The sequence below is a fragment of the Manis javanica genome, chromosome 14, assembly GCF_040802235.1.
Source record: "Manis javanica isolate MJ-LG chromosome 14, MJ_LKY, whole genome shotgun sequence".
Lineage (NCBI taxonomy): Eukaryota > Metazoa > Chordata > Mammalia > Pholidota > Manidae > Manis > Manis javanica.
In genome coordinates this window covers 6,425,093-6,489,187 of record NC_133169.1, presented here as the reverse complement: position 1 = coordinate 6,489,187, position 64,095 = coordinate 6,425,093, and the positions used below count along the sequence as shown (strand labels likewise).

The 64,095-nt window shown below is 50.1% G+C and overlaps 4 protein-coding genes and 15 non-coding genes across 22 annotated transcripts; 12 read left to right on the top strand and 7 right to left on the bottom strand.

Moving 5' to 3' along the window:
* Window positions 1-1,921: 1,921 nt before the first annotated feature.
* On the bottom strand, window positions 1,922-1,992 carry TRNAG-GCC (transfer RNA glycine (anticodon GCC)). The gene has a single exon. It is a non-coding gene; the product is annotated as a tRNA-Gly (tRNA).
* Window positions 1,993-3,057: 1,065 nt separating this feature from the next.
* TRNAL-CAG (transfer RNA leucine (anticodon CAG)) lies at window positions 3,058-3,140 on the bottom strand. The gene has a single exon. It is a non-coding gene; the product is annotated as a tRNA-Leu (tRNA).
* Window positions 3,141-3,794: 654 nt separating this feature from the next.
* Window positions 3,795-3,866, top strand: TRNAD-GUC (transfer RNA aspartic acid (anticodon GUC)). Its single transcript has one exon. It is a non-coding gene; the product is annotated as a tRNA-Asp (tRNA).
* Window positions 3,867-4,578: 712 nt separating this feature from the next.
* Window positions 4,579-4,650, top strand: TRNAG-UCC (transfer RNA glycine (anticodon UCC)). The gene has a single exon. It is a non-coding gene; the product is annotated as a tRNA-Gly (tRNA).
* A 245-nt stretch (window positions 4,651-4,895) lies between these two features.
* TRNAE-CUC (transfer RNA glutamic acid (anticodon CUC)) lies at window positions 4,896-4,967 on the top strand. Its single transcript has one exon. It is a non-coding gene; the product is annotated as a tRNA-Glu (tRNA).
* A 5,741-nt stretch (window positions 4,968-10,708) lies between these two features.
* TRNAG-GCC (transfer RNA glycine (anticodon GCC)) lies at window positions 10,709-10,779 on the bottom strand. The gene has a single exon. It is a non-coding gene; the product is annotated as a tRNA-Gly (tRNA).
* A 1,065-nt stretch (window positions 10,780-11,844) lies between these two features.
* Window positions 11,845-11,927, bottom strand: TRNAL-CAG (transfer RNA leucine (anticodon CAG)). The gene has a single exon. It is a non-coding gene; the product is annotated as a tRNA-Leu (tRNA).
* A 626-nt stretch (window positions 11,928-12,553) lies between these two features.
* Window positions 12,554-12,625, top strand: TRNAD-GUC (transfer RNA aspartic acid (anticodon GUC)). The gene has a single exon. It is a non-coding gene; the product is annotated as a tRNA-Asp (tRNA).
* A 712-nt stretch (window positions 12,626-13,337) lies between these two features.
* On the top strand, window positions 13,338-13,409 carry TRNAG-UCC (transfer RNA glycine (anticodon UCC)). Its single transcript has one exon. It is a non-coding gene; the product is annotated as a tRNA-Gly (tRNA).
* Window positions 13,410-13,654: 245 nt separating this feature from the next.
* TRNAE-CUC (transfer RNA glutamic acid (anticodon CUC)) lies at window positions 13,655-13,726 on the top strand. Its single transcript has one exon. It is a non-coding gene; the product is annotated as a tRNA-Glu (tRNA).
* Window positions 13,727-22,337: 8,611 nt separating this feature from the next.
* Window positions 22,338-33,211, top strand: LOC140845915 (low affinity immunoglobulin gamma Fc region receptor II-like). Its single transcript, XM_073221106.1, has 6 exons — window positions 22,338-22,394; window positions 22,913-23,119; window positions 26,072-26,092; window positions 26,612-26,869; window positions 29,376-29,630; window positions 30,758-33,211. Exons 2-6 carry the CDS (start codon window positions 23,008-23,010, stop codon window positions 30,934-30,936), a joined length of 825 nt encoding a protein of 274 aa, XP_073077207.1. The 5' UTR covers window positions 22,338-22,394; window positions 22,913-23,007; the 3' UTR covers window positions 30,937-33,211.
* Window positions 33,212-34,654: 1,443 nt separating this feature from the next.
* Window positions 34,655-38,057, top strand: LOC108387427 (putative heat shock 70 kDa protein 7). The gene has a single exon (XM_017645692.3). The coding sequence runs from the start codon at window positions 35,801-35,803 to the stop codon at window positions 36,539-36,541; it is 741 nt and encodes a 246-aa protein (XP_017501181.3). The 5' UTR covers window positions 34,655-35,800; the 3' UTR covers window positions 36,542-38,057.
* TRNAG-GCC (transfer RNA glycine (anticodon GCC)) lies at window positions 35,116-35,186 on the bottom strand. Its single transcript has one exon. It is a non-coding gene; the product is annotated as a tRNA-Gly (tRNA).
* On the top strand, window positions 37,148-38,057 carry LOC140845916 (heat shock 70 kDa protein 6-like). Its single transcript, XM_073221108.1, has one exon. It carries the CDS (start codon window positions 37,148-37,150, stop codon window positions 37,727-37,729), a length of 582 nt encoding a protein of 193 aa, XP_073077209.1. The 3' UTR covers window positions 37,730-38,057.
* Window positions 38,058-42,053: 3,996 nt separating this feature from the next.
* Window positions 42,054-42,136, bottom strand: TRNAL-CAG (transfer RNA leucine (anticodon CAG)). Its single transcript has one exon. It is a non-coding gene; the product is annotated as a tRNA-Leu (tRNA).
* Window positions 42,137-42,729: 593 nt separating this feature from the next.
* Window positions 42,730-42,801, top strand: TRNAG-UCC (transfer RNA glycine (anticodon UCC)). Its single transcript has one exon. It is a non-coding gene; the product is annotated as a tRNA-Gly (tRNA).
* A 936-nt stretch (window positions 42,802-43,737) lies between these two features.
* Window positions 43,738-43,809, top strand: TRNAD-GUC (transfer RNA aspartic acid (anticodon GUC)). The gene has a single exon. It is a non-coding gene; the product is annotated as a tRNA-Asp (tRNA).
* A 5,729-nt stretch (window positions 43,810-49,538) lies between these two features.
* On the top strand, window positions 49,539-49,612 carry TRNAN-GUU (transfer RNA asparagine (anticodon GUU)). Its single transcript has one exon. It is a non-coding gene; the product is annotated as a tRNA-Asn (tRNA).
* A 1,291-nt stretch (window positions 49,613-50,903) lies between these two features.
* Window positions 50,904-59,072, bottom strand: LOC108387426 (low affinity immunoglobulin gamma Fc region receptor III-A-like). Of its 4 annotated transcripts, none has more exons than XM_073221350.1 (7): window positions 58,924-59,049; window positions 58,754-58,847; window positions 58,126-58,222; window positions 57,447-57,467; window positions 56,830-57,090; window positions 53,898-54,152; window positions 50,904-52,194 (listed from the first exon to the last, which is right to left on the bottom strand). In XM_073221350.1, exons 3-7 carry the CDS (start codon window positions 58,163-58,165, stop codon window positions 52,022-52,024), a joined length of 750 nt encoding a protein of 249 aa, XP_073077451.1. In that variant the 5' UTR covers window positions 58,166-58,222; window positions 58,754-58,847; window positions 58,924-59,049; the 3' UTR covers window positions 50,904-52,021. The 4 variants fall into 4 exon arrangements, with proteins under 4 accessions (XP_073077451.1, XP_073077452.1, XP_036860432.1 ...); XM_073221351.1 differs by having other exon boundaries at window positions 58,754-58,828; window positions 58,924-59,048; XM_037004537.2 differs by having other exon boundaries at window positions 50,904-52,292; window positions 58,754-59,072.
* Between the last annotated feature and the right edge of the window lie 5,023 nt (window positions 59,073-64,095).

Here is a 64,095-nt window from a genome sequence, read left to right as displayed (position 1 = left end):
AGTGGCCATGGCGGTGGACTTTGATGTGGACATGGTGGGAGTGCGGGTGGGAAGCGGTCAGGGGAAGGACCTTGACAGCGGAGAGCTGTCTTGACTCCAGGTCTAGACGCCGTCCCAGTGGGGCGGAGACTGTAACTGCCCCAGAGACATCAACGACCTCCCTCCTATCAGGCTAAGCAGTCAGATCTCAGGGGTGCATGTGTGTGTGTGTGTGTGTGTCTTTGCGTGTGTGTGTGTGTGGGGTGGTGGCGGGGCGTGGAGGGATTGAGATGAAAAGAGGCCAAAGCGACAAATGCAACAGGCGATCTTTGACAAAGGAGGACTCAGAAAGCCGGAGGCTGGTAGAGGTCGTATTGGGGACCACGGTGGGAGCATGGTGGTGGGGCTGGCGGTGGACATGCGGTTGGTGCTGAGGGTTCTGGGGCGTGGGTTGGTGGTCGTGGAGGTGTTTCGTGCTGGTGCCGACTGGGTGGGTCTTGGGGCTGGTGGGGGTGGCAGTGTCTTCAGTGGTGCCACGAGGAGAGGAGCGGAGCCAGTGGTTGAGCAGAAATGTCGCGGGATGAAGGGAACCCAGAGGGCGCGCGCTGCGATGATACTGTGGAATTGCTGGAAACCTCGCCACTCGCCATAACGACTTTGTGGTCCTGCGGGAGAACGCAACGAGGGAAGAGTGAGTCCTAGGGGAGGCAACTTCGTCGGTACTGGTTGTGCAAACACAGTCTAATTGTAGGAGTGTGGCAGAGCCAGCCAGAGAGCGAGGAAACACCGCGAAAGTTGGAGAAGTGGGGCGTGCGAGTGGCAGTGCAGACGCGGTGCCTGGCAGGAGTCCTTGAAGTGACAGGCGTGCCTCCAGCGGGGGTAAGGGTAGTGGAGAGAAAACGGTGTGTGGGAGTGGCCATGGCGGTGGACTTTGATGTGGACATGGTGGGAGTGCGGGTGGAAGCGGTCAGGGGAAGGACCTTGACAGCGGAGAGCTGTCTAGACTCCAGTCTAGACGCCGTCCCAGTGGGGCGGAGACTGTAACTGCCCGAGAGACATCAACGACCTCCCTCCCATCAGGCTAAGCAGTCAGATCTCAGGGGTGCATGTGTGTGTGTGTGTGTCTTTGCGTGTGTGTGTGTGTGGGCGGGGGTGGCGGGGGCGTGGAGGGATTGAGATGAAAAGAGGCCAAAGCGACAAATGCAGCAGGCAATCTTTGACAAAGGAGGACTGAGAAAGCCGGAGGCTGGTAGAGGTGGTAGTGGGGACCACGGTGGGAGCATGGTGGTGGGGCTGGCGGTGGACATGCGGTTGGTGCTGAGAGTTCTGGGGCGCAGGGTGGTGGTCGTGAGTCGTGGAGGTGTATCGCGCTGGTGCCGACTGGGTGGGTCTTGGGGCTGGTGGGGGTGGCGGTGGCTTCAGTGGTGCCACGAGGAGAGGAGCGGAGCCAGTGGTTGAGCAGAAATGTCGCGGGATGAAGGGAACCCAGAGGGCGCGCGCTGCGATGATACTGTGGAATTGCTGGAAACCTCCTCACGCGCCATAAAGACTTTGTGGCCCTGCGGGAGAACGCGACTAGGGATGAGTGACTTGTAGGGGTGGTGACTTCTTTGGTAGTGGTTGTGCGAAGACAGTCCAATTGTGGGAGTGTGGGCAGAGCGAGGCAGAGAGCGAGGAAACGCGGTGAAAGGTGGAGAAGTGGGGCGTGCGAGCGGCAGTGCAGACGCCCGTGGTGTGCGGCAGGAGTCCTTGAAGTGACAGGCGTGCCTGCAGCGGGGTGAGGGTAGTGGAGAGAAAACCGTGTGTGCGGGTTAGCGGGCAGGACGGGAGGCGCGGGGCTGAGCGTTGGGCGGGAGCCGCGCAGGTGCCTGGGCGGGCGGTGGAGAGGAAGCGTAGCCGGGGGCTGGCCGCGTGCTGGCTGGAGCAAAAGGGCACGGCACGCTGCATGGGCCGGGAATCGAACCCGGGCCTCCCGCGTGGCAGGCGAGAATTCTACCACTGAACCACCCATGCTCCCGTGGCCACCACCACCCGACGCGCTTGTTCAACTTGTTCAATTTGAGCAGGAGGCGGACGCGTGGCCCAAAAGGGAGGCCCCGGGCACGGCTAGGGCCCTAGAGGGCCGTGCGGATTGCGGGACGGTAGCACTAAGGCGCAGAGGGACGGAGGAGGACTCGGCCCATCCTGCACCTACCTGCACTCCCCAGTACGGGGCCGCCGCCACACGGACGCGGTCGCCAGAGGAAGCCGGGAGCCAGACCAAGCGTGACCCGAGCGCGCGAGTGAACGCCCACCAGGGCAGCCCATCTGTGGCGGGTGCGGCTGAGCACCGACGATCCCTTCAGAGCCGCAGCCCCGACTCCGAGGCCCTTTGGCGGCGGGATATCTAGCCTGTGCCGCGTGTGCCAGGCCGGACTGGGGGTGGAGAAGGGAGCGCGGGCTGCGCGCTGCCTGGGGGTGGTGGCGGTGCGCGCGTGTGTCCGTGTGGGTGTGTGCATCGCACGTCTGTGTCTGCACGTCTGCGCTCGCGCGTGTCTGAATCTGCGTGCGTGTGCGCGTGGACGTGTGTCTCTGCGTCTGAGACGGCGGCCTCCCAGCGCCGCCGGCGCCCCCGAGGGACGCTACGGCCAGAGACCAAAGGTGTTTGCGCTTTGGCCGGCGGCACCCCGCGCGGGTCCCGCTCTAGTGCTTTTGGTGCGACGCACGACCGCAGAGCGAAGAAAGGCAGGCAGGAGGGCAGGGAGGGTGGAGGGAGGCTGAGAAGGAAGAGAGGTGGAAGTGAGGAAGGAAGGAAAGAGGAAGAGAGGATGGGGGAATGAAGGGGGTGACACGAGGAAGGGAGGAGAAATGCATTTTCGCGAGGGTTCGGGTCGCTGGAGCCCGCTCACGGGCCTATGGGCGCCAGGCAGGCAGGCGTGGCTGTGCCTAAGAGGCTCCGGCGTCCGAGAGGCGTGGGTACCGCAGGAGCTGGAAGTGCGGCGAGGTGGCAGGAGCGCGAGTGCGGCACGGTGCGTCCGGCCGTCAGGGGCGGCGCAGGCCTGGCCGGGCGCATTGTTTGTGCGTGCTAAAAGGTGGGCTTGTCAGGAGTGGGATTCGAACCCACGCCTCCAGGGGAGACTGCGACCTGAACGCAGCGCCTTAGACCGCTCGGCCATCCTGACGGCGGTGCCAGGCTCGCCGCCGCTCGCCTGGCTGGGAGCCGACGCCAACCGCCGGGCTCTCGGCCTGGCGCGCGCGCGCGCTTGGCGCCTGGCGGGCGGCTGTGTGCGCGCGCCACGGGACGCGACGGGCGCGCGGGCCGACCGGACGCGGAGCCAGGTCAGCAGACGCCCCTGGCTCGGCCTCCGCCGGCGCCGCCCCCGCGCCCGGCCTCCGCGGGCGCCGCCCCCGCGCCCGGCCTCGGCCGCCACCAGCGCGGCTGCCGCGGAGCCGCGGCGCGGCGCGCGCCCACCTCCCGCACACACGCGGCCTCGCTTGCCCTCGAGGACCTCTTCCTCCCGGCACGAAGCCCGCGTCGGGGGCGATAGGCAGCGCGCGCTCGGAGGAGGCAGCGCCGCCCGCCTCGCTCCCTCCGGCCCCCACCCCACCGCTCCCCACCCCACTCCCGGGTGCGAGTGCTGGTGCTCGTCCCGCTCCCAGGACGGGTCGCGGGCGGGGGCCGCTTTGTTGGGCGACGGGGTTGGTTGGTTTGGTGTCGGGGCGGGGCCGCGCACGGGCACGTGGCGGGCGCCCGCGGCGGGCAGGCGTTCGAGGGCAGGGTAGGCGACGGCCGGCAGCCGCGGAGCGGTCGGGCGTCAGGGCGCCAGCCGCCGCCGTCCTCGTTAGTATAGTGGTGAGTATCCCCGCCTGTCACGCGGGAGACCGGGGTTCGATTCCCCGACGGGGAGGCCAGACGCCCTTTTTGGTGGCTGGCGCCGCTCTCCGCCCGTCCAGCCGCTCGCCCCCGGGGACCCCTTCTTGTCCTCCCTCCGCCCTCCAGCGAGCCGCAGGGCGCCATCTCGTGCCCAGCCCGCCCACCGCCGACCATATACATGCCCACTCCCACCCCCACTCCCATTCCCTTCTTCCTCGCGGGGCGCTGGGTTGGTCGCCACGGCCGAGCCAGGGCCTCCTCTCGCCCGTCCCCACGGCGCCGGACGAGAGCCCCCGCCTCAAGTGGCTGCCGCCCTGGGCCCCTGGCGACGCGACGCACAGATGCCCAGCTGCCCAGCTGCCCAGCTGCCGAGACGGCTGGCAGGCGGATCCGTGCCCTCTGGCTGCGGGAAGCGGCCTTGCCGAGCGGCCGCTGCACCAGGGCTTCGTCCGGCCAGCCGGGGGGCGGGTTGGGAGGTCGCGGAGGCCCCCGGCAGCGGCAAGGCAGCGAGAGCGCCCCCCAGAGGCGGTCCAGGGCAGGGCGCGAGGGACTGGGGCGACTCCGCCCGGTGGACGGCCGTGGGTGGGTGGCGCCTGTGGCGGTGCCGAGCGGCAGAGCTGCCGAGCTGCCGAGCTGCCGAGCTGCGTGCAGGGCGTCGTGACGGAGCTGCGCCAGGCGGACCTGGCGGCGGGAATGCGCTCGTGCGAGCCGAGGGCCTGGCGTCTGGGGACGGCCCGGGCCGTGCAGCGTTGGTGGTATAGTGGTGAGCATAGCTGCCTTCCAAGCAGTTGACCCGGGTTCGATTCCCGGCCAACGCAGCCCGCCCACCTTTTGCCAAGCTCCAGCGACGGCCCAGCCGGGGCTGGGGCCCGGGAGCCCAGTAGCTCGCACCGCGGCCGGGTGCGCGCAGTGTTTTGAGCTTCGAGTGTGCTGCAGGCGGAGAGGAGGCTAGGGCCACGCCAACTGCCAAGGGCGCCGGGCGGCTGCACTTGGAGCTCCCTGGAGTGGGCCGGGGCCTGGGCGCCGGGCCCAGGAGCTGCAGGCCAGGGCCGAGGCTTCACGCTCCCTGGTGGTCTAGTGGTTAGGATTCGGCGCTCTCACCGCCGCGGCCCGGGTTCGATTCCCGGTCAGGGAAATCTTTCTTCTTCTCCCCTGCCCACCGACCTCGCCTCTCCAGCGCGCGAGGCCGCCCGCCCACGAGGCGATCCCCACCACCCCATCCCCTCTTTTAGCCCAGGCCACTGCTCGCCGGCTTCGCCCTCGCCCCGCGCCCTCGGCGACCCCAACAGGGTTCCCCGGAACCCTGCACGCCCGCCCAGCCCAAGCCCAAGCCCAAGCCGTGCACGGTCCAGCCGCCCGCGGCCCTTTTGGCCTGGCTCGCCCACCTGAGGGCTTTGGCGCCTTCCGCTCCTCCTCCTCCTCGGCCGCTCCCCTCGCTCCCGCTCCCGGTGGGTCCTCAGCCCGAGTGGCCGGGGCAGCCTCTCCCCCTCCCCGCTGTCGCCACATGCACACAAACCCGCGTCCCGACACCGCATGCGTGGGGACCCTCCGGCGCCCGTGGACCGCTGCCGCCGCGACCCACCCGAGGGCTGACGAGCCTCCCCCTCCTTCCTTCCCGTCGCCGTCGTGGGGGCGGGGGCGGCAGGGCAATCTCCCACAAGTCGGGCCACGTGCCGGGTCCTGCGCTCCCCTGCCTCGCTCCTCATGGCAGCGGGCGCTCCTGCCGCGCTCCGGGCCTGGCCCCCGACTAGCTGCGTCTCCCGTGGGCCGCTGATCGGGCTCCACGTGCGGCCTGGTCTCGGGCCGCGAGGAGAGCAGAGAACCCTACTGCACTGCACGCACGAGGTGGAGGAGGTGTGAACACGAATCTGGACGCGTGGGGGTGGCCTGGCCACCGGACGGTGCAGGTGAGAGAGCAAGGGGGGGGATAAAGAAAGCCACTCAGGAAAACCCAACGGCCAAGCAGACGGGGTGGGGCGGTTGGGGTCCGGGGGGGGCGCGGGGGGCCGTGGGCGTGGTGTTGGTGGAAGCAGGCGGGTGACAGGGTGGACGTCGAGCCAGCGTTTCCTTCGAATCGCATTAGCAATGCTCTGGTTCCAATGACAGCGTGGCAAGTGCGTCACCCGGGGCATCCCGCCCCACCCCCTGCCTCCAGCCCGCAACACCCCGACCCTACCGCCCAGATGGACTTCTGCCAGGTCCCCATTGCCGCCTAGCCGCACGTCCCTAGCCCAGAGGTACTGCATCCCTCGGTCCATGCCTGTACCCATCATCTTCTGCAGATGCTCCCCGAGGTAAGTCGCACACCCCAGTCTCCTTCCCGCCAAATCTCGGGCTCCCGCCTCGGCCAGGAGTCCGACGTTTACTCGCAGATGGTCTCCTCCGGATGCGAAGCGGATCGCCGGTGGGCCGCACGACCCTGCGCGGGCACCCTCTCCGGAGGTGAACAAAGCCGTGTCCCACGTGGGCGGGAGCCCCCATGGGCGGGCCGCTGCTTACCATCACCGCAGGAGGTCCCCTCACCGCCCTTGCCGGTGTGCTGGGGGTGAGCGTGGGTGGGTCACAGTGCGGGATGAGGGCGCTTGTTTCTGCGGGTGCACTCCCATGTGCGGGTAAGAACCCCGAGACAAGATGACCTCACGAGGAGCAGACGATGGCGCCTCGCGTGCTGGCAAGTGGGGAAAGGAGTCCAGGGTGCCCGGGCACAGCGTGGGCGCAGAGGTGTGGGACTGGCCACTGAGGCAGGAGCTCTGCTGAGGCCTGGGGCGGCACGACCTTTTGGCCCACGGGCGCTTTGTGCACGCGGGTCGGCGAGCTCTGGAGTAGGGGCGGGGTCGGAGTAGGAGCGCGCCTGAGCAGCCTGTGGCAGGGCAGGGGCAGGACTGGTGGGAGTGAGGCTCCGGGCCTGGAAGAGGGAGACGAGGGGGGTAGGGCCCAAGGGGTTGGTGGCGTATGTAGGGGGCGAGCCGGGAGGCTGGAAGGAGCAGCAGGTGGCAGGCTGCAAGGAGGAAGATGGATGCCCCTGTGGTCAGAGAGGACCTCGGCGGGCAGGCCAGTCTGCTGTGCGGGGCTGTGCTGTGCTGGGCTGGACTGGGCTGCAAGGTGGTGAGGCAAAAGGAGGCGGGGAGCGGTGTTGGGGATGGGGGAAGGAGGAAGGAGGTGGGGGTAGGAGTGGCCATGGCCGTGGACTTGGATGTGGACATGCGGGGGGTGCGGGTGGGAAGCGGGCAGGGGAAGGACCTTGACAGCGGAGAGCTGGCTAGACTCCAGGACTAGACGCCGTCCCAGTGGGGCGGAGAATGTAACTGCCCCTGGAGACATCAACGACGTCCCTCCCATCAGGCTAAGCAGTCTGGTCTCAGGGGTGCGTGCGTGTGTGTGCATGTGCGCGCGCGTGTGTGTGTGTGTGTGTGTGTGTGTGTGTGTTTCGGGGGGGATTGAGATGAAAAGAGGACAAAGGGACAAATGCAACGGCGATCTTTGACAAAGGAGGACTGAGAAAGCCGGCGGCTGGTAGAGGTGACGGTGGGGACGATGGTGAGAGAAAGGTGGTGGGGCTGGTGGTGGACTTGCGGTTGGTGCTGAGAGTTCTGGGGCGCGGGGTGGTGGTCGCGGAGGTGTTTCGCGCTGGTGCCGACTGGGTGGGTCTTGGGGCTAGTGGGGGTGGCGGTGGCTTCAGTGGTGCCACGAGGAGAGGAGCGGGGCCAGTGGTTGAGCAGAAATGTCGCGGGATGAAGGGAACCCAGAGGGCGCGCGCTGCGATGATACTGTGGAATTGCTGGAAACCTCGCCACTCGCCATAACGACTTTGTGGCCCTGCGGGAGAACGCGACGAGGGAAGAGTGACTCCTAGGGGTGGCAACTTCGTTGGTACTGGTTGTGCAAACACAGTCTAATAGTAGGAGTGTGGGCAGAGCGAGCCAGAGAGCGAGGAAACACCGCGAAAGGTGGAGAAGTGGAGCGTGCGAGTGGCAGTGCAGACGCGGTGCCTGGCAGGAGTCCTTGAAGTGACAGGCGTGCCTCCAGCGGGGTAAGGGTAGTGGAGAGAAAACGGTGTGTGGGAGTGGCCATGGCGGTGGACTTTGATGTGGACATGGTGGGAGTGCGCGTGGGAAGCGTTCAGGGGAAGGACCTTGACAGTGGAGAGCTGTCTAGACTCCAGGTCTAGACGCCGTCCCAGTGGGGCGGAGACTGTAACTGCCCGAGAGACATCAACGACCTCCCTCCCATCAGGCTAAGCAGTCAGATCTCAGGGGTGCATGTGTGTGTGTGTGTGTCTTTGCGTGTGTGTGGGGGGGCGGGGGTGGCGGGGGGCGTGGAGGGATTGAGATGAAAAGAGGCCAAAGCGACAAATGCAACAGGCGATCTTTGACAAAGCAGGACTTAGAACGCAGGAGGCTTGTAGAGGTGGTAGTGGGGTCCAGGGTGGGAGCATGGTGGTGGGGCTGGCGGTGGACATGCGGTTGGTGCTGAGAGTTCTGGGGCGCAGGGTGGTGGTCGTGGAGGTGTATCACGCTGGTGCCGACTGGGTGGGTCTTGGGGCTGGTGGGGGTGGCGGTGGCTTCAGTGGTGCCACGAGGAGAGGAGCGGAGCCAGTGGTTGAGCAGAAATGTCGCGGGATGAAGGGAACCCAGAGGGCGCGCGCTGCGATGATACTGTGGAATTGCTGGAAACCTCGCCACTCGCCATAACGTCTTTGTGGCCCTGCGGGAGAACGCGACGAGGGAAGAGTGACTCCTAGGGGTGGCAACTTCGTTGGTACTGGTTGTGCAAACACAGTCTAATTGTAGGAGTGTGGGCAGAGCCAGCCAGAGAGCGAGGAAACACCGCGAAAGGTGGAGAAGTGGAGCGTGCGAGTGGCAGTGTAGACGCGGTGCCTGGCAGGAGTCCTTGAAGTGACAGGCGTGCCTCCAGCGGGGTAAGGGTAGCGGAGAGAAAACGGTGTGTGGGAGTGGCCATGGCGGTGGACTTTGATGTGGACATGGTGGGAGTGCGGGTGGGAAGCGGTCAGGGGAAGGACCTTGACAGCGGAGAGCTGTCTTGACTCCAGGTCTAGACGCCGTCCCAGTGGGGCGGAGACTGTAACTGCCCCAGAGACATCAACGACCTCCCTCCTATCAGGCTAAGCAGTCAGATCTCAGGGGTGCATGTGTGTGTGTGTGTGTGTGTCTTTGCGTGTGTGTGTGTGTGGGGTGGTGGCGGGGGCGTGGAGGGATTGAGATGAAAAGAGGCCAAAGCGACAAATGCAACAGGCGATCTTTGACAAAGGAGGACTCAGAAAGCCGGAGGCTGGTAGAGGTCGTATTGGGGACCACGGTGGGAGCATGGTGGTGGGGCTGGCGGTGGACATGCGGTTGGTGCTGAGGGTTCTGGGGCGTGGGTTGGTGGTCGTGGAGGTGTTTCGTGCTGGTGCCGACTGGATGGGTCTTGGGGCTGGTGGGGGTGGCAGTGTCTTCAGTGGTGCCACGAGGAGAGGAGCGGAGCCAGTGGTTGAGCAGAAATGTCGCGGGATGAAGGGAACCCAGAGGGCGCGCGCTGCGATGATACTGTGGAATTGCTGGAAACCTCGCCACTCGCCATAACGACTTTGTGGTCCTGCGGGAGAACGCAACGAGGGAAGAGTGAGTCCTAGGGGAGGCAACTTCGTCGGTACTGGTTGTGCAAACACAGTCTAATTGTAGGAGTGTGGGCAGAGCCAGCCAGAGAGCGAGGAAACACCGCGAAAGTTGGAGAAGTGGGGCGTGCGAGTGGCAGTGCAGACGCGGTGCCTGGCAGGAGTCCTTGAAGTGACAGGCGTGCCTCCAGCGGGGTAAGGGTAGTGGAGAGAAAACGGTGTGTGGGAGTGGCCATGGCGGTGGACTTTGATGTGGACATGGTGGGAGTGCGGGTGGGAAGCGGTCAGGGGAAGGACCTTGACAGCGGAGAGCTGTCTTGACTCCAGGTCTAGACGCCGTCCCAGTGGGGCGGAGACTGTAACTGCCCCAGAGACATCAACGACCTCCCTCCCATCAGGCTAAGCAGTCAGATCTCAGGGGTGCATGTGTGTGTGTGTGTGTGTCTTTGCGTGTGTGTGTGTGTGGGCGGGGGTGGCGGGGGCGTGGAGGGATTGAGATGAAAAGAGGCCAAAGCGACAAATGCAGCAGGCAATCTTTGACAAAGGAGGACTGAGAAAGCCGGAGGCTGGTAGAGGTGGTAGTGGGGACCACGGTGGGAGCATGGTGGTGGGGCTGGCGGTGGACATGCGGTTGGTGCTGAGAGTTCTGGGGCGCAGGGTGGTGGTCGTGAGTCGTGGAGGTGTATCGCGCTGGTGCCGACTGGGTGGGTCTTGGGGCTGGTGGGGGTGGCGGTGGCTTCAGTGGTGCCACGAGGAGAGGAGCGGAGCCAGTGGTTGAGCAGAAATGTCGCGGGATGAAGGGAACCCAGAGGGCGCGCGCTGCGATGATACTGTGGAATTGCTGGAAACCTCCTCACGCGCCATAAAGACTTTGTGGCCCTGCGGGAGAACGCGACTAGGGATGAGTGACTTGTAGGGGTGGTGACTTCTTTGGTAGTGGTTGTGCGAAGACAGTCCAATTGTGGGAGTGTGGGCAGAGCGAGGCAGAGAGCGAGGAAACGCGGTGAAAGGTGGAGAAGTGGGGCGTGCGAGCGGCAGTGCAGACGCCCGTGGTGTGCGGCAGGAGTCCTTGAAGTGACAGGCGTGCCTGCAGCGGGGTGAGGGTAGTGGAGAGAAAACCGTGTGTGCGGGTTAGCGGGCAGGACGGGAGGCGCGTGGCTGAGCGTTGGGCGGGAGCCGCGCAGGTGCCTGGGCGGGCGGTGGAGAGGAAGCGTAGCCGGGGGCTGGCCGCGTGCTGGCTGGAGCAAAAGGGCACGGCACGCTGCATGGGCCGGGAATCGAACCCGGGCCTCCCGCGTGGCAGGCGAGAATTCTACCACTGAACCACCCATGCTCCCGTGGCCACCACCACCCGACGCGCTTGTTCAACTTGTTCAATTTGAGCAGGAGGCGGACGCGTGGCCCAAAAGGGAGGCCCCGGGCACGGCTAGGGCCCTAGAGGGCCGTGCGGATTGCGGGACGGTAGCACTAAGGCGCAGAGGGACGGAGGAGGACTCGGCCCATCCTGCACCTACCTGCACTCCCCAGTACGGGGCCGCCGCCACACGGACGCGGTCGCCAGAGGAAGCCGGGAGCCAGACCAAGCGTGACCCGAGCGCGCGAGTGAACGCCCACCAGGGCAGCCCATCTGTGGCGGGTGCGGCTGAGCACCGACGATCCCTTCAGAGCCGCAGCCCCGACTCCGAGGCCCTTTGGCGGCGGGATATCTAGCCTGTGCCGCGTGTGCCAGGCCGGACTGGGGGTGGAGAAGGGAGCGCGGGCTGCGCGCTGCCTGGGGGTGGTGGCGGTGCCCGCGTGTGTCCGTGTGGGTGTGTGCATCGCACGTCTGTGTCTGCACGTCTGCGCTCGCGCGTGTCTGAATCTGCGTGCGTGTGCGCGTGGACGTGTGTCTCTGCGTCTGAGACGGCGGCCTCCCAGCGCCGCTGGCGCCCCCGAGGGACGCTACGGCCAGAGACCAAAGGTGTTTGCGCTTTGGCCGGCGGCACCCCGCGCGGGTCCCGCTCTAGTGCTTTTGGTGCGACGCACGACCGCAGAGCGAAGAAAGGCAGGCAGGAGGGCAGGGAGGGTGGAGGGAGGCTGAGAAGGAAGAGAGGTGGAAGTGAGGAAGGAAGGAAAGAGGAAGAGAGGATGGGGGAATGAAGGGGGTGACACGAGGAAGGGAGGAGAAATGCATTTTCGCGAGGGTTCGGGTCGCTGGAGCCCGCTCACGGGCCTATGGGCGCCAGGCAGGCAGGCGTGGCTGTGCCTAAGAGGCTCCGGCGTCCGAGAGGCGTGGGTACCGCAGGAGCTGGAAGTGCGGCGAGGTGGCAGGAGCGCGAGTGCGGCACGGAGCGTCCGGCCGTCAGGGGCGGCGCAGGCCTGGCCGGGCGCATTGTTTGTGCGTGCTAAAAGGTGGGCTTGTCAGGAGTGGGATTCGAACCCACGCCTCCAGGGGAGACTGCGACCTGAACGCAGCGCCTTAGACCGCTCGGCCATCCTGACGGCGGTGCCAGGCTCGCCGCCGCTCGCCTGGCTGGGAGCCGACGCCAACCGCCGGGCTCTCGGCCTGGCGCGCGCGCGCGCTTGGCGCCTGGCGGGCGGCTGTGTGCGCGCGCCACGGGACGCGACGGGCGCGCGGGCCGACCGGACGCGGAGCCAGGTCAGCAGACGCCCCTGGCTCGGCCTCCGCCGGCGCCGCCCCCGCGCCCGGCCTCGGCCGCCACCAGCGCGGCTGCCGCGGAGCCGCGGCGCGGCGCGCGCCCACCTCCCGCACACACGCGGCCTCGCTTGCCCTCGAGGACCTCTTCCTCCCGGCACGAAGCCCGCGTCGGGGGCGATAGGCAGCGCGCGCTCGGAGGAGGCAGCGCCGCCCGCCTCGCTCCCTCCGGCCCCCACCCCACCGCTCCCCACCCCACTCCCGGGTGCGAGTGCTGGTGCTCGTCCCGCTCCCAGGACGGGTCGCGGGCGGGGGCCGCTTTGTTGGGCGACGGGGTTGGTTGGTTTGGTGTCGGGGCGGGGCCGCGCACGGGCACGTGGCGGGCGCCCGCGGCGGGCAGGCGTTCGAGGGCAGGGTAGGCGACGGCCGGCAGCCGCGGAGCGGTCGGGCGTCAGGGCGCCAGCCGCCGCCGTCCTCGTTAGTATAGTGGTGAGTATCCCCGCCTGTCACGCGGGAGACCGGGGTTCGATTCCCCGACGGGGAGGCCAGACGCCCTTTTTGGTGGCTGGCGCCGCTCTCCGCCCGTCCAGCCGCTCGCCCCCGGGGACCCCTTCTTGTCCTCCCTCCGCCCTCCAGCGAGCCGCAGGGCGCCATCTCGTGCCCAGCCCGCCCACCGCCGACCATATACATGCCCACTCCCACCCCCACTCCCATTCCCTTCTTCCTCGCGGGGCGCTGGGTTGGTCGCCACGGCCGAGCCAGGGCCTCCTCTCGCCCGTCCCCACGGCGCCGGACGAGAGCCCCCGCCTCAAGTGGCTGCCGCCCTGGGCCCCTGGCGACGCGACGCACAGATGCCCAGCTGCCCAGCTGCCCAGCTGCCGAGACGGCTGGCAGGCGGATCCGTGCCCTCTGGCTGCGGGAAGCGGCCTTGCCGAGCGGCCGCTGCACAGGGCTTCGTCCGGCCAGCCGGGGGGCGGGTTGGGAGGTCGCGGAGGCCCCCCGGCAGCGGCAAGGCAGCGAGAGCGCCCCCCAGAGGCGGTCCAGGGCAGGGCGCGAGGGACTGGGGCGACTCCGCCCGGTGGACGGCCGTGGGTGGGTGGCGCCTGTGGCGGTGCCGAGCGGCAGAGCTGCCGAGCTGCCGAGCTGCCGAGCTGCGTGCAGGGCGTCGTGACGGAGCTGCGCCAGGCGGACCTGGCGGCGGGAATGCGCTCGTGCGAGCCGAGGGCCTGGCGTCTGGGGCCGCCTCGGGCCGTGCAGTGTTGGTGGTATAGTGGTGAGCATAGCTGCCTTCCAAGCAGTTGACCCGGGTTCGATTCCCGGCCAACGCAGCCCGCCCACCTTTTGCCAAGCTCCAGCGACGGCCCAGCCGGGGCTGGGGCCCGGGAGCCCAGTAGCTCGCACCGCGGCCGGGTGCGCGCAGTGTTTTGAGCTTCGAGTGTGCTGCAGGCGGAGAGGAGGCTAGGGCCACGCCAACTGCCAAGGGCGCCGGGCGGCTGCACTTGGAGCTCCCTGGAGTGGGCCCGGGCCTGGGCGCCGGGCACAGGAGCTGCAGGCCAGGGCTGAGGCTTCACGCTCCCTGGTGGTCTAGTGGTTAGGATTCGGCGCTCTCACCGCCGCGGCCCGGGTTCGATTCCCGGTCAGGGAAATCTTTCTTCTTCTCCCCTGCCCACCGACCTCGCCTCTCCAGCGCGCGAGGCCGCCCGCCCACGAGGCGATCCCCACCACCCCATCCCCTCTTTTAGCCCAGGCCACTGCTCGCCGGCTTCGCCCTCGCCCCGCGCCCTCGGCGACCCCAACAGGGTTCCCCAGAACCCTGCACGCCCGCCCAGCCCAAGCCCAAGCCCAAGCCGTGCACGGTCCAGCCGCCCGCGGCCCTTTTGGCCTGGCTCGCCCACCTGAGGGCTTTGGCCCCTTCCGCTCCTCCTCCTCCTCGGCCGCTCCCCTCGCTCCCGCTCCCGGTGGGTCCTCAGCCCGAGTGGCCGGGGCAGCCTCTCCCCCTCCCCGCCGTCGCCACATGCACACAAACCTGTCTCCCGACACCACATGTGTGGGGACCCTCCGGCGCCCGTGGACCGCTGTCGCCGGGACCCACCCGATGGCTGACGAGCCTCTCCCTCCTTCGTTCCTGTTGTGTCCTGTGGGGGTGCAATGTGAATCGCCAAATATTTTCAGTATTTTAAATATCGTAAATATTTATGTGTATAATCTACTTTTTAAATTTGCATTTCTCTCTCGGTTTAGCTGATAGAATAATATGTACAGGTATTTTTTTTGCTGTTTGTTTCTCTCTTGATATTTTGACCCTAAAACTTTACTTATTTTCTTTTTTTCCCATCTGTTTATCCAAGTTGTGTGTCATTGAGGGGATGTGGTTTCGTTCTTCCTGATCCAGCTCATGGTCATCTTATGGTTACTTTTTGTTTATGTCTGTGTGTCCCTCAAAACATTGTGTTGGGTTCATTAGTTAATTCTGTATATTAAAACCATTGAAACAATGCAATTATATTAGTGTGTGTAAATTATTTCTTCAAATGACAAATGTCACATATTTTTACATGGAATAGACTTTTATCTGTTAAAATCATCTTATACAGTTTGAAATGGCAAAAATAAAACATCGAAACGTTTTCAATATTTGGAGCAGAGAAATCAGTTGTATTTTTAACATGTTTTCTCACGAATCGATAAGCAATGGAGATCAGGCAACTTGATCAGACTTATACAGTCCATCAGGGTATTTGCAGATTAATTTCAAATAGACATTCCTTTTGTGAAAATATTCAGTGGAAGTCTATGAAATGCCATTTAAAAGAAGTGATGTTTTCAATACTTAAACTTATTTTAATGTGAACACTTTGATTCTAATACTACGACTTGTACTGTGAATGCTTATGTTATGGCTTGAATAATGTACCCCTACATTTCATATCCACCTGTTGCCTCAGAATGTGACCTTATTTGGAAGAGGGCTTTTGCAGGTGTAATTAAGCATGTGGAGATAAAACCATTCTGGATGTAGGATGGGCCCTAAATCTAGTAAGTATTGTCCTTAGTAAAAGAAGAGAGAATACATAGAGACACAGAGAGAGAAGGCCATGTAAGATGGCGATGGAGGCAGGCAGAAATTGGAGTTATGCTGCCACAAGCCAAGGAATGTTGGGTGCGACTAAAATCGAGGAGGAAGCAGGGAAGGATTCTTCCCTAGTACCCTCAGAGGGAGAATGGTCCTGCCAAAAACTTGATTTCAGACTTCTAGCATCCAGAACTCTGAGAGGATACATTTCTGTGTTTTAAGATAGTCTGGCAGTCCTGGAAAACTAATGCGGTTTGCAGATTCACCATCTAGGTTTTGCAATTAACATTCCACTGTATATCCTTCACCGAATACCCATATATCTATCCAAACATGTATTTTGTGACATTGTTAACCTTATCAGATATTATCAATATTTCCAGTATTTGACAATGCAGTGTTGCTGAGGATCTGAGAAATGGTCATCATCCACTTTGTTAGAAGTGAAATAATATTACAAAATTTTAGAGAAAAATGCAGATCTATCTAAATTTTAAATGCGTTTATCTTTTATTAAATAATTCCACCATAGGAATTTATCTTATCCAAGTATTTGTACTAATAGGCAAATTTGTATGTTCACTCCTTTATTATATCTGTTATATAAAACTAGGAAATACCCAACATGTTCATAGTTGAAAGATTGTTAATGAACTACACAATACAAACTAGCTGCTTAAAAGTGAGAGTAGATAGGATAAGTGCATATTTCAGTTACACTTTTGTGATAGTCGGCTTCCAAGATAGCTTCTAATGATCACCACTTCTGGCTTACAAATCCTTTGCAGTCCCCTCCCACGCTGCACAGATTTTGTCTATGTGAACAGTAGAATATATTCCAAATGAAGGCATGTCACTTCCAAGATTAGGTTAGGAAATACGATGGCTTCCATCCTGGACTGGCTTTCTCCTTTTTATCTTTCACAGCCTTCTTTGTGAGCCAGCTGAGATTTTATGAGGACACATAAACAGCCTACAGAGGCAGCCCATAGAGGCTCCCAGGAAGAGGGACTGAAGTGAGCAAGTACCTGAATGAGCTTCACATGGAATCCTCTAGTACAGGGGAAGCTTCAGATGACTGCAGGCCCATCCTACACCTTGACGGCATCTTCATGAAGACCCTGAGGCGTAACCACAAAGATAAGATGTTCCTGGATTTCTGACTCCAGAAACTATGACATAAGAAATGTTTGTTTCAGCTGCTAAGTTTTGGAGGAATACATTACACAGCCATGAAACTAATATGAATAGTATGTTAAAAAAAATAAATTGTACCATGGAGTAATCATAATTATATTATGATAAAGGATATATATATATTTAATCTTTTTATATAAACTTGTGACATTCATAATGGATAATAATATGGTGGGTAGGGGCTCATGTCATTTGTCCCACTATATTATTTAAATAGCTTTACAAATTACTTTGTTATTGGTATAGAATTGAGCTTTATTGATGTATAACTGACATACATCAAAATGTACACATTTAAAGTGTGCAATTTGATAAGTTTGCCATATATTATAATCAAGATAGTGAACATATTATTCACCCCCAAAAGTTTCCTAATGCCCCTTTGTAATCCCCTATTTCTCATCCTTTCCAGGCAACAATTGATTTTTTTTCTGTCAGCACTGATAAGTTTTCATTTTCTAGAATATGACTACCCAATAGAATTTCTGTGATGATAAAAATGGTCTACATCTGTACTATCCAATATTGTAGCCATTACTCACATTGAACACTTCAAAAGAGGCTTGTGGAGTTGAGAAATTTAAGTGTAAAATACACACTGGATTCCAGAGACTTAGTATGAAAACAATGAAAATATCTCATTAATATTTTTATACTGATTATACATTGAAATGATACAATATATACAATATATATTGGGTATACTGGGTGTAATGGATTGAACTGGGTCCCTCCAAAATTCATATATTGAAGTCCTAATTCCCAGAACCTCAGAAGGTGAGTTTATATGTAATTAGTTAAGATGAATCATACTGGAGTACAGCGGACCCCTAACCCAATATGACTACCCATATTAAAAGGAGAAATTTGAATACAAAAAGAAATACACAAGAAGAATACCAGGTGAATTTTGGATTTATGCTGCTGCAAACCAAGGAACTATCAGATGCTCAGGAAGAGGCGCTTTATATATAAAACAGATCCTTCCATAGTGCCTTCACAGGGGTCATGGCCCTGCTGACATTTTGATCTGACTTCTAGCCTCTGAAACTGTGAAACAACAAATAACTGTTGTTTAAGCCACTCAGTTTGTGGTACTTTGTTATAGCAGCCCTATAAAGCTAATACACTGGGTTAAATAAAATATATTTTTAAGTTAATTTTACCTGTTGTTTTTTACTTGAAAAAGAAATCACCTCTTGAAGGAGGCCCCGACTCTTCCATTTTCAAATACCCACTAGAACAAACATATGGGTTTCTGAAAAAATCATACAATCCCATTTTAAACGAAAGCAACAAACGTACTCCTTAATGTGTGGCATGGTGGCTAAGGTGGTGTGGACTTCTACTGGTAAAGCAGTGAGAATGGAATTAAACTCCCCATACTGTGAGGGAAGGGACACCTTTTCCTGCCTTCATAGCTGGGAGGGTGGATTGCTACAACATGAGGAGCTGTGAGAAGGACATCACAGTCAGGAATTACAGTGGAGGTAGTAGCACAAAAATCTGGGAGAGTAAATCATTTATTTGTTTCTCAGCAATTTTTTTTTGTTTTTGTTTTGAAAAAGAAAATGGCTCACCTAATCCTATTTTGTTTAAACAAATATCAAAAGGAATGAGATAAGCCCTCAGTAAAATTACGTAAGTTAAGTGCTTTTTGTTTCCATTGTTCCAGCCCTTCCATGAACTCCCATCTCCCTTCTCCCTGGCCTCCTCCGTCATTGGCACAAGTTCTCAGTACTCTGGGTCTCTAACTCCACCGATGAAACTCCTAGCCTGAGAAGCTGATTCTAAGGTGTTGATAATCTTTTCTACTAGAGAAAAATGTTGGTAGTAAGAAAACAAAACCCACTCAGATCAGATTAAAGAAAGTCTGATTGTAAGCATATAAGAGGAAACCTCGAAGACAAGAAACAAAGTGTGATCGCGAGCTGACTAGAAATGAAACTGGAAGTGGTTTGGGGAAGCCAGAACCTGAAGACATGACCATTCACCCAAGTCTGCTTTTCTCTCTACTTCTCTATGGTTTCAACCAATCAGTGCTGTGTTCTCTCGCTCTCTCCCCTTCCCTTCCTCCCTTCCGTCCTCTCACCCTCTCTCAGATGGCTTTCTTTGCTTGTGCATGACCTCACAGGGTCTGACTCTATACGATCTTTCATCATCACCTAAAGTCTCTGTGCCTCAACTTAATTTAAAAGACAGAGTGATGAGTCATTGGTCCTTTCAAAGAACTCGCTCCTCCTTGGGCAATGCTGCACGTAGCCTGAATTGAGGTGGGGAAGAGGGGAAGGAATTAGGAGAGAGCTTCGTCATCCTGGAAGATTTGGAGCTGCTTCTTCTAGCTATGAGCAGGGCAAGGGAAGTGGAGCATGTGTATGAGGTATCTATTGACATCATCTGTCGACAACAGATGCTGGCATTACCTATATTTTCCCTAGGCTGTGGCTATTGTATTTGGATGTATAGTAAAAGTTACTGCAAAACTTCTATGTGTGTGATTTTATAAATATTAGAGGGATCATCCCCATTAGGGATGGGATGATTTTTTACTTTTTAAAAGGTGCCTACTAGAAAATCTGAATTTATATATGTAGCTCACACTACATTTCTGTTGGACAGCACCACGCTAGAGGTATACTTAGCAACAAATCTACCCTGTCAAGCTTACCAGGAAGCTGTTTCTTCTCTAAGTCCTTTATCTGTGAAGCCTATCTACTCCACATCTCTCATTAATATGGAGAGTCAATCTCTAATTAGCAAATAGAAACTGGTATTGCCTTTGGTATTTATTTAGAACATTTTTTCACTATATGCAATCCACCTCTCACACTCTCAAGTCCTCTAGATGATATTTGGGAGAATTCTCTGCCTTTGACATGTGATTCTTTCTCCTGAACAATTGTGAATTTGCCCTTTAAATCCATGAACTTCCAGCCATAGACATTTTTGCTGTTAACATATCAACACCCTTCCATCCATCTTGATCTTTCACCTGTCCTTTACCTCCTGCCCTCCAAACACAACAGAAAGTTTTCAAGTGCAAGAAATAAATTTGGTAAGAAAGCTTTAAAGTACTTTCAAATGCTATATATTCTGGGCAGGTGACTGTATAGGATGATTGGGTTAAGCAACATGATATAATGGTCACAGTAGTTAAAAGCCAGACTATGGAGCAACAATAGCAAAAGTAGACAAATGAAACTACATCAAACTTAAAACTTCTGCACATCAGTTAACAGAGAGAAAAGATAACCTATCAAATGGGAGAAAATATTTGCAAATCATGTATCTGACTAGGGTATATATATATTAAAATATATAAAGAACTCATATGACTCAACACTAACAAAAAACAGGTATTTCTCCAAAGAAGATATACAAATAGTCAACAAGTATATGAAAAGATGCTCAACACTACTAATTGTTAGAGAAATGCAAATCAAAGCCACAATGAGATATCACCTCACACTCATAAAGCTGGCTGCTATCAAAAAAGAAAACAAAGCAGAAAGTAACAAGTGTTGGCAAATATGTGAAGAAATTGGAGCCCTTGTGCACTGCTGGTGAGAATGCAAAATGATGGAGCTGTTACAGAAATCACTATGAAGATGTCTCAGATAATTACAAATTGAATTGCCACATTATCCAGCAATCCCAGTTCTTGGTATATACCCAAAAGATCTCAGAGCAAGGTATGAAAGAGATATTTGCACACTTGTGTTCATTGCAATGCTACTCACAATAGTCAACAGATGAAAGCAACCCAAATGTCCACTGACAGATGAATGGATAAATAAAATGTGGTATAAACAAACAATGAATGGAATATTATTCAGCCTTAAAAAGGTAATCCTACTATGACATGGATGAAACTTGAGGACATTATGCTAAATGAAATATGTTAGTCACAAAAAGACAAATACTGTATATTAAGCATATAAGTAGTCAAAATCATAGAAACAGAAAATAGAATGGTTGTTGCCAGGGGCTGGGGGAAGAAGAAAATGGGGAGTTGTTGAATGGGTATAGAACTTTAGTTTGTCAAAGCAAAAAAGTTATAAATATCTATTGTGCAGCAATGTGAATAGGCTTAACACTACAACCTATACACTTAAAAATGGTTAAGGTGGTTAATTATATATATTTTTTACCATGGTTAAAAAAAAAAAGACTGGGATCCTGGACAAGGCACTTAACCTCTCAAAGCTTTGGTTTCCTCATCTGTAAAAAGGACAGTCTGATCTACTGTTAAAAGAACATATGGGATGTGAACAGTTCCCAGGAATGGGCTGCTTTAATTTGTCTGATTTCTCTCAGACTGTTCAGGTACAGTTGGACAATATCCATTATATCACAGACAAATTTTCACAAATGCCTAGGGTGCCTAACTGGTTTTCTTGGTTTCACTGGAGATGGCTGGTAATTATAGATCTGCTTTGGTTATGTAACTGTATTCTTATTATGTTAATGTGTGTGCACAATTTAATTAGTAGTTTAAAACCTATACATGCTGAAGTTACTCTACAAGAAGATATGTCAAAGAAATAACCAATCTTCCCATGTTTTCTTCCATCTGCTACCTCTATAGCTTTTCTTTTTCCTTCCTAATTACAACCCTTAAATAGAATTCGTGCCTCATATCGAATTCACTGAGTATCATAAATTCTCCAAGTGGTAAAGATACCTCAAGACAAATGCTGGGCATAGAAGCCACAGGGCATAAATCTGCAAAGAAGTAAAAAGCTAACCTTTTCAAACAATATTGCTTCTCTCTCACTTACCAACTTTACATCTCCCTGTATGGCCCCGGAAGATGACTGGTTAGCCAGAGACGGGTAAGATTCCTCAAGGGAGGAACAACCTAAGACAGGCACAGTCGCAGGGGGGCCATCGGGTGAGAAATTGGGGATCAACTGAGGTGAGGCTTAGAACCTCACCCCCCCCCTGTTTTGAGAGAAATCTTCTGCATCCGTGGATGTTTTGTTGCCCTGGTCTAGCTTGGATTAACACATAGTCTACAGGCACACACCTGATCATCTACATTTGCTCTCTTACAGCACTAAACTATGTTTTCTACCTTTATCTTGCATCTACCTACCACTTCAGCATTTTATTTAAGAATAATAATAATAATAATAAAGGGAGAAATGTGGGATTCACATATAAATCAAGTATAAAAATCAAATGAATATTCATATTTGACCTGATTCTTTATATAAGTTCATAATGAGTGATCAAAACGGAAAGTTTTTGTCATGACTGCCCTTGTACTGTTCACCATGTAAGAACTTGTTCATTATGCTTCAGAAGATTGGAGACTGACGAGAATTAGGCTGGGGGTGGATTAATTATTGTGCATTGAGCATTGACTCCCCTATACAGAATTTTATTGTTGTTAACAACCATTTGATAATAAATATGAGAGACACCCTCTCAAAAAAAAAAAAAAAAAGGACAGTCTGTTACCTAATGGATGTTCATATAAAGTGGCTTTTATTCTTATGAGTGATACCAAGGGTTTTAACTTTAAATTTTCCTAAAAAGATTGACTTTTTTGTTGTTTAAGCTAATTCCTGATCAAAATTTCAACAAGAAGGCATTAGAAGGGACACAGGGAAGCTTTTGGAGACAATGGATGTGTTTATTACCTTGACTGCGGTGATGATAATCATGGTATGCCTATGTCCAAACCCATCAACTTGTGTACATTAAATATGTATATTTTTTGGTTTATCAATTATATCTCAATAAAGCTGTAGAAACACTTCCTACACATTCTTCGCAAGAGCTGTTCTACGAAGTCTGTCTTCAAAGACTGCAAACACAATCTTCATAGGTTCTCTATCAATTCCATTGACGTCACTTCCTAACAGCAACAAACCATACACATGAAAACCTGAAAAACCAAAACCCAACAAACAGAAAAATCTCCTCCCCAAAATCTTTCACCATGACACATTAATAAGAACAGTGATGGGAATGAGGGGGGCAAAGATAAAGAACCAAGACACAAATCGGTGCTCAACAGGGACTTGTGGAAGGAGTTAGTAAAAGAATGAATGACAAAGGGGAATAAGAGGGTGGGTGTGATCATCCTGGTGGCACCCTTCCACACCTCTGTGTCTTTGATCCATAATCCAAAAGTGAATCAGGGATTATGCTAATAAAGGAAATCAGATGCTGGTGGGTGGCCTCAAGCCCCTCTGCTCAGTTCCAGGAGTGTCTGGGCCCCAGATGGACCTAGAAGTAGGAGAAGATTGCCTACAACCTCTACCCGTTGCCTTTTCTAAAGAGATAGAGACAGACACAAGGTTCTGAGCTGAGTCTGGGGTGACAATCCCCCTTCTTGTCCCACAGGCTGAGCCCAGCCGAGGCCCCAGAGGAAGAGGAGGAAATTGTTGCCCAGTTTCCTACTTTTCTGTGAAGTTGGAGTTGGGTTGAGCCAGATTCATTCTGGGAAGCCCTGAATCTTCAGGGAGGGAGCAGTTGAGAGGAAAGAGGGAGGGAAGGGGAGGAGCCTATGATAAGACATTTCTTTTCGCTTCCTCTTTTGGACTCCAGAATTTGCCTGTCCTCTGGGGTGGAATCCATCAAGGCTCAGGAGAAACCTGGGCTTCTGTGCTGCTGAGGTCAGAGCCAACCTGTCCCAGGAGCCCATGGGGGTCCTCTCATCCCTGCCCCTCCCCGCTGCTGAGAGCGACAGGGCTGAGGGCACACCTTGCCATCCTGTGGGCCACACCCTCCTGTGGACAGCTCTGCTATTCCTGGGTGAGTCAGGGTGCCCAGGAGGGGCAGAGGAGCTGGAACAGGGGCAGGTGCACCATCCCAACTCAGCTGCTGCCACCTTGGCTGTGACCGAGCTTGGCCAAGGATGAGGGGTGGCACGGGAGGCATGTCAGGGAGGTCAGGAGGGGGAGGCAGGCTCATGCAGATCGAACTGACAAAGCTGCTGGCCTTGGCGCATTATGAAACTGGCAGCATTTTTTTAATGTCTTTTGCCCAACCTCACTGGGCATGCAGGCCCCTGATGACCTGCCACCCTACACATCAGAACCTGCTGAAGAGAGTCTAGTGACCTAGACTTTATGACAAGTGAGTGGCCAGGGTGCTTCCCTTCCTGAGAAATCTGTATGTCACAAGAACCAAACCATAGCCGGGAGGCATGATGCTTAGCCGACGGGTGGGGAGGAAGCCACGGGACACATTTTGGGGGGCAGTGGCCTTTCTCTGGGCTCCTGAAACTTCTTCAGGCGGCAGAAGCCTATTTTCTTCGTGTGGAGGGAGATATCCCCGGGAGGAAGGACAAGAGGGTTTGGGTCACCCAGCGAACTGGGGCTCAGAGAATACACAACTCGGGAAAATCGGGCACCATCAGCTGTGAGACCGGAGGTATCATGGGGGCCTCCTTGCACAGCGCAGATGTGGGGACGGGGCCTGGCTCTGCTCAGGGAGGGGATTTAAGGAGGACACCTAGAGGAGCCCCACTGCCGGGGCTGTCCCCCAAGCTCAGTCCTGGGGCTCCATCCTCAAACCCACCTCAGGATGGCCCCCGAGGCAGACCTGAGGCCTCTCTCCGGGTCATGTGCTGTGACCGAGAGTAACTGGCTGGCTCCGGGAGCCCTGGCTCCTAGTGCTGGGTGGTTCTGGCCCAGGAGGGAGAGGTGGGGAACCGAGAGTATTCCCCGATGAGCAGGAGGAACAGACTGAAGACGGGCGTGCAGAATGTCACTGAACAACCTCATATTCCCTGGGGGGAAGCCCAGGTCTAGAGAGGCCGGATGCTTCTCTGTCAGGGCCAACAGAGCTGCCAATGTGCTGGTCACCTGGGCATGGCTCCTGCAAGAGGCTTTCAGTATTTCCTTCCATTTGCCCTTTTGCAAAATCACCAAGGATTTACTCCATCTTTTCTTACCTGCACCACAATAACTCAATTATTACAACATCTTCTGACCTGGTCTAACCGGCTCCTATCTCCTCTTTCCTGAACCCATATAGCACCCTGTGACCATGACATCTTCAGAACAACTGTGGCTGAGTCATGCACTTCATAAACGCCTTCAGTGATCCATTGCCTGCTGTATAAGCCCAAATTCCACCCTGCTAATGTGTTCCCGTTGCCCCCAGTGGATCTTTATACCATGCAAAGTGTACACTGCATTTTCTGCTTTCCACAGATTCCACAAACAGCCTTGCTTAAACATTAAACAAATTTAAACTGCTTAAACATTAAATAAATTGCTATGTGTAGTCACTGTCCTGGGACTTGGGGATTTACCAGTGACCAAGACAGAGAGCCTCCTGACCCAAAGTACAAGGTCTTTGTCTCCCTCACAAGGACTGTATTAGGTGTGACCATATTTAGTATTGGCTGCTATTTGTTGAATGTGGAATGGATAAAAGGCAGGTGACTTCTCTCTCCTTTTCTCATCTCTTTCTTGTGTCTTCTCTTCCTTCTCTTCTCAGTCTCTCCTTCTCTACCTGCTCTCCTGCTGTGCTGGCCTCACTGCCAATGCTGTGCACCGAGCTTTCCAGCCATGACTTCTGTCAGTAACTTCCGAACCTCTCTCCTGCTTTTGTCAAGTACAATTTTAGCTTCTGTGTGGGAAATGAATTGTAGGGAGGACAAAAAAACTGAGGACACTAGTTGGAAGGGGGTGAAAGCTGGTGGCAACCTAGACCACAGTGGTGGTGATGGACATGGAGTGAAGTTCAAGATCTAAGTTGAAAGCAGAATCCACAGGGTATGCAGGTGTGAGGGGGATGGGGTTTGGGAGAGAGAGAGGAATAGAAGATGACTTGCAGCTCTCAGGAGTGAGGAAGTGGGTAGGTGGTGGAGACAGGCACTTGTCTGGGGAAGACAGGGAGGGAAATACATGCATCCGCTTGATTTCACCACAAGGAGATCCCTGTGATTTTGACAAGAAAATTGTTAGTAGGCTGGTGAGGACCGAGTCCCAGTTTCAGAGAATGAAACAGTGAATGGAAGGAGTGGAAATGAGAACAGACAATATTGAAAAAGAAATGGAGAGATCTGGCTGTGGATGGGAGCAGAGAAATAATTTGGGGATTATATGTGGGGTGAAGTGAGAGGCTTTCTTTTTTTTTTAGATGAAAGACTCTGGAGTGTATTTATGTTTTCAGGAGCGATCAGCTAAGAAGGAGAAACTGCTTATGTGGAACAGAAAAGGAATCACAAGAATGGCCCTTGAGAGGGTGAAAGGGATACGACCTGGGACAGAGACGGACCCTAGAGAGGAGGAGAGAGATTCTCCCGGTGCAAAGCAGGAAAGGGAGATGAGCAGAGACGCAGGCAGGGTGGGCGATTCAGTGGGGTTGTGTGGGATCTCCTGCTGCTTCTGCTTCCTCTGTGGAGCATGAAGGCCCCGTCAGCTGAAGTGAGAGGGGACCAGAAGGCTGGCGGAGTGGGGAGTTGGTGAGCGTCACAACCAGGAGAGCGGGTTTACTAGGACAAAGGGTCAGAATGGCAGTTCCATTTCTGCTGAATATGGTGACCAAAAATTTACAGCCACACCAACCTGCCTGCTCGTGGGGCCATTTCAGTAACACGCAGCTGGACCGTAGAGGCATGGAAAATGCAAGTGGATTTCATGGAGACAGGGAAAAGCAAGGGGATCAAGGGGCTTTGCAAGGAGGTGATTCATTCACAGTGCCGAACCACGAATCCGAACTCCAGGCTCATCTTTGCTTTCTCCCTTACAGCTCCTGTGGCTGGGACACCTGGTAAGTGCTCCCCCGCACCCTCTCCCCCGCCGGCTCCCCTCTCCCTCTGCTCCCAGCACCTGTCTCGGGGTGTCCTGAATGCACCACTCACCCAGACGGAGGCAGAGCCAGGCAAGAGTAATTGCTCCCAGAAGATGCTCCGCACCCGCTCCTCCCAGGGAAGCAGGAGAAGCGCAGTCACGGGGCACCGGTGCTTCACATCTGCTGGTCCTGTTATGGCAGGAGGTTGCGGGTATCATCCCAGAAAGTACCGAAGTCCCCGAATCGCCTTCCTCTCTCTAAATAAAATCAAGAGCCAGGCAATTTTAGTTTCAGCTGCTTAGGTTGTCCCCGTGTAGTGGTGCCCTGTGTTGGGGTGTCTGGTTGAGAGGAACCGCCTTCAGCTGCAGGGCAGTTCTGGGCCGAGTCCTACCCCTGATGTCCCCAGCAGGACTGCAGGTGTTCACTGTCTGGAATTCGGGGGTCTGCTTAAGCTTTGGAGTCCCCTTTCCTAATGTGCCTCCTCTCTCCGCCCCTCAGCGGATCTCCCGAAGGCCGTGGTGGACCTCAAGCCCCCCTGGATCAACGTGCTCCGGGAGGATTATGTGACTCTGAGGTGCCAGGGGGCCCTCTCGCCTGAGGACTCCCCCACCCAGTGGTTCTTTAACGGGAGCTCCATCCGGACCCAGGTCCGGCCGCGCTACAGCTTCAAGGCCAGCAGCAGCCACAGCGGGGACTACAGGTGCCAGACGGACCAGACCAGCCTCAGCGACCCTGTGCATCTGGACGTGATTTCTGGTCTGTGCAGGAAGGGCGGGAGGGTCTGGGAGGACAGGGAGAGATGAACTGCTTACAAGGCAGGGGATTTTAGGAAGTGGGGGTGGCCTGTTCATAGGGAAGCATCGCTGTGAGCTGTTTGAAGTCGTTTTTGTCCACTCATTTCCCTTTTCACCAACCCCCTCTGTTTGGTACTGTGATGGGGTGGAAGTTCTAAGATTCCTCAGAATGGTAGGCTGTTTTGCCTCATTCCTGGCTGAGCAAGAAGGTTAAAAGGCCACCGATAGGCAGCTGGAGTGTGACAGAAGCAGAAGGAAATTTCCACTTCATGAAAACCTGCTTTTGTGGCACAGTCGAAAAGCATAGGCAGATATGCTGGCCCTGGAAATTCCTGGCCATGGAAACATCATGAACCCATGTATCCTTGAGTCCCAGTTTCCTCATCTGCTCAATGGGATACTATTGCGTCTGTCATCAGTTCTGGTGAGAACCGGCACCTCCCTGCCCTCCTGCCCTCCTGCCCTCCGTGCAGCCCTACGTGAAAGTGGTGTAACTGTGTTGCAGGGCTTCAGAAATGTCTGCTCAACTGCTTCATGGTTGTAAAAAGCTCCTGGCCAAAAGTAGTTTCTCCATAAAGAAGAGGTACAAAGTGATTCATGAAAATTATCACTGTTACTCTTTGCTTAGTCCACTTCCCTCACCTGATTCTCAAACTTTCCTCCAAAGTACACAGCAGGCCAGGTGGGCTGGCACTGCTGTCCTGAGGCTCCCATGCCACCCAGCAGGAGGTGACAGGCCTGGGGGAAGCCCCAGGGGCCCAGCAGAGCTGGGACCTTGGTGCCCCACCCTCCCAGGAAGGGGGGATCTGAGGGACCCCCGCCACCCACAATGAGTACGTCGGTGGGTGGTGGGGGTGGGTTGTTACTTCTCTACAAGGCTTCCCCGAGGTCGTGGAGGAGTTTGGTTCCCAGGAGACAGAAGGAAAAGCCCTTTTACTGCTCAGAGGTCACCTAATGAGAGCCTTGAACATAAAGCTGGGCCCTGCCCTCAAGATCTGCACCAAGATAAATGTCCTCAAGGAGACCTAGGGTGACTGTCCAGCAGGGACCGGCCCAAGGCAGATGGTCCACACTGTCCAGTGAGAACCTGGCCCCAGCAGATGGTGCAGGGAAGCGCAGGCTCTTCCAGTGCCTCACACCTCCTGCAGGGGGGACACCGGGAGGGATGAGATGCCCCAGAGCTGGTTGCTGATGCTGCATGGCAGCAGTTTTGGCATTTTCTGGGGTTCTGCCTGTAACAATCCTTACAGTTCTCGGCATTCCCACCTGCCCTACTCCAGTCTTTATAGAAGAGATGATCTAGGGGAGCCGACTGCTCAGCCTCACCCTGGAGTGGAGTGTCTCGCGAGGGGGCCAGTTCTCTAAGGGGAGGAATGGGCAGGATGGGAAGGCAGGGCATGTGCGGAATGCAGGTGTGCCTCCCCGGGGGAGACGAAGTGTTTTCCAGCTTGTGTGACACAAGTAGCAAGATCTGGTGCTCTCTGCCCTCCCTCCCTCTGGACTGTCGCACTGCAACTGTGGCTCAGAATTTTCTCTCTGTTCCCACTCACTGCCTCGGTACTGAACAATTTCTCCTGCACCCGCGGCTGGTGGGTCACCAGGGGGTTAGAGACTTGGTTGGCCGTGCGTATTTGCTGCAGGGACTAGGAGTGACTGGCACATGTGTGGCTGATGTCATTCTTTCTGTGCCCCCTGCTTCCTTTCAGTTTACCTGGTATCTGCTTCCCTACCTTTGTTTCCAATAACAACTCTGCTGTGGGCTATAGCTTTAGAAAAAAAGGCACGTATGGGCTGAGGTCAGGAGTAGGAGAACGCACCTTATTCCCTGTACAATAGGCTTTATTTCCTATGCAATAAAAATTCAATATTTTTTCTTTATCAGTAGAAGAATGAAAATTGTGGGGCTAATATATGTACCTAGCAGGCTAATGACCCATCGTGACCCTGGTACCTTCAGACAGAGACCCTGCTGAGGCTGAGCCACCCAGTAAGCTAGTATTTGCTGCTGTCCATTACTTCCTGCTCTCCCCAAGGACACCCGTCTCTGCTGCATCCCCCTCATGTGCTGTCTCCCACGTCAGAGCGGATGCCTCTCTCCTGCACCTCAGTCTCTTGTCTCCTTCCTGCAGGGGCCTGTTGGGCAGGGCAGGGCTGTGCCTGCCTTCTCCCAGGACTGGAAAGAGAACATGAGCATATCCTGAATACCTGCTGTGTGCCAGAACTACTGTAGATGCATGGTATTATTATGCCCATCTTCTTGGATGAGGAAACCGAGGCCCAGAAGAGTTAAATCACTTTCCCAAGTTGACAGGGCTCATAGATGATGGGGCCAGAGTTAGAGACCCAGACTGTCTGATTCCAAGCCTAAGCTCTTCCCTGCGCACATCAGGTCCCATCCCCAAGGATGGTCTATGTCTCAGAGTTGAGCCAAGAGCTCCCGGGTCCTGTGGTCCATTTGTGTCTTTCAGACTGGCTGCTGCTCCAGACCCCTCGCCTGGTGTTCCAGGAGCCAGAGCCCATCCTGTTGAGGTGCCACAGCTGGAAAAACAAGTCTCTGTACAAGATCATATTCTTCCAGGACGGAAAACCCAGGAAATTTTCCCATATGAATTCTAGCTTCTCCATCCCACGAGCGAACGTCAGTCACAGCGGCACCTACCACTGCACCGGGGTCATAGGGCAGATGCGGCACTCGTCCAGGCCCATGGCCATCGCCGTCCGAGGTGGGAACCGGAGCTCTTCAAGGAGCTTCAGGCCTTGGAAGGATGGGTTGGAAGGGGATTGCTGGTGTTTTTTCAGACTTCAGTACTTGAGTTCTCCTGAGGGGTCCCTTTGACATTGATGGGAGCTCTGAATGTCCTAGCTTGACGACTGCTATGCGGCTGTGCAGCGGTGTTCCAGCTCATTCCTCAAGGAAAATAGAAAATGGGTGTCACTCCTTTGGTGTTTCAACTTTCAGGGGACAGAAGCTATCTTTTCATCCTCCCAAATCCGTGTATTGACATAACTCCTTCCCTCTTTTCCACCTCCTTCAAGCTGTCCCACTTTATGATACGTCCTTCTGTGTCTAGGATTGTGAAGCTTGCTTGTGCCTGCCTACTGACCCTCTCAGCCCCGGCTCACATCTTAGCTCAGAGCAGCCATGTTGGCATGAGAATCTCTCTCCACATACAAAGCCTGTGCTCTAGGCCTACCCTGTTCTTGAGAAATGGTGCATTGTGGAACCCATATCGTGCCCTTTCTGGAGGCATCACAAGCTCTTTATGCCAGACTAGTGTTGTTCAGTGAATACTATCCAGTCCTGGGCACAGACGAGGTGGTGAGTGAAGATCTGTTGATGCCGTCTGTGGAGTCTCTAGCTCACTGTTTCCCAAAGGCTGTTCCCTAGGCATCTAACTCCTTGAGAGCTTTTTCAGAATGAAGGGTTCTGTGGTCAAATTAATGCAGAACATGCTGTGTGCTCGGTCCCTCTCTTTTATATTCATGATGCACATTAAAGGCTTCAAGAAACCCTGTGGTAAAGAAAAATTTTAAACTAAGTTTCATAAGGCATTTGCCAAATGTCGGTGGCCACAAAACCTTCCTCCTCTGTAACTTCTATTAATGTTCCTCAGAACAGAGAGACCCAAGGTCACCCTCCGGGAAATGCTGATCCGGTGCTTTACTTGGGAGGGCAGAATGAGGAAGAGATCCTCTGAAGACTTCCCGGGCCACCTGTCTGCTCTTTGCCTTGGCCTTAGCCCCTGGCTTGGGTGACCTCAGAAAGACTCCCCGCTGGGGACCTGGTTGCTTCTTCAAATTTCTACCTTAAAATTGTAATTTTTTTTCATTTCTCTGCTTCTCCTATTAGGTCCAGCAGTTTTATTCATCTCTCCACCTTGGTGTCAAATCACTTTCTGCCTGGTGATGGGACTCCTGTATGTGGTGGACACGGGGCTGTATTTTTCTGTGCAGAGAGACCTTCAAAGCTCAGTGGGGGACTGGAGGAATCACAGAGTCAGACGGAGCCCACGCCCTCAGGACAAATGACCCCTCATGCTATGGTTTAAAAGGGGCATTGCTTTGGGCCGTCACTGTCTTCTCTCCTTCGATAGCAACCTGGGCAAAGGAGCCTCCAAGCACCCGGGAGCAGGAGGCCTGTGCTCTCCAGAGCTGAATCCCAGCCTCATTTAGTTCCTGAACCTCTACAAGCACACACAGAGAATTTGTTCTCACAGATCTTAGACAGAGGCTCCTCAAATATACAAACACTCAGTAAACTCAAAATAAATCTAGCTGACTACTTCTCAGTACTCTGCTTGTAGCACCCTGGTCCCAGCCACCACCACCTCTCGCTTGGATAACTGCAATTATCTCTCGACATTCACCCCTGCCACTCAACAGTCTATTCTCATAGCAGCTGAAGTGAGCTTTTAAAAATGTGTGTTTTATCTGTCTCTTCTTTGCTTAAAGCCCTGCCCCAGCTTCCTCTTGCACTTATGAGTAACGCTAAAGCCTTTGCAAGGTTCTACAAATTGCCACATGATCTGGCTTCTCACTGCCTCTCTTACCTCATCTACTGCTCCTCCTTGCTTCCTTGAACACAGTAATTATACTTCTGCCCAGGGCTTATGTTATTTCCTGTTTCTGGGATGTTCTCTCATACAGACATCCACATCATGCTTCGTTATGGTCTCTATGCAAATGTCACCTTGTAAGTGAGGTCTCCTTGATCATTTAACATGACCTCACTCTCCCACCATCTCCTAATCCCTCTCTCCTGCTTTATTCCCCCCCCCCCAGTACTTTTTATGAACTAATGTACCATATGTTCACTTGCTCAATTGTTTATTGTCTAACTACCACTCCTCCCATCAGAATGTGTGCTCTAGGAGAGCCGGGCCTTTTTGTCTGTTTTGCTCATTACCATATACTTAGAGTCTAGGTTGGTGTCTGGCACACGACAACACACTCACTAAATGTTTGTGGAATGAGTAAACTCTTTAGCACTTGAAATCAGAGAACTTTAAACCTAGCAAGTCCTAAGAAACAATGTAGTCCAACCTCCTCATTTTAAAATTGAGGAAGTCATGGCCCAGATGGTTGAAATTTGTTGTTCAAGGACAGCTGCTGCCACAGACTTTTATATATACAGTTATGGATCAACTGCTACATTTTGTTCTATAACTTGCTTTTTGTACTCAGTATTGGGTCATGAGCATCCCTTTACAATGTCTATGTAAGTCATTATTGTAATGTCTGTTCTACTTTTAAAGATACTCAAGTTACTAAACATAAATGGACATTTAAGTGTATGTATAAACTTCACACTGCATACATAGACTCCTCTGTATTTGAACCTCTCTGAAATAAAAAGTAAAGAGGTGAATGACATTGGGAAAGTACCTGTGTGATGTAGTGGTTAATGTCCAGGTACAGAGATGCCTGGTTTAGGACTATACTTGGGACTCTTGTAGGTCAGTGGGTTTTGAGGCTGCAGAGCACTTGGGGAAAAGGATGGAGGAGTTTGGACAAGCCAGTCCTTGAACAGGCCAGGACACAGACTGTAGGGCAGGCTACCTTCCCTCTTGAGGTGAGGACCATTCTCTTGTAGGCCCTTGGCTAAAATGTCCTGACTCTGACACCCAGGCCTGGCTGGCCTAGACTCTGACAGTGAATGAAATTTTTTTTTCTTCTACAGTACTTTATTATTATTATTTTTTAAATTTTTATTAAGGTATTATTGATATACACTCTTATGAAGGTTTCACATGAAAAACAATGTGGTTACTACATTTACCCACATTATCAAGTCCCCACCCACACCCCAATGCAGTCACTGTCCACCAGCATAGTAAGATGCCACAGATTCACTATTTGCCTTCTCTGTGCTACACTGTTCTCCCCGTGATCCCCCACACCATGTGTACTAAACATAATACCCTTTCATCCCCTTCTCCCTCCCTCCCCACCTGCCCTCCCACACACCTCCCCTTTGGTAACCACTAGTCCCTTCTTGGAGTCTGTGAGTCTGCTGCTATTTTGTTCCTTCAGTTTTGCTTCATTGTTATACTCCACAAGTGAGGGAAATCATTTGGTATTTGTCTTTCTCCGCCTAGCTTATTTCACTGAGCATAATATCCTCCAGCTCCATCCATATTGTTGCAAATGGTAGGATTTGTTTCTTTATTAATGGCTGAATAGTATTCCATTGTGTATATGTACCACATCTTCTTTACCATTCATCTACTGATGGACACTTAGGTTGCTTCCATATCTTGGCTATTGTAAATAGTGCTGCAATAAACATAGGGGTGCATATGTCTTTTTGAATCTGAGAAGTTGTATTCTTTGGGTAAATTCCAAGGAGTGGGATTCCTGGGTCAAATGGTATTTCCATTTTTAGTTTTTTGAGGAATCTCCATATTGCTCTCCACAATGGTTGAACTAGCTTACATTCCCACCAGCAATGTAGGAGGGTTCCCCTTTCTCTGCATTCTCTGCATTTGGTGTTCTTAGTCTTTTCGATGCTGGTGATCCTTACCGGTGTGAGGTGATATCCCATTGGGGTTTTAATTTGCATTTCTCTGATGATTAGTGATGTGGAGCATCTTTTCATGTGCCTGTTGGCCATCTGAATTTCTTCTTTGGAAGAAATCTCTTCATATCTTCTGCCCATTTGTTAATTGGGTTATTTGCTTTTTGGGTGTTTAGGCATCTAAGTTCTTTATGTATTTTGGATGTTAACCCCTTGTCAGATATGTCATTTACAGATATATTCTCCCCTACTGTAGGATGCCTGTTTGTTATGTTGATGGTGTCCTTTGCCATACAGAAACCTTTCAGTTTGATGTAGTCCCATGAGTTCATTTTTGCTTTTGTTTCCCTTGCTCGAGGAAATGCATTCAGGAAGAAGTTGCTCATGCTTATTATATTCAGGAGATGTTTGCCTATGTTGTCTTCTAAGAGTTTTATGGTTTCATGACTTACATTCAGGTCTTTGATCCATTTCCAGTTTACTTTTGTGTACGGGGTTAAACAATAATCCAGTTTCATTCTGAGAGTGAATGAATTTAAAGCTTGTCTTCCTCCTGGAGTTATGAAACAGATTCATTCTTTTGAGGATGGCTTGATTTTCTTCTGTGGAAGTCATTCATGGCACACTTCTCCAAACACTCCCTTTCTTCCTAGACTGATTACCTTTCCAGTGTAGCCGACCTCTCTAGCAGCGGACTTTCCCAGCTACCCAGTGCAAAAGTGGGATTGATCTCTGTGTATCTCCCTTCTCCCTCTTCGAAGGCCTCACAAGTTTTCCAAAGGGTCCTGAGCCATTTGAAGAGAAAAGAGTCACTTTGGGGGCAGGGGTTTTTAGTTTCTCTTTAAAAATTAGTGGTTTCCTTTGAGTCAGGCAAGTAAGAATCTATTTCAGAAAAGTCAACTTAAGGTTCCTTTAATAAGCAAGTGAACTGTAAAATTGGAATGTATCACAGTCCTGTTTGATCCTGTCCTCCTCAGTGTAGTGGTTGGCATGCCCGCCGGCCCCTCCTAGACCAGGGTTTCATTTTGCCGCGGGCTTCCCGGGACATTTTGCTTCTTTCCACCCTCGCGTCTCCAAAGAGTCTCCTCCTTTGGGCTTTTCAGTGCATCTCCACGCCACGTAGAAACATCAGAAAACTCCAAGGGGATGGATGTTCTGTTATAATGAAGGTGAGACGGCACGGACTCAGTTCGCAAGGCCGCACGGCTGGCGACGGGAGCTAGTGCGGTTTTACTGGGCAGGGAGCTCACCCCGCCTTCCGGCCTCCAGCGGGTCGGACGGCCTGCCGCCTGCAGGAGCGCATTCCCCGCCTGGGCCCGGGGCTCCGGCTGCGAGCCACCCAGGCCTCAGAGGAAGACGCGCTGTGCCTTCCCAACCGGCTCCGGGGACAGTGCAGCCCGGAGTTCCGAGAGCCAGGGCCGGGTCTCGACAACAGGAGGGCCGCTCCCACCGCACTTGACCTGCTCGCTCCTTCCCAGCAGCTCGTTCTCTGCAGGGCGGGGCGACAAGGTCGCCCGAGTCCTTGCGGGACCGAGCCAACTTCTGGCTTCTCTGAGGAAACTGACTTGGTAAAGGAGGGGCAACCAAACTAGGAGACCCCAGTCTTCTGCTGACTGGTTTCATCTACTTCATTGGCATACATTTTGGAATACAAAACACTTGAAATACCGGTGTGAAATAAAACAAGCTGCTGCATTGGCCGGGAATCGAACCCGGGCCTCCCGCGTGGCAGGCGAGAATTCTACCACTGAACCACCAATGCTGTTGATGTCATTTGCTTTCTGCAGTACACTCCTTTAACAAAATCACCGTCGCTAGCGGAAAATCAGCCTGAGACACGATTTCGAAAACATTGCTTTAATATTTCAAAAGTTAAAAAAGAAAAATAATAACTAAACTCCCGGCTTTGAGGCCATGGTTCTATTCGCACGTTAACGTGTTTTCGATTTTTCCCGAGTCGCAGGATTCAACCTACCAAGGGGAGAGTTGGTTCCCCGGAAGTTTCTGCCTTAACTGACTTCTCGTCCCCAGCACCAGCCCGGAGGGGCTGGAACCTTCTCGCCGCGCTGAGTCAGAGGCGGGTGGGGCCGCCGCGGCCCGCTGAGTCAGCCCGAGCGGGCGGCGGGGCGGCGCGGGGCTCCGCGCGAGGGCGCCGGAAGGTTCGCGGCGGCGGGGGCGGGAGGAGGCGGGTCCCCGACGGCTGCATAAAATGCATAAAAAGCTCGGCGAAGCGGCGCGAGCTGACCGAGCAGGGCTCCTGGAGCGCGCCGCCCGGAGGGCCGCCCTGCTGAGCGCCCACCCACGGCCCAAGCAGCGCCGAGCCCCGCCGGCCCGTGCGTCCGAATCCTCGTCCCCGAGAGCGCGAGACGCCACGGCATGCCCGCCCCGCGGGGAGCGGCCGTAGGCATCGACCTGGGCACCACGTACTCGTGCGTGGGCGTGTTCCAGCGTGGCCGCGTGGAGATCCCCGCCAATGACCAGGGCAACCGCACCACGCCCAGCTACGTGGCCTTCACCGACACCGAGCGCCTGATGGGCGACGCCGCCAAGAGCCAGGCGGCCCTGAACCCGCACAACACCGTGTTTGACGCCAAGCGGCTGATCGGGCGCAAGTTCGCCGACGCGACGGTGCAGGCGGACCTGCGGCACTGGCCCTTCCAGGTGGTAGGCGAGGGCGACAGGCCCAAGGTGCGCGTGTGCTACCGCGGGGAGGACAAGGCGTTCTGCCCCAAGGAGCTCTCGACCATGGTGCTGAGCAGGATGAAGGAGACGGCCGAGGCGTACCTGGGCCAGCCCGTGACGCACGCTGTGATCACTGTGCCCGCTTACTTCAACGATTCGCAGCGCCAGGCCACCAAAGACGCGGGTGCCATGGGGCTCAACGTGATGCGGATCATCAACGAGCCCACGGCGGCCGCCATCGCCTACGGGCTGGACCGGCGGGGCGCCGGAGAGCGAAACGTGCTCATTTTCGACCTGGGTGGAGGCACCTTCGACGTGTCGGTGCTCACTATCGACGCCGGTGTCTTTGAGGTGAAAGCCACGGCTGGAGACACTCACCTGGATGGAGAGGATTTCGACAACCGGCTGGTGAACCACTTCGTGGCGGAGTTCTGACCGAAGCACGGGAAGGACGTGGGCGAGAACAAGCGGGCACTGCTCAGGCTTCGCACGGCCTGTGGGCGCGCCAAGCGCACTCTGTCCTCCAGGACCCAGGCCACTCTGGAGATCGATTCCCTGTTTGGGGGTGTGGTCTTCTACACGTCCATCTCTCGAGCCCGCTTTGAGGAACTGTGCTCGGACCTCTTCCGCAGCACCTTGGAGCCGGTGGACAAGGCCCTGCGGGATGCCAAGCTGGACAAGGCGCAGATCCATGACATTGTCCTCATGGGCGGTTCTACCCGCATCCCCAAGGTGCAGAAGCTGCTGTAGGGCCTTTTCCATGGCAGGGAGCTGAACAAGAGCATTAACCCGGATGAAGCCGTGGCCTATGGGGCTGCCGTGCAAGCGGCAGTGCTGATGGGGGACACGTGTGAAAAAGTACAGGATCTCTTGCTGCTGGACGTGGCTCCCCTGTCCCTGGGACTGGAGACAGCAGGTGGCGTGATGACCACACTGATCCAGAGGAATGCTACTATCCCTACCAAGCAGACCCAGACATTCACCACCTACTCAGACAACCAGCCTGGGGTCTTGATCCGGGTGTAAGAGGGCGAGAGGGCCATGACCAGGGACAACAACCTGCTGGGGTGCTTTGAGCTCAGTGGCATCCCTCCTGCCCCGCGTGGAGTCCCCCAGATTGAGGTGACCTTCAACATTGATGCTAATGGCATCCTGAGTGTGACAGCCACTGACAGGAGCACAGGGAGGGCCAACAATATCACCATCACCAACGACACAGGCCGGCTGAGCAAGGAGGAGGTGGAGCGGACGGTTCATGAGGCAGACCAGTACAAGGCCCAAGATGAAGCCCAGAGGGACAGGGTGGCTGCCAAAAACTCCCTGGAGGCCTTTGTCTTCCATGTGAAGGGTTCCTTGCAAGAGGAAAACCTTAGGGACGAGATTCCTGAAGAGGACAGGCACAAAGTACAAGACAAGTGTCAGGAAGTCCTTGCCTGGCTGGATCACAACCAGTCAGCAGAGAAGGAGGAGTATGAGCATCAGAAGAGGGAGCTGGAGCAAATCTGTTGCCCCACCTTCTCCAGGCTCTATGGGGGGCCTGGTGTATCTGGGGGTAGCAGTTGTGGAGCTCAAGCCCACCCGGGAGCCCCCAGCACAGACCCTGTCATTGAGGAAGTTGATTGAATGGCCCTTCCTAACAAGCCAGCTGTGACTGGAAGGCCTGAGCTTATGAGCTCTCCAGATTGTCTTCTATGATCCTACCCTGACTTCAGGATGGTAGTGGAGAGGAATCTTACTCCCAAACAGGGAACTTTCTTCTCAGTATGTTTTATAATTTAGGTCTTTATCACTGACTTTTAAAAATCCGCTTCTCCCACTTCAAACAGGCAGAAATCATTAAGATTTGTGTGGCACTTGAGTACTGCTTTTACCAATATTTTGTTTATTTTGTTACTTGCATGTATGGACTGTTATGTGAAATATAGATCTAAATAAAAATGTAAAACTCTTAGTTCTCATACCAACTCAGTTGGAAAGTCTCCTTCCAGTTAGGTTTTCAATTCCAGCTTGGTTTCATTCATTCCCTCTCACCCTCATATACCAGGATCAGGCGTGCCAGCTGGTTGTCTGAGCACATGTGAAGGCAAGGCTTTCAGAAACAAAATCGTTGGGGTGGGTGCTGAGGGAGGGGTGTGAAGAAAATCCACAAGGCTGTGTGTGTGATTTCTATAAGGGAAAACAGGATAAGGGAAGACTTTGAGGCAGACACACTGAGACATTAGTGAAATGTGGGGGCTGGTAGGAGAGAACTGTGACTTGTCTGGAAGAGGGATGAAGGGAGGTGGAGTTGGAAAAGCAGAGACGGAGAGAAAATTAAGTCCCAGCAAGGTTCCCACGTATGACCTAAGATAAAAGTCCCCGCATTGTGATTCTAGTTCAGTTGGTCAGTCCATGTGTTCTAATGCACTGACAAATAGTTCATAATTAGCTGTCTTTAACTGTGTTAATTTATCCATTCTCCCTGTAGAGAACAGACCCCCAAGTCCCGACTCTGGGGAGTATGTTAGACTAAGAGAGTAGTCCAGTGATGTAATCAAAGTGACTTGATCTTATGCAGGTGAAAGAAATATGATGGTCCCATCTGGTTTCTCCCAGACTCTAGATAATATCAAGAGCAACTATGTAGCATAATTGAAACCAGATTGTTTAGGTTTTCAGCTCTGTTACTTTATATATCCTGCAAGTTAAACTCTCTGAGCTTGTTTCCCCTTCTGTACAGTGGGGATAATGGTGAAACCTATATCAGGATTGCTAACCCTCTTAAGAGAGTTCAATTAATTAATGTATGTTAGAGGTGAAGAACAATGTTCGGCATACAGTATATGAGCAACAAAATTAGCTATTACTAATTATTATTAGTTGAGTGTCAACTATGTACCAGGTACTTGACATATACAATCTAATTTAATCCTCAGAGCAACATCACAGGGTATCATTTTTCTGAAGATGATCAGGTTCAATGACATTTAACAATTTACTCAACACAGCTATTAAGTGGGAGGGGAGCGGGAACAGGGAGAGGCGGAGTTGAATTAAGAACCTCGTGCTGCCTGACTCTAGAGCTTGTACGTTGTCACTTCACAAATGGGCTATAAATCTATTTATTACCAGACCTTCCCCCAGATGTGGTGATATTGGACATATTCCTTCAGAACACAGCTGGATGCTGAGCCCCAAGAAAAAAGTGTGTATTTTATTGTGTTATTTATATTGCTCAGTAAGCGAATATGTGTTTTTTGTAACAAGTGGCTGAACCTGGGAAGTATCCTCAGGCTCAACTTCACTTGGCAGTTAAGTAATTGACAAGAGAAGAGCAAAGATGAACTTGCATGAGCTGGTTCCTGATCACCTGATCCGCAGTGCATTTCTCCTACAAGCAATGGGAGGTTTATTTTTATCTCAAATGAAAGTGGGCTTGGCTAGAGCATTTAGCTAAGGGTGTTTTCTTACAGGTGGAGAGGAGGCTGCAGTAACAACCCACTGGTCTCCTAGTTGTCATTTCACATTTTTAACTGCTCTCTTTTCCTGCATCTCGCCTAAGTCCTATATAACCTGGCTTCACATTGAAGAAACCTACAAAAAAGAGATGATGTCACATACACTTTCTATATTACACTTTCCCTTTCCTGAATTCCCTCCCAAATCCCAGTATTGACCACCCCAACCTGTTTGTACTTCTCAAGAGGAATGATGATACTCACATGGTTTAGGTAGTTTCTCAGCATTTAAACAACATATATCTTTCCCTCTCTCTCTCAAAGCATATACACAGTGTAAGAAGGAAATTTTTCTCATGCATAGTTGTGGAAACACTTTAGAGCCTCTCGTTTGTGTGTTATCTATTTTCTATAGGGGAGTTTTCACAAACTGACTGCTTAATCTGCTTTTGAATGACTTGCTAATGGTTTAATTTCTTTGGTGACTGTTTCCTGTATAATAGGAACCTAAATATCTTTATGTTGTATATAGTCTTAGTTTTATTATTGTAATAACAATTATGTCACCCAGCTCCTCCCCCAAAAACCTTAGAACAAATGAAAATACATGCCCTTTATTTAAAAAAAATAAAATCTCGCTACAAGACTTCAAATGAAAGAAGTTTCTTGCCCCACTCCCAATTCCTACTCCTCAGAGGGAACCGCTTTCAAGGTTTTAAACTTAAAGGCCTTTTTATTTTGCAGTAATTTTAGACTGACAATAATTTTAGATTGACAGAAGTATAGTGAAGATACTACAGGAAGTTACTGTATATCCTTCACCCTGTTTCCCCTAATGTTATGATTTTACATAGTAGCCACAGTATACTCACCAAACCCAAGAAATTGACACTGGTGCAACACAATTAACAAAACTGTAGACTGTATTCGGATTTCATGTTTTTCCACTAATACCCTTTTACTGTTCCAGAAGGCAGTCTACAATATTACATTGCCTTTAGTTATCATGTCTTTCCTCCAATCTGTGACAGTTTCTCAGTCTTCCTTGTTTTTCATGGTCTTGACATTTCAAAGTACTGGTCAGATACATGTAGATCGTCCCTCAGTTTACATTTTTATGTTTTTTCATAATTAGACTGAAGTTTTGTGGAAGAAATGCTACAAGGTGAAGCATGCATCTCATTGTGTTATATCAGGGGGCACTCAATATCAACATGACTAGTCACTGGTGGTGAAAACCTTGATCACATGGTTAAGGTTCAACTTTATTTTTTTTACATGGCTTTTACGAAGCCATCATCTTTAGTTTGGGCATAGTTTTTAATTTTACTTTTTATCCAATGTTCTAAGCACAGTGTCTGACACATTGTAAGGCCTCAAATGATACTGAGTAAAAGGTGGCCTGGTTAAGCAGCAAGGGAAAGGATATTCCAAGTTAAAGATCAATCTTTCACTAGGTGCAAAGGCTCCTAAGTTAGGCCAGTGCTTCTCAAACTTCAATATACAAAGAATAACCTGAGGCTCTTATAAAACGTGGATTTGGTAGGCTTGAGGTGCAGCCTGAGATCTGCATTCTAATAAGCTCCTTGGCTACCTCACTTAATCCTCACAACAATTCTATCTCTGTTTTTCTAGAGCAAAGTGAGGCTCAGAAAAGTCAAATGTATTTCCCAATGTCATAGTTCAGCAAATATCAAAGAAAGCAGTTTTCTGGCAAACTTTCACTAGACTTAAGGATCTTTCCATCCCTTACACTTACGGACCTCACATATTCAACCTCTTCTGCTTGACAATTCTTTCTTCTTCCCAAAAGAACAATATTTTTCCATAACCAGCTCCTCAGAAAAGTGAAGTTGGATATGAAAAGTCAGAGAGTGAGATGGTGATGGAAAATCAGCAATTCATATAGTGGCTTATTTGCGATCCTCAGGAAAAAAGGAGTCCTTAAAACAACCACCTCCATGAGTTTATCTTTCCTCCCATAAGTTTTACTTTCCCGGGACTTGGTCTATTGATTTCTTGCCCGGATGACACAGACAAGCTACTGAATTAGAATAAGTGGTGGGAGTGAGTCTGGCAAGACAGTGGGGAATGTGAGGCTTACCAAGTGTTGACAACTACTGCCTGAACATTTAAAGGCTCAGGCCCATTATAGGAAATTAAGTGATGTGTATCTAAGGCTTTTCCTGTTGAGTCAGAGGAATATTTGGTATCTGCCTAGTAAACTTGGCACAAAGCGCTCAATACATTGTTGTCGAATAAAGGAATGGATAAACAGACACTGAGAAGCTGAGTGTAAAGGAAAAAAATTTTTTTCATTGTTAGGGATACATCTTAGTCTCAATTGCTTCCTAATTTCATAGGCCAGACTGTAACACAGAAAAAAGTACATTCCAATCCATATTCACAGTGAAGCAATCTACATACGTGGATTGGTAGGATAAAACCATTTCAAACCGTACTTCTTGATTTAAAACCTAAGAAATAGAAAAACGTTAGCGGGAAGTAGTTGTCAGGAGTGGGATTCGAACCCACGCCTCCAGAGGAGACTGCGACCTGAACGCAGCGCCTTAGACCGCTCGGCCATCCTGACACCCGGAGAAAGACGTGGTCCTTATTCCCTTTAGTGTTATCATAAAATGCTGTGTGATGTGTTAATCAACACTGTATTGTTTTAAATAAAATGACTCGCTGGTACCCCTCGCAAGGCAGGGAAAATAAAACTGTCTTCTGACTCTTCTCTATTTCCTGCTTCTTCGCTATACTAAACTGTAAAGATCCATTTTCCCCGGCGCCCCTTCGAGCGCTCCTCTCACTCCATCTCTAGAGGGGCCGAGCCACTCCCGGGGGGACCCTTTGCCAGCCAGTTAGCCTCGGACCCTGCGCCCCAAATTGCAGCTGCCGAATCCGACACACGGTGGATGCAGAGCCGGAGCGCGCCAAGCGGAGGCGCTGGGACCGCAGACGAGAGAAAAATCCTCGGGTAGAGCGAGGTGTTGGCTTTCCGGCGGGTGTTCTGGGCTCGCCCTCCGGCTTCTGGCGCCGGTGGTCTCTGCCTCCTGGACCCGGGTTTTAGCTGGGGAAGGTCAATTTACAGGATCGTAGACTACGTAGTCTTCTAAGAAAAGGCGCCGTATGTCTCGGAATCAGAGTAAATACAAGAATTTTAAGGGAGAACTCGCGGATGCGTTGGTGGTATAGTGGTGAGCATAGCTGCCTTCCAAGCAGTTGACCCGGGTTCGATTCCCGGCCAACGCAGATGTTTTTTCGCATCCTGAACAAGTTCGTGAAGAGCGCGTGCGGCGTGTATTTAAAGCCCGGACGGAAGTAAGAACTGCAGTTAATCTCATACCACGTTTTTCTCCCGGCCGCCTGAATCTCCCCGGGCCTCCTGCTCTGCGAAGCAACATTTTGGCGGTATTAGATTCTGAGGGTTTCTTCTTTGCTGTCTTCCCTTCCTTCCTGCCTTCCTTTTTAAACTTCTAACTTTCGAAGTATCTTGGGGATCTCCTGGATCCTGGGGTATTTTGTTTGAAACAGCCTCGCAAGAGGACCACTGTGTCTATATCTGCGAGATTCATACGGTGTCAGGAGCTATGGGCACTTGAAATTGGCGAGGGCGCCTGAGGAACTATTTCAAGTCTATTTGATGTAAATTAGTAAATTAATTAATTAAAATAAATGAAAATTTTAAAACATACTCAATTCGCTATTGGAGAATATTTAAATACGTTAGGAACAGCTCGAGTACATGAATATTACTCTTTTTCACTTGTAAATTTTATGAAATATAAGTATTGACCAAGTTTTTCCAATGCATATTAACGTCTGTGTTAAAATGTGCTGTCTGTAAGTGTAAATACATACTAGATTGGAGACTACGAAAAAAAATGTAATCACTGTTTTTATATTCGTTACGTGGTGAAATAGTACTTTGGATATGTTGGGGTACATAAGATATATAATTAGAATTATCACCTGTTTCTTCTTACTTTTTATTGCGGCTATTAGAAAAGGTAAATTACCTGTATGTCTCCCATTATGTTTCGATTGTAGTGCACCCGAATAGAATATAAAAGTGCAATTTAGCCAGCAACCAGCAACCAGCAACCAGCAACCTTTTCATAGAACAAATACTGCAGCAGCTTAGAAGTAACTTCCTAAGTAGTAGTTTCGAAGCCACAGTCGTGTGTGTCCTCGTTAGTATAGTGGTGAGTATCCCCGCCTGTCACGCGGGAGACCGGGGTTCGATTCCCCGACGGGGAGACGACTGCAAGTTTTCTTACTGCCAAGAACAAGAAGACTTTTCTTGAATAATTTTAGATTCTTTCTAAGAGGACAACTGTCACACGCGAATGTCGTGGATGATTGATAAAAGTACTAGTAGGTGAGGTGTTTTTTTACCCTGTTTCTGTGTTAGTTGCTTGAATCATTAATCCTGCAAGTCTCCACCTGACCTGCCGCTGAATGGGCCTGATCCTGGGGGAGTATTTTTTTGCTGCGCACTGGAAGAGTGTCGGGGATGCAGGTTCTGCCTTGAGTCCTGTGCTATCTCCCGCATGGACTACGCCCTCCTTTCTTTCTTCGAGTGTATTTGCTATTCAGCAGCAGCCACCGTAAATTCTTACTGCACACTCTTTCCACTGCCACACTACACGAAGTTGTGCAGACTTGTGAAACAACCTCCTCCACAGGTGGTGATGGGGATTAACAGAAGATTTTATGTCTATACTGTTAGGCTGGAGGAAGGAAAAACAAGGACATGCAAACAGAACAGAGATGCCATAGGGGGAGGACAGACCAGACCCCAAGGTCCATGCCTTATATGGAAAGGGGACAGCTCTTTCTGAATTCCATCCTGATGTGCCAACTAAGACCCGGATGTCAGCCTCCTCCCTCTTGGAAGGAAAAAAGTTTCTAGTTGTCTATTATGTCACCTTTAGCCAATCATACCTCTCCATGCCCCCTAGGATAACTTGCCCACTCCTCCCCCTCCTAATTCCTTATAAGCCCCCACCTCCCTGACCGGGTGTGACTACCCCGGCCTGTAATACCCAGACCGCGCGGAGTATCGCCCGGGAGTTGCACTCAAATAAACTACCTGGCCCTTTGTTGCCTCTCTTCACCTGCTTATTTCGGCTAAAATTTATCTTATATATATCAGCTCACAGAAACAAGCACCGGTCTGACAATGTTGTTATTTTATCCCAAATGAACACTTTGCTTTTGCACAACCCATATTTCTCTGGGCTTCAGTTTCTTCAAGGAAATTGAATTCCTTGGAGGAGCCAGACTCTACAGTTTAGGAGACCCTTGTGGTTCTAAAATTATTTACAGTAGTGCCTGCCCTGCACTAGCACCTGGTACATAGTATGTGTTCATTTTTTTTAAAAAGATAACATGTTTCCTGAATATGAGTTATTTATACTCCTTGTGTAAAATATGGAGAATAAGCAAATCACAAAGAAATGAAAGGCATCCATATTTCCAGCACTCAGGAAATCTTTATTGATAGTTTGCTGTATGTTTATCTTTTTGGCATTTTTTAAATGCAAAGTTGGAATCATATTGTGCATATTGTTTTTCAACCTACTTCAGTGTTCACTTTAAAATGTATGTCTATATTCATTAAATATTAAGCATTGTTATAATGACTTCATTGTGTTATACTATATAACTACATCACAATTTCTTTAATAAATCTCCTTTTTTTAAACATTTTTCTTGTTTTAGCATTTTTCTGTCTACTCTGGTGGTGCAGCTCTTGGAATCTCTGATCTGTGCTCTCTAACCTTCCAGCTATTATTTCATCCTGGCTTCCCTGGAATCCCTGCTCAGTACATAACCAGCTCAAGGGTGAACCAGAGGTATGACAGATTTATTTGCAAATTTTCCCGAATGAGGCTTTTCCTTTCTGAGATTCATTCCTTTAGTTTCTAGCCAGTTTGGTAGCTGGACACTCCACCTTGATACATGATGAATGTGTAAGATGTTTTTTTTTTTGCATGAGTTTATGTGCCAGAGTCTGGCTGACTGGTGAGTGCCCTCAGAAGAGGATCTTACCCATTGTGGTTCCTTTTGCCAAGGCTTGGATCATTTTTATCTTCTATTTAATTTGATTGATCTCCAGTGCCTTCAAACAGATTTAAAAAATATTTATCTAGAATTTATCATTATTGTCTATGGACTGGTTAGTTCCATGCAAACTACACCATTATGGAAACTGGAATTCCTTTTTAATTTTACTCATAGTGTTTTTGAAGTTCAGAAGTTTCTAATTTTTGTGTAGTCAGATATTTTCCCTGGTAGTTTCTTTCTTAACTTTTTTTTTTTCATAGAAAAATCTTTCCCATCCCAATATCGGATCCATTTTTACCTTTATTTTCTTACAGAAATTTTATATTTATTTTTGCTTTTTGGCGTTATCTCTTTAATTCCTTTTGAAATTATCCTGAGATATAACTTGAGGTAAGTCTGTAACTCTGTTCCCATCCCTCCTTCTGATGGTTTTCTGTTCAATTTATTCAATAGCCTGCCCCCCAATCACTGACTTGTATAATGACATCACTAATGGGTACTAACCCATCCACTCCTCTCAAACAAAGCAAAACAAAAACTCTGGGCCATCCTTAACTCTGGTCCCAGCTTGGATCCGTGAGACAGTGGTGAAACCAAGAGGTATTGAGCTTTCTCTTGGATATTGTGAATGACTGCGATTCGGTGTCTTACACTCTTCTCCTCCACTGTCCTGTATGTCACTTCCTGCTCATGTTTTCAGTATTCAACTATGTGAGTGATGACTCTGATTTCCAAGACAGTTTTGACTCGAGACCCACCTCAGATCATGAGATGTTAAACATAAACCGAGGAGTTTAAAGCTTTCGCGTAGATACGCGGATGATTGGAATGATTTCTCTGTTACACTGGTTGGATCTTTTCAACAAGAACTTGGGAGGAGTTCAACACCTGAACTTGGAGACATTCCCTCTCCATACCTGCCCCCACCCCAAATAATCATTTAAAAACAAAAACATGCACAGACACTTGCCACAATTTATCTCAACATACCCACTATGTAGCTCACTGTTACCTAGTTCTTTAGATCTTTTCATCCCCTCATTCCCTAACAGTCCCATGTTGGGGGTGGAGGTTAGAAGGTCATTTGCTTTTGTTTTAATTTGTTTTATTTTATTTTATTTTTTCAGTTTACTCATTGCTGCGGATATGTGGATCAGCTTGCTTAACACCTATTCAATATCATTTTGGTCTGCTTTTGTGTACTGTAGAGTCTGGAAAGCTAAAAAGTACATTTTCTAGACTCTTCTGCAGCTGGGGGTCCGGGTATGATTTAAATTTCACCAAATGGATGTACCTTAGTGAGATTTTGATTTGGAACTGAGTTACATGGGAGAGAAGCAGGGATTCAATTTTGCTGGTATTAATAGTGGCCAATGCAGAGCTGGCGATAGTGGAAGCTTTTAAACTTGTTTTGTAACAATTTTTACTGTATACTGTGGTACTCTGGTATACAGAGTAGTGTCGGGAGTTATTCTTGGAAGTCAGCCTGGAGTCTGTTTCTTCAGGTTTCCCAGTGCTTGTATTTAAACAAGCTAGAGTAGATTCTCATGTTTGCAATTAAGAACTTTACTGTGCTCATCTTCAGATGAGAATTTACATAATCTATTGAAATCGGGTGTTTGTCCTTAAATATTGGGACACATTCTTTTGGCTTCTCCCTCATTGTCCACTTATATGCTGTAATTTTCCTTCCAATGTTAAGCAGAAAGGCTAGTGTGCAATAACAAAGAATAAATCTTTAACAAAACAGTCCACACAAATAATCATATCGTAAGTGTAAAATTTCTCTTTGATCCTTGAGTTCCTTAAAAGCATGTGTTTTTAAATTTCCAAAGAGTGCCTTTTTCATGATATGTGTTAAAACTTGTTTTATGGCCTCACATAAAGTCAATTTTCCTACATGCTCCACATGCATTTAAGAAGAATGTATAACTAATAATTGTGAGTTGCAGGGTTCTGTATCTATGAATAATTTTTTTCTCTGCTTGATCTTCCAGGATGCTGAGAGAGTTGAATTCTCTCACTTGTGGGGATGGATTTGCCAGTTTTCCTTTGTAGGTTTAGTGATTCTTGCTTTTAGTTTTTATGTTATTTTATTAGATAATTTTGTTTGGAATTATTATATGTCCATGATGAGTTTACTATTATTATCATATCTTATTATATCACATACCATCTTCATCCCAAAAGATGCATTATTTCTTAAACTTTATTTTGTCTGATATTTTATAGCATATATTATATCAACTTGTTTTTTCTTAGAATATTTCTGGTACATCTTTTCCATTCTTTTATATTCAGCCTTTCTGTTTATGTTTTAACGACTTCTAAACAGAATAAATGTATTTTAGAAATCACTTTAACTGATGAGTTTTCTCAATTTATATTTATTTCGATTACCGATGTATTTCACCATTCCATTTTGTACTTTCTTTTTCCTCAGGTTTTCTTTCATCCTTTTCTTTTTTTTTTTTTTTGCCTTCTTTTGGATGGCTGTCATGTGTACATGCAAAGTGAAGCATAGGAGAGCTATGTGTTTTCAGAATAAACTAGAAAGTAATTTAAAATTTCTGCTGTCAGTTCAATACAGGAGGTGAAGATGAGAGCAGTGGTTTCCAAACTTGGACTTCACAGATGAGTAAAATTTTCCCCAAAATGTTGATGACCACCAATATGGGGTTGCCAGCTTTTTATTTTGCCATTAGGAAACTAATAAAAGAGCCACAGCCACAACAACTATTATGACCACCAATATGGGGTTGCCAGCTTTTTATTTTGCCATTAGGAAACTAATAAAAGAGCCACAGCCACAACAACTATTATCTATCCTCACCATAATTTTATTTTTAAAAGGACCCTTAAAAACAATGGTTTAAAGTGTAAAAAACCATCGTCTTCGTTTAGAGGTCAGTTTAGAGGTCGTTGGCAAATTCATCTGAGATACACATATAGTTTATGCACATACTTATCTAGTTTGTGTGTATTCTCATTTCACCGGAGATCGCCCAAGACATTCGCCTGCACCCAGGCTGGATCCCACTGATCCGAGGATGGCGGTGCCGGAGGAAGAAGGAGATTCTGGGGAGGCCTCGTGGGCCCTGGGACTTGGGCAAAAGAGAAGACGCCTGCCTGGGTGCCTGGGTGAGGCAAGAGCCGCTGTGGTAGGTGCGTTGGGGATGCCTGGGGCGTGCCTCGAAAGCCTGTGGCTATTAAACGGGCCAAGAACAAAAGAGAAGAGCCTCTCTCCAGACAGGAGAGGAGAACAGTATTGGGCCAGCACCGGCCTGGATCCCTAGGCTGATGATGGACAAGGGGGTCTCTGCCTTCGCATATTTAGATCCGGGTATGACAGTGTGATAGTCCTTCAGTTACAGGCATCCATAAACTCCGGGCTCTGTCTGGGTGCCTAACGTGCTAGCAGCAACCTTTCGACACAGCTGGGGGTTGAAGATTAGTTTTGATGTATTGGGCTCCCTTACTTCGATACTACATTTCGCCGACCATAATTGGACAGATGATATTTAAAATTTTCACAGTAATAAGCTGATTATGAGTTAATACTCACGCATGCACACATGAATACATAGTCTAGGTCAGCAAAAAAGTTTGACATACTTCTCTTAGCAAAACCAAGTGAATTCCCGAACTCACAAGAGCATTCATTTTGGATCCCCCCAAAGACCTTTCACTCTCCGCCTCTCCTGCTTTCTCACCATCATCCCGGTCCCAGATCTAAGCAGTTGCTAGCGTGGGAAAAAGACCTGCTGGGTTCGCGGCTATTAGCCGCGCCCTGGTGCGCAGAAAAGTGACAGTTCCGCCTATTTCCGCGCCAGCCTCACCCGCAGCCTTTGGGAGGCGGACAGGGCGAGCCGCGAATATATTCTTCAGTGAAGTGCTCAGCGTCGACTTCGCAACTTGTCTCTGTGGCGCAATCGGTTAGCGCGTTCGGCTGTTAACCGAAAGGTTGGTGGTTCAAGCCCACCCAGGGACGCGTGGGTTCGCCTTTTTGAAACCCAGGGTTGAGTATGTTGAAATCTGTTAAGGTCACCGGAAACCGCGGGCCTCTCCACTGAGAGGTTCTTCATTCCATTCCCCACCCAGCCTGCGAGTTTTGCGTGCAGTTGGCGGGTGTGATTAGGGTTGCTGTTAGCTGCTTATATTCTACGAAATTTTGCTTGAGAAACCAACACTGTAAAAATGTTTACCCACCAAAGGAAGTAAGTACTAGTAAAAAAAATTGTGTTCTTTTACCAAACTTGAGCCTGCCGTGCCGTTGCGCTTGTATTCCTGGCTAATGGCACCTGCATGCCTGGAACTTGGCCCTCAAGTCAAGGTACTTCCTAGTGGTTACCATTTTGGAGAGTCTGCCTTCCAAGTATCTTTTGAAAAGGCATTTTCCTCTCCAGCCTCGCTACAATTTATTCCTCTTTACTTCACCCTGGAGTTACTGCAGTAACTACCTAGCCACCAAGCGGGCCTCCTGTCTTCACGTATCTTCTCCCTTGCATCCTCTAAATAGCTGCCAGAGAGGCTTCCTAAAACGCGGAACTGTTCTGCTTAAAATCCCTCAGCGCCTTGCAGGGTCGGCTCAGGCGGTGCCTTTCACAGTCTGGCCCCAAAAGTCTCTCCCTCACCGACTCTTTAGACTTGAACAGAACCAAACTATATCCTCACCACCTAAACTCCAGCCTGACACACTGTAGGTACTAAATCGATGTGAGTTGAATGTCCAAAGTTTCCAAATGCTCTTGTCTCATGTCAGAATCTCGTCTAATACACATACGCCAAGCTTGAATTGTCTTGGCATATCGGTCATAATGACACAGTTAAGCTGACCCTATACCTCAGCTGTACCTCCTCCTTCCTGTTCCTTGCTCTAAAACTACCCTGATTTCCCATGCACCCTCCTATCCCATACTATCCCTTACCACCTATAAAAGTCTCCCTTCACCCAGTTGTCTCAACAAGATTTGGTGAATTAAGAAGCTAATTCATATAAATTGGGATGGGATGTTTGTTGACAGAAGAGGGGTTTTTTTTATCAACCCAAACGCGTCTCTGATAGTTTGGGAGAATGGGAGGTAAGAAGAATTTTATCATTCATGTATTATTACCGTGGTTTTTCCATCTTCTATCAGAGAAACACAAAGATTTTGTAAATCGGAATCAAGAAATGTTCTGTTTAAAGTTTCTAAAACAGAAAGAGATCGCTATAACTTTCTTCCATAAGCAGCAATCGCCTTCCCCATCCCCACACCATTGTTACTGACTGACATGCTGAGGAAGTTCAAACTTTCATAATTTATTTCAGCAGAGTTAGTACACTTAGTATTGGTTATCCAGCATTTGTTTAATGAATGATGTGAACAAAGCTATACCTGAATTGATTCTAAAGTGAAGGCTGGTTTTACAGCCTCTGACCCTTGTCTCTCTAATTCTTTCTATCTTGGCCGACCGAAGCGTCCTCACCTCCTGCCCACTGCTTCCTGAGCAGTTGCAGTTGGCTTTCTTGTCAGTCTGAAGGCTGAGCTTTCCCTTGTTGCTGAGCTTCATCTGGGACAGCAGGGCTGCTCTCCTTTCTATGGATACAGGGTTTGTTCTGTGCTTTCTTTCCCAACCTCTCCCCCACCCCCAGCCCCCAGCCCCCAGCCCCCTCCCTAGGACCATTTTCTACTCCTGACATTAAGAGGGTTCATCATTATATACTTGTGGACCATCCCAATTCTGAGAGGGGGTCCCCCTGGAAAACCCAATTCTACGTCACCCTTGTGATTTTCTGTTACCTACACCATGGCTTTATGTTCCAGGAACAGAGCCCAGGCCAGGTCTCCTCAGGTCTGTCCCGGGCTATCTTGTTCTTTCTCAGCCACACCCTCACTGGTTCTGCTGTCTCCCCTAGACCTCCAGCAGTTCCCACAGGTTTTCTGGAAGTTTTCAGGTGCCTTGAAGGCAACCAGCCCTGTAGGAACAGATGCTGACTACTGTCCAGTCGGCCCTCAACTATTCATTCCCTTATCTATGTATCCAGTTATTTAAGAACAACGTGCATATACCAAGGGTCACCATCCGGAGTTTGCATTGTTGCTTTGTGGTGACAGAATGGTTGGGACAGAGGAAGTATCTGTGTAACTCTGAGACTTCAGTTCCTAGCAAGTCGGCTACTCTGTGGGGCTTCACTGCTGGACCTTGAAGATCACAGGCTCTTCCTTTCCATTGGAGACCAAGAGAAGATAGAGCCGGGTGAAGCACCCTCAGCCTAGCGTCTGAGAGGTAGTTTTCCTGCTGCTTCCAGAGCTGCCTGTTGGGGATGATGGGGTTGTGAATCCAGAGAGAGGTTCAGAGATGCAGCTCTCATTACCCCCGTGGAGTGGGGATGCAGCTCTCATTACCCCCGTCTGTCCTAAGAGTCTTGGCTCCATGTGACCTTGCCGCTCCTCCGGTCCTTCACTAAGCGCCGCAGGTCTCTCTGCACAGAGAAATACAGCCCTGTGTCTACTGCAAACAGGAGTCCCATCACCAGGCAGAACATGACTTGGTGCCAAGGTAGAAAGAATGCTGAGATAGATGAAGTTGCTGGACCAATAGGAGAAGCAGAGGGATGAGAAAATAAAAGTTGTTAAGGCTGAAATTTGGAATAAGCAACGATGTCATCTGCGGGGAGTTTCTGACACCTGCCAAGAGACAGGTTCTAAGATTAGTGGGCGGGGGGGGGGAGTCTGGCTGGAAGCCTTTGCTTCCTCCCCCCCCCCCCCGAGCACTGATCTTGGTGCTGCCTGCACAGAACATGGCTCATCAAACACTTAATAAAAGCAGCTTCATGCCTGATGGAGTGTTGAACAAGTTGGGTCATAGCAGGGTTTTGTGTAAAATTATGAAAGTTGTCAAAGTTTAAGTTGGTATGAGAACATTATTTCTTAATTCAGTAACTTCCTCTTGTGTTTCAAAATTATACTTATTGTTTTGAACTCCTTGTTTTTCATTATTACTAAAGGAAATCTTTTAAAAGAGTGAACCATGGCAATTTTCTATTTATCAGCAGAAAATTATGGCTTTCCTGGGGTCCAGTAACTAATAGCCCCAGAGGGAAAGAGGGAAAGTTTGTTGATTTGAAACTGCTTCACCCTTAATATTATTATTAAAAAGTCATTCCTTGCTGTTGTATATAAACTGGTGACATTAGAGTGGACTCCTGGTTTCAATTTTAAACTCTTAATTCTGATTTAATTTCAAACCTAAGAAGATATTACCAGGATAGTATGAATAACTTCACATATTCTTTACCTAGATTACCTAATTTCATTTTGCCCCATTTGCTTCATTATTTGTGCTTTCCCTAACCATTTGAGAGCATTTACTTTTAATTTAAATTGTAATGAAGTTATTTTTATTATAAATTATAGCATTGCTTTGTTAAAATCTGAAAAGGGGTGTGTTTGTCTTGCTATCTTACTACATGTAAAGTTCTTATGATGCATATCTTGGTCTGTAGGTGGAAGTTTCGTGAAATCAGCGTCTGAGGACACCAGGGAAGGGGATCTCCAACCCTCGAGATGACGCTACAGAAACTGGAGATGTTAATCTGGGTGACTTAATGGGATTCAAAATTCTATCATAGGACATTGGTAAATTCTTTCATTTTACCTAGTCGTGAAATATACAGGCTCTGAATCTTTGATGTGGCCTTAGGGATAAATTAATTAACTTTCCCCTTTGTTTTCACCTGAGTTACATCATCTGCAGAGTTAAATTATCTCATAATGTCGTTGTGAGGGGTCACTGTGATCGTTACACAGGGTTCATGTGCAAAAGTCCTTAGCTCAGTGTCTGGCTTCCTGAAAGGTGCCAGCTTGTAATGTTACAGGGGAGGAAGTTGAGGTTCAGAGACTAAGTGACTTACCCACAGTCACACGGTTAATTAGCAGCAGGTTCTGGGCCCTCTCTGGGAAGAAATGAGGGGTTTCTGCTAGGTTGGCTCTTGGCTAACATTTGAGGCTTGGAGGGGAAAGGAGGACAGGTAAAGATGGGCCCGTGCAACAGGGGCACTTGGCCTTGTGGCTTTGGTTTGAATGGGGTCAGGAGGGACAAATGTGTTTATGGAGAAGGAAATGTGGCTTCTGCTCCTGCCATCGCGCTGCAGAGTGACTGACACCCGTCAGAAGCCCATGTAAAGAAATCCGTGGTGCAGTCAGAAATCTCCTCTCAACTCAGCTTCCAGTGTGAATGCAGACTCCATGCACAGGGGGCTCTGGGCCCTGCAGGGCTGCAGAACTTCTCACCTTGAACAGCGATGTTCACAGCCTCTGAAGACTCATTCTTTGTCCCGATAATTCCCCTGCAGAAGTAGGAGCCACTGTGCTTGAGTGCTGCTTTTGGAATGTGGAACTCAGAATTATTGTGGAAAAACATCCTGCCTATGCCATTCTGGAAGTACTGAACCTTATGCATGGTCCTGTTCATCCAGCTGTGGCAGCGCAGCCGGATGGGGTCTCCCTCCTGGAACACCCACTGAGGTGCCTGGAGCAACAGCCAGCCTGAAAGACACAAAGAGACCACTGACCAGGGGCCTCAGCGATCAGCTTAAAGCTCTTGTGAAGGGAACACTCACCACCCAGACGCTGAGGCATAACAGAAAGCCAGGCTGGGCACCATCCCTGCATAGCTCCTGTTGCGAAAAAGCTGACTAGGCCCTGCAGGAGAACTCAAGTCACACCATAACCCTTTGTCTAATGGGCAAGAGGGACACACACACATATGATCGCCAAAACAAAAAGTTAGAACAAGAGGTCTAAGTGACGACATGGTCGGTGAGACGCAACCTGCAGGATCCTCAGGCGCCGTGCTTGGATTTGCTACTGCAGGTGTACGGAGCCACACGTTCTGGTTCAAAGAGCAACAATTGCATTAGAGAATGGCAACTTGTCCCATGAAAGGAAAGGTAGACTCCAAAAGGAATCAACAGTTGTAGGAATATTGAAAGACTCTTGCAGTCAGCCAGGAATAAGGTCACTGGGTGGCCACAGGAGTGACTATAGAAATTGTGAAGGAGAACTTGGTATAAAAGTCAAGGAGGGGAACGAAAGGCATGGCTGGAGGCTCCCATGGTTACTCGTGGCTTCTGAAGGGCCACAGGCCTCAACAAGGCCACCTTCATTCCTGAGTATTGCCTTCAAGAAAGAAAATTCTTACATCACCAGGATTCCTGTTCTTAAAACTGTCTTGCCAACTAACCAGACTCCACATAGAGAGAACATGGAGTCATGGTCAGGAGGCCGGCCTGTATAATTAAAAGTAGTATTACAGATAAATTTTTAAATGACACAAGAGAACATTTGTGAGGCAGTATTAAAAAGACAATACAAAAAAGCCTATGTGCACAGAAAAAAGAGAAAGAACATGCACTTAAATATTAACAGGTTTTCCCTGATGGGGCGCTGGGAATCCAGACTACAGGTTGTTTCCATTTTCTCCGTTTTACTTTCATATATTTTTGAAATGGAATCCAAATGATTTTTGTAATAAGAACAAAACAATATAACCTACTCTAATTTAAACCATCTCCCATCTTCTGCTAAACTAAATTGGTAGAACATGAAAATACTCTACTAGGAAGATGTGACAAATAGCACTACTTATTAAGAGCTCATTTATCAATAAAAGGCCCTGTGCCTATGTAGCTACTTTTTCAGCAGAGAGATGAATCATTACTAGCATGAGGTTAGGGTTATAAGATTTTATATATACATGTATGTATATATGTATAATATTTTATTTTATTTTAATTATTTCTATTATATTATATTCCTTTGGGAGAACACTGTCATTCCAGTCTGTCCTGTCATGTACTTGATAGTGTCCATACACACACTTATTCAGCAAATATTTTATTGAGCACTCATTATATATGTACCAGGTATTGTGCAGCCTGAGGACACCTGGATATATGAACCCTAAACTCAATGAATCGGTTGTCTATACATAGAAACACACAAACATAGAAATAATTACAGTACAACATGGTAACTGCTATAACAGGCTAAGAACAAAGGACTTCAGGGCCAAGGGGAATGGAACAAAGAAATTCTGCCTGAAGAAAGCAAAGAAGGCTTCTCAGAGGAGGAGACAGTGGAATGGGTCCTGGTCATGGTCAGGATGATTAGGAGCTTGCCTGGTGCAGTCAGTGCTCATAGTCGCGGTTTAATATAGTCCTCGTTGACTGGACTTCTACAGCTAGTTTCTACAGCCAAGTTCAAGACAACCTAATAACTCTCAGGTTTGATTTTTCTATCACTTCCTGTTGGTGATCCCTCATTTTATCTGGTCTTAGGTGGCCATCTTTCACCTAGGTGATAACAGACATTTCTCCTTGTAGTTCTATAGCCTGAGAATCATGTCAGCTAAGTGGCAGTCAGAAGCCAGTAGGCCATAGAAATCAGCTTCAGGGGCCCAGTTCCGTGGAACTCTGCCATGGCCCGCTCTGGTAGCCCTCCTTCCCCTCCAGGCACGTTCTACCTGTATAACTGCGCAGTCAGGGCACCCATGGAGGCGGAGCCAGGCTAACAAGGTGACACTGCAGGTACCAGGCTGGGCGGTACGATTCCAGGAGCACCAGGAAAGATCCCAGCCTCCCAAATCTGCCTGCATCTGATGCCTGGATTCAGTTAATAACACAAAGACCCTCATTCCATGACTAGTGGGCAGGAGGAACATGTATATATCTCTGGTAGGAGAGAGATCTCATCACCGAATTTATGCTGAAGTGTCAGTTTGAGTGCGGCATTGAAGGGGAGAGAGAAATGACCCTAGGTGGTTAGGGAGGGGTTGGGGGTAGCCTAGGGCGTTGCTTATCTGAAAGTGCACGGAGATTGAGGTCCTAAGAACAGATGCATTGATTCATTCAGTAAGTATCCTTGAGCATCAGGGTCACGCCCTGGTCTTCAGCTGACATCATTCATATAGTATGTATTCCACATGAATGGTGGTTTCTGGAACTGTGCAAGGCAGCAGTTCTGCGTTTATTTATGCCAGGCTTTGACATTTTGCCTAAGGCCTACCTGTGGCTAGAACTACGACTCCATAGAGTTCATGGGACCACGGCTCCGCTCACCATGGTTCTAACCCTTGGGAACAGCACCTGAACCTTCCCAAGTCTTCCCAGGCCTCTCACCTCACCCTTTAATGGTGATTTCCCTCTGCCCTTTCCCTACTCACTTGTGTGGACGTCCAGCCGCACCGGGTCACTGAGGGCAGAGAGGCCAGTTTGGCACCTGTATTCCCCACTGTCTGGAGCTTCGGCTGCTGCGATGAAGTAGCTAGGGGCCTCGTTAGGGATGAGGCTGTCATTGTGCCACCACTGTGTGGTGGAACTGTTCCCAGTAGGGTGGGCCCCCTGGCACTTCAGAGTCACGCTGTCCCTTCTGAGCACCCTGTCCCATATAGGGTCTAGGAGCAACTTGGCCTTCTGGAGGTCTGCTGAGGAGACAAGAGAACATGGGTAAGGTCAGGGAGAGGCACAGGCCCACCCTGGCATCCCTGGGAGACTCAAAGCCGGGGTGAGCCATTGTAAACCCACAGCTGGCAACTCAGCCTTAGTCTGAGACTCAGTCTTGAGTGTCTTGGCCTGCAGACATTTGCCCCCACTTTTGGCTTCTCTTTATCATGAGGAAATTAGCCAGAGAAGCATTGTTCCAGGCTCCACCACATTGGGAACGGCGGGTGCCAACGGCACATCAACAGTTTCCTAAGCAACAGGCGTTTCCCAACCCCCTGTGGCCGTTACGCCGTTATGTGCCTCCCTCAATCAGCCCAAGACCATGAAGCAGACTCACCAGCTCGCATGCCAGCAGCAACTGCAAGAAAATGGAGCGAAACAAATATTGAATGGAAGTGATCAGGATGAGTGGAGTGGGGAGCGAGTTTAAATTCCCCTGCCCTCCCCTGCCGGGGGTCCAGTGTTCCTGAGAATCACGGTACATAATGGACAGCTCCCCTGCGGTCTGCCCTCGGGTCTCCAACGCCTGGGCCTCCTGCTCCCCTCCCCACCCAAATCCTTGTCTTCCACGCCGCTCTTCTCGCCCCTTTGTGCCCACTCAGATTCCCAAATCCAGATTGACTGCCCTGAGTCAAGCCATAGAAACGACCATAATCCAAGTCCCTTGGAAAGGATAGAAATTAAAGATCTTGAAGAACTTTGAAATATCAGAATGGAAGAGATAGACACCATCTAGTCCATGCTCTTTAATTTACAGATAGGAAAACTGGGGCCCAGGGAGGTGAAGTAACAGAGACCTCCCAGTCCCCCTTCACCTCCTGGTTATGCGTGAATCAGAGCCAGCATTCTCCTCATTTCTAGCCCCCAAATGGTCTGTCCTAGGAGCTAAATCTAGCGCTGTTGAAGCGGTGAGAAGTCCCACCCGTTGGTAGGGGTCCCATCCTGGTGTGAAGAGGGGTCCCTGCTGAACCCAAGCATCCTGAGCCTCCCTCTCAGCCAGGGGGACCCCGACTTACCTAGAAGTAGCAGACTCATCGGTGGCAGCAGCTGCCCCATGCTGCCGCATCAGAGTGAATGGGTCACCACAGATATCCGGCGTGTAAGGGGCCCGGCCTGAAGAGAGGAAGTAAACAGCCTTTGCCCCAGCTCCCCACCCCGTTTGTCACTGGGTTCCCTTTCCGGGAACATCATCTGATTCCTGAATCCGAGCTCTGACTAGCAAGCCCCATGATGGGGCAGGGAAGGCGCAGGGAGGGGCCGGGAAGAGGGGCCGTGGCGGGTGTACCCCCTTGCTCCACGCAGGTCTGCGGCTGAGCATCTCGCAACACAGTCTGTCAGGGGTCACCCTCAAAAATCTCCGGTTATCCGCCCCTGACTCCCAGGTTTGGATCCCCCCAGTGCCAAGACCCGGATAGCACGACCCTGGGGATGAGACACGAGGCACAGCTGTCCCTGCGGGGCCTCTTGGTCTGCCTCAGCGCACTCACCACCCGGCCTGGCCCAGACACGAATCCATCCATCCCCGGCTTCAACTCCTCAGACCCTGGAGGTGCCCCTCACCCCAGTATTATCTCCACCAACATTTTCTTTCAAGATTCAGAATGAATGCGCTCCTGGGATCTGTAATCCGCAGGAGTTACTAACCTCTTAGTGTGAGTTTGATCATGAGATCCACAACTTCTGTTAAAAGACACTCAGGAGGTGGGAGAGAAGTGGGCCCTGGGAGGAGGAGATACCACTGAAAGGCCGAAAGGAATGCAGGAAAGGTGGAGTGGATGCGCAGGGCGTGGAGAGGTGAGAACAGGAGCTTTTACCTTCTGCCAGCGTTAAGGGGCTGTGCTGAGTCACGTAGCTCAGGTTGGCTTGGGCTCTTCAGGGACCCACTGGGCCTGCTCTGGTCTGTGAGCCTTGCAGCCAGGGTTCCAGAAAAGGTGGTGCCCAGGAAGTGGTAAGGTTGTCAACCTCTGCTTTCCTCTAGAATCGCCCACCCCTGCCTCCACCAACACACACATACCCGTACCCTCCCCCCCACCCCACTTTGTTTAAGTCACATCAGTCCAGGTCTCAGCAGAAAATCAAATGGCTCTGCGTGGTAGTGCCACTCCCCCAGGGGTTCCTGGACCTCTGGGACACACTTGTAAAAGCTTTCAAGCAGCCTAGGAGGTTAGCAGCAGACAGATGTGGGCCGGTGATGTTTGGTGGGGGTAGCATGGAGGCAGGAGCTGGTACAGCTGCCTGCTGGTCACTGCTTGGGGCCAATGCCCCATTCTACTCCCGAATCATACGAAAACCACTTCTCAGGTTTTGGGTTTTGCTTTGTTTTGCTCCCAGGTGGAGGAATTGATCCTCCCCATTTCCATCCACCCACCCCCTTTCCTAGCTCTTGCAGCAGCCCCTTCCCGGCCCTTGGAGTAGATATCTGATTAGCTGGACAATGGAAGTGACCCAGGCAGCCTGTTTGGTGCTGCCTCTTAAGTGAATCTTGTACATCTTGCAAAATCCAGGTGAATATCTGAAAATGTGAAGCTCCCCGCTGCAGCACGTCAGATGTGTGTGTTGGAAACCTAAAGCGGCAAGTCTTAGGGGCTATCTATGGCTGCTGAAGTGAAAGGTGGAATCCCTCGGCGCTCTCCATTCGTCATGGTTATTTAAGTGGCTTTCTGCCATGTGGCTTGTGGGGCATTCACTTCAGTTTTCCTTCTTTGAGGTTTTAGTTTCTCTTCTGACTCATATTCTATTTGTGACCTTCAAATGGAGGGAGGAATCATTAGTTTCAGAGAGGATGAGCTAGAAGGGAAGAGAGGGGGGGCCCAGGAGGACCTTAAGTGGGCAGGACACATTCTATAGGTCTTCACCAGCTGTTCTTTGAACAACCCTCAAATTAAGTGCTGCTGGCATTGTAAGGGTTAATTTTGCAGTAACAGGTGAAAGGTCCGGCGGTCTTGGGGCATCTTACACTGGGAGCATTTGTCGCCATGGTTGCCTCTTCTCTTCTCCCTTCCTCCTTCTCTTTACTCCCTTCCTTTCCTTCAATATTGACGTGCCAGCCCCAGCGCAAGGTTCTGCGATTACCAAGGTCCGTCAGTGATCATCCCCCTGGGACTTACAGCTTCTTGGGGGGAGACGTCAAGATAAAACATCTGAAGTGCTGTAGAGGCTAGGAGAGTGTTTATGAAGTTCTGTCTATGCACAGATAGGGCAATGGCTAATTCTTTCTGGGGGACGACAGAACACTTTAATTAGATCACAAAAGACCGTGTGTGTTCAGCAGGAAGGGTTTTGATGGAAATAGGCGTCTCAGGCAAAAGCAGCAGCATGACGAAAGATTGGAAATGAAATAGGCCAGCATGCCGGCAGAGCCGGGGACAGCCCCACAAGATCAGGGCGCACCGCAGAGGAGAAGCGCACACTCCTAAAGGGTTAAGAGGGCTGGGTTTCGGATGGTCTGGGGTGGACTCTCAACTCCACCTCTTACTTAACCCTTCCAGGCATGTTTCCTCATCTGGTAAAGTGGGGGCTAACAGTAATGGCACTGACCCAAGGGAGTGGTGGTGAGGCTTAAATGAAATAATGTGGATAAAATTGTTTTCATATCTGGAAGCACACCTGTGGAGTACAATTACAAGTGCAAGATGGGCGGCTGAGACCATCCCTGGTTTTCTGAATCGATTGTAACACCCCCATTCCCTGGGACTCCTTTAGAATCTTGTGCTTCTGCGTAGCGCTTGTCACATTTGTGGACTGTAAAGTCTCCGAGGGCAGGGAACCTGTTCCTCTTTGTTTACCACTGTATCCCCAGTCTTCAGCAGCACAGTGCGGGGAACATACTAGGCACTCAGTATTTACTGGGGGATCACGAGAGACTTTGTGTGTCATGGTGAACAGTCCCTGCTTCTTGGACTGCTATGAGAGCACTTTTTTATAAATGTAAAACTGATCCTTGAGAACACTGAAAAAAGACAGGTACTGGGGAAAATAAGAACTACTAAGAAAGATACCCAGAATACACGACAGATAGATACAAGGCACACATGGAGGTCTGGGAACAGACATGCCTACAGAGGACACATACAAAGGGCATTCATGGGAAGATGAAGGGACAACTCCCGCAAAACAGGAAGAAATAGATAGGCACAAGGAACAAAAACCACAAGGAAATTGAAATTGCCTCTGTGGTGTGACCTTAAGCCACAGCCTCTTTTCCTTTGGCTGTAGTCCTTAAAATAACAGCCTATTGCTATGTAAGAACTTTCCAGAAATTTGATAGTATTTGCTAAAGCGACTTATAAATGCCTTACTTTGTTATCCCACATCAGAACCCACTTAGACATACACCCACCACCCTCTGCACACACACACACACAAACTTGCAAAATTTTAGTTTCAAAGAAGAGTGTCGGATGCTGGCCAAAGGGAAGGAAATCCAGATTTTGGTTTCAGTATGACAGATGCTAGCAGTCAAGCCACTTCTCCTCCCTAACCCTCCATTTCCTCATCTATAAATGAGGTAACTGGGCTAGATTATGTCTAGCTCTTTCCATCTTAAATATTCTATAGTTCTGAATGCTGGCTTCCAATGGTAATTTCTAGACGTTGCAGAATGTCTTCTAAAAATCTGAATGAAAGGCCATTGGACAACTTTTGGGAGCCAAAGGAATTTTCTAGCAGAGCTGGCCAATCAATATCTCTAAGAATTAAAAGTTAATCATGAGAACTGAACTCATGCCTTCACTCACATGCAAACTAGTCAGAACCTTCTAGGAAAATAAAAGGTAACATCAAAACAGAAACCTTAGTTTTGAAAAGGAAATTGAAACACTGTTTTGTTGTTGTTGTTGTTGTTAGTGCCATTCCTTTGGAGATGAGAGGGAGTTTGGAGGCATCAGTGGGAGTATGAGCAGAACCCAGAACCATCCCTAGAGATTCAGTCCTGTCCTTCTCACCAATGTTTTGTTGTTGTGCTAAACAACTTTCTGTTTGAAAATACACACATGATCTATAATATATCCTTGCTGTTAAATAAGTAAAGATATTCAGAAGAAAATAAAGTAAAAGTGAAAGCAACACTTTTAATGACCTTTCTTGTCTAATTGCACTCCCTTCCTCAGGGGTAATCCCTGAGAGGTTGGTTGGGTCCTTCCAGAACTTTCCCTACACAGTCATATTCATGCACACATGTATCTACCTATACATATTTACATTTTGTTCATTTAAAAAAGTATTTTAAATTGAAATATAGTTTACATTTTATTCATTTGTGTTGTTACTGTTTATATACTTTATATGTAATTTTTCTGTCACTTAATTTTTTACAATAATTCCATATATGCATAGGCATGCAAATGTACATACCATTCAGCATTTTTCACATTTTTTTAATTAGAAAAAAATGATAAAAATAATTTTGTGGAATGTATGGAAAGGAAGAGCCAGTGTGACTCCTTTGACTTTCTTGCTTCCTTTAAAGACTCGGGTTATTTTCAGCACCAGAAAAGGGGCTTTCTCCTCTCAGACACTGGCCGCTCCACAGCCATTGCTCCCTTTCTTCTCTGTTAACAGAACAGGACTTTGTTTAGATCTGCGGTGGCCATGAACTTTGGGGAAGGCTGACCCTGTCCCAGCCCCAGGAGGTGATTCTTGGTTAGTCTAAGTCGGTGCTTCTCAAATATGAGCTGCATCAGAATCACCTGCAAGGTTTGTTAAAATGCGATTGGTAGGCCTCACTTTCAGATTTTCTCATTCTGATGGGGCCCAAGAACTTGCATTTCTAACAAGTTTCTAGGTGCTGCTGTTGCTATTGATCCAAGGACCACACTTTGAGAATGAATTCCCTTGTCAGTGATTAATGTAGGGCTGAACACGTGACACAGTTTTGGACAGAAACCCTCGGGAGCAATCTGCTGGTGGGGGGAGGTTCTGGGGCACAAGGATTCTCTAGTCAGTCTTGGGACGTGGTGATGTTTCAGGGTGTGACGCTGGAAACTGCTAAGATTTCTTGCTGTGATGAGGGAAGTGGCTGACATGCTAATGATGGCAAAGCAAAGAGAAGGAAGAATCTGGGTTATTACTGGTGACAGTATTGAGTTATAGATGAACCAATCCAGGAATTACACTATCTTCAGGCAACTTGAAGTGTGTAAGCCGCTTGAGGGGAATTTTCCAGGATTTGCTGCAGAAAGTCACCTATATACACCTCTCCTTCAGAGCACAGGGAGACTCCAGCTGATGTAGACACAGTTGCAGTTCACTGAAGCCAGAGTTTGGACATTTTTAGGTTGTTTCTAATATTCATTATTTTTAATGGTGCTACAAAAAGCGATAGTTTGTGTGTGTGTGTGTGTGTGTGTGTGTGTGTGTTATTTCCAAAGGCCGTTTTCCCAGAACTGAAATTACAGTGTCATAGGTAGGCACATTTCTAAGCTTTTGATAGTATTTCCTAATTTCTTTCTAAATCATCTGTTTTAATTCAGCTTCCACTCAGAAGTCTAGGAGAATACATTTCATTACATTCTTTTTTTAATCTTATGTAATAGATGACAAATGGGTTCTCATCATTTTAATTTGCATTTCTGTGATTACTGTGTGTCTGATTATCTCCCATGCATGTGTTTACTAGTTGTATTTCCTCTTTTATGTTTCTATTAGGTGGAAAATACTTAGCACAATGTCTTGCATACTTAAGATATTTAATGTTGGTCTAAATGTTTTAGAGACTTCTGTCGACATCCCTTCCCTTACCTATTTATCAGGACTCTATGTTTTTCTTATTAATTGCTTGTACAATAAAAATACCTCTTTTGGGGGTTGTCATATATTTTTTAAACCTTTTTTTCCAGATTGCACTTGTTAGTTTATTTTGGGTTGATTTTAGTTTTGCATTATTTAGAAATTTAAAAGTTTTAGAGGATCTTCCTTTTTCCTTCTAAGCTTAGAAATCTTTCTTTCTTTAGAAAGCTTGATCAGTATTCAGTTCTGTTTATATTCTG

What these genes read in the sequence shown, in the direction of transcription:
- LOC140845916 (XM_073221108.1), top strand. Translation starts at nt 37,148, where the DNA reads ATGACCAGGGACAACAACCTGCTGGGGTGCTTTGAGCTCAGTGGCATC.
- LOC108387427 (XM_017645692.3), top strand. Translation starts at nt 35,801, where the DNA reads ATGCCCGCCCCGCGGGGAGCGGCCGTAGGCATCGACCTGGGCACCACG.
- LOC108387426 (XM_073221350.1), bottom strand. Translation starts at nt 58,165, where the DNA reads ATGGGGCAGCTGCTGCCACCGATGAGTCTGCTACTTCTAG. An exon ending in GATGAGTCTGCTACTTCTAG is followed by an intron (nt 57,468 to 58,125) that starts GTAAGTCGGGGT and finishes ATTTTCTTGCAG; the next exon opens with TTGCTGCTGGCATGCGAGCT. An exon ending in TGCTGCTGGCATGCGAGCTG is followed by an intron (nt 57,091 to 57,446) that starts GTGAGTCTGCTT and finishes TTGTCTCCTCAG; the next exon opens with CAGACCTCCAGAAGGCCAAG.
- LOC140845915 (XM_073221106.1), top strand. Translation starts at nt 23,008, where the DNA reads ATGGGGGTCCTCTCATCCCTGCCCCTCCCCGCTGCTGAGAGCGACAGG. An exon ending in GCATCTGGACGTGATTTCTG is followed by an intron (nt 26,870 to 29,375) that starts GTCTGTGCAGGA and finishes TGTGTCTTTCAG; the next exon opens with ACTGGCTGCTGCTCCAGACC. An exon ending in CATGGCCATCGCCGTCCGAG is followed by an intron (nt 29,631 to 30,757) that starts GTGGGAACCGGA and finishes TTCTCCTATTAG; the next exon opens with GTCCAGCAGTTTTATTCATC.